This window comes from Parasteatoda tepidariorum, chromosome 1 (genome assembly GCF_982258835.1).
Source record: "Parasteatoda tepidariorum strain Cologne lab strain chromosome 1, Ptep-v5.0, whole genome shotgun sequence".
Classification (NCBI taxonomy): domain Eukaryota; kingdom Metazoa; phylum Arthropoda; class Arachnida; order Araneae; family Theridiidae; genus Parasteatoda; species Parasteatoda tepidariorum.
The window spans coordinates 90,107,850-90,179,743 of NC_141755.1; the positions used below are offsets into that span (position 1 = coordinate 90,107,850).

General features: G+C 28.5%; 1 protein-coding gene across 1 annotated transcript; it reads right to left on the reverse strand.

The window, feature by feature from the left end:
* Positions 1 to 377: 377 nt before the first annotated feature.
* On the reverse strand, positions 378 to 38,582 carry LOC110282662 (uncharacterized). The gene is made up of 6 exons (XM_043044154.3): positions 37,354 to 38,582; positions 15,665 to 15,826; positions 12,925 to 13,035; positions 12,506 to 12,620; positions 6,966 to 7,056; positions 378 to 885 (listed from the first exon to the last, which is right to left on the reverse strand). Exons 1-6 carry the CDS (start codon positions 38,572 to 38,574, stop codon positions 810 to 812), a joined length of 1,776 nt encoding a protein of 591 aa, XP_042900088.3. The 5' UTR covers positions 38,575 to 38,582; the 3' UTR covers positions 378 to 809.
* Positions 38,583 to 71,894: the final 33,312 nt, after the last annotated feature.

Consider the following 71,894-nt stretch of genomic DNA (forward strand, 5'->3'; position numbering starts at 1 on the left):
ATTTAATTTAATTTCTACGCAGAAGCTAAATTTTTGCAGAATAGATTAGCTTGATTTTTATAAATTCTGTTTCTGGTTAATAAATATGTCAAAATGGATAACAATAAAAAATATTGAAGAATATTCTAGCAGTTAATTTTAATATAATATTGTATTTCTGAATTAGTTATTAAAAAACATTACAAAGTCTACATAAAATTATTAGAAAATAAATAAATAATATAAAAAATAAAGCTTTCAATTTAATTTCATTTAGACGCAATAGCTCAATTTTTGCGGAATAGATTAGCTTGATTTTTATAAATTCTGTTTCTGTTTAATAAATAAATATGTCTAAATGGATAACAATAAAAAATATTGAAGAATATTCTAGCAGTTAATTTCAATATAAAATTGCATTCTTGAATTAGTTATAAAAAACATTACAAAGTCTACATAAAATTATTAGAAAATAAATAAGTAATATAAAAATAAAGCTATCAATTTAATTTCATTTAGGCACAATAGCTCCATTTTTGCGGAATAGGTTAGCCTGATTTGTAGAAATTCTGTTTCTGGTTTATAAATAAATATGTCAAAATGGATGACAATACAATAAAAAATATTTGAGAATATTCTAATAATTAATTTTAATTTTATACCGAATTATTGAATTAGATTAAAAAAAAAGCAGCTTATGAAAGGAAATTTAATAAATAACACAAAGATAATAGTTTTCAGTTGAGAAGTGTGCCATACATCCATCTACATCTTCTTCCAAGAAGCATTTTCCCATGACTGATCGATATTTTCCTTCCATCTTCAATATCTTATAATACATCATTTAATAATGAATTGATCGGTGAATATCTACCAGTCATTTCTTCCTGTACGAGCATTTCTTCCCTAAAATATAAATAACATTGTAAAGATGCGTAGAAAAAGTCATAAACATTTGAATATTTACTATCATCTAATCATTAATTCCGTTTCTGTTTCCGAAATCAATGCACTATGCACAAAATTAAAAATAACCATAACACATTAAATAACTTTCGATAATGGTTTTTACATTAAGATGCAGTTTCCATGGCGCGACATCCCAATCAATGATACCGTAATTAGTAAGCACAAGTGATAATTTACGACTTCTACTTTGTGGGCAATTCTCGCAAGTATTTTCCAACAAATCGTAAAAACTTTCCTTATCAGGATTTTCCTTGTCCTCAGTGGGTACATAAGCACCAATACATATATTATAGTGTCTCCTCTGTTGCCAAAGTTCTTTCATTAACAAGCTTGAATTCGAATGATATTGTTCTTTATCCTTTTGTTCACAATAAATCCTGAATCAAACTAATGTTGTTTATGTTGACAGCTAAAATAAACATGGTGATTCTATGTACGTTATTGTCCCCATAGTTTATCCAAAAGACCAGTTTGGAAGCTATGATTGTTATATTCAAGTCAGGTGATAGCTCAGGAAGTTATAGTCCTCATCGTTTAATCAGGAGAATATACTTGAAGCTGTAGTCTTTTTTTTTTAAATTTAAATAGAAAAGAAAAATTCTTAAAGCTATGGTCATCATTCTAAATTCAGGACACCTGTCTGGAAACTATAAGCCTATTGTTAAGTTAGATTGGTATGAAAGCATAATCTTATAACGGAAATCAGGAAACTGGTCTGGAAATAATAAGCCGATTGTTAAGTTAGATTGGTTCAGAAACATAATCTTATAACGGAAATCAGGAGACCGGTCAGGAAATAATATTTCTCCGAATTAAATTATGTGACTGGTCAAGAAATTATATCCAGCATAGATAGGTGATCAGTTCGGAAACTATGATCCCGTTATTGCAGCCAGGAAACCGATCCAGAAGGATTGATCTGCATAATTTAATTCAGGAAACTTATCCGGAAACTATGACCCGTTAGTTAAATTAAGAGGCAGGACTGAGAACTATGTTCCCTGCCCTGCAATGACGTTTTGACGTTCGTAATTGTCTGTAATGAGAATTGTTCTGTCTCTTTAGAGACCGGGCGAATATCTTGGCATTTAACTGCTATTTTGCTTATTTAGCAACATTTCTAAATATAGTTTAAAACAAATGTGAATAAAAAAAAACTTTTCTCAAAACTAGTTTGCTCTAATATAATTCTTCGAAAAGAATTAATTAAATTTTAGTTATTTTTAAGTATTTTATTTAGTAAAAATAAACAAATTTCAACTTGAAGATATAAATTTTAATAGTTTTCTTAAACTATATAATTTTAATGATGAAGTCGAGCATTTATTTGAAATAATTTAAATAACTTCCGATAAATAGAAGGTTAAAAAGGAAATGGGTGATCCAATTTTTATTCTCGTGTTTAGATTTAGAGCAGTGATTCTCAACCTTTTTTTCGGCTGCTGCACACTTATAACGATTTCGAAATTTGACGGCACACAATGAAAAAAATAATTTCAGAAGTTGTTTACTTACCTATAATACACTGTGTTAAATAGTTTGTGATAATAATTTGGAGTATGAAATAAAATAATATGTATTACAAAAGCACGTTTATTAAGAGATTGATTTTTTTCTTTCGACTAATTTTTATATTAGTTAGTAACAGTTATTTATCTTTTTTCTAGTCATTAATTGTTAGTTTGTTTTCTATTGTTATTAACAGTTTTTTTTTATGCATTGTTATTTTTTTGTGATTTATACTGAATTATACTATACTTTTTGTGATTTATACTGAATTATACTGATTTATACTATATTTATGAACCAATTCTTTTGCTAATTATTAATTATTAGCTTATTTTTTTGTTAGTTATCCTTTTTAAATTTGTTTTTATAGCTATTAATTGCATAGCTTACTTTAATGATTAGTTTTTATTATAACTTGAAGATATAAATTTTAATAGTTTTCTTAAACTATATAATTTTAATGATGAAGTCGAGCATTTATTTGAAATAATTTAAATAACTTCCGATAAATAGAAGGTTAAAAAGGAAATGGGTGATCCAATTTTTATTCTCGTGTTTAGATTTAGAGCAGTGATTCTCAACCTTTTTTTTTTTGGCTGCTGCACACTTATAACGATTTCGAAATTTGACGGCACACAATGAAAAAAATAATTTCAGAAGTTGTTTACTTACCTATAATACACTGTGTTAAATAGTTTGTGATAATAATTTGGAGTATGAAATAAAATAATATGTATTACAAAAGCACGTTTATTAAGAGATTGATTTTTTTTCTTTCGACTAATTTTTATATTAGTTAGTAACAGTTATTTATCTTTTTTCTAGTTATTAATTGTTAGTTTGTTTTCTATTGTTATTAACAGTTTTTTTTTGCATTGTTATTTTTTTGTGATTTATACTGAATTATACTGATTTATACTATATTTATGAACCAATTCTTTTGCTAATTATTAATTGTTAGCTTATTTTTTTGTTAGTTATCCTTTTTAAATTTTTTTTATAGCTATTAATTGCATAGCTTACTTTAATGATTAGTTTTTATTATAACTTGAAGATATAAATTTTAATAGTTTTCTTAAACTATATAATTTTAATGATGAAGTCGAGCATTTATTTGAAATAATTTAAATAACTTCCGATAAATAGAAGGTTAAAAAGGAAATGGGTGATCCAATTTTTATTCTCGTGTTTAGATTTAGAGCAGTGATTCTCAACCTTTTTTTTTTTGGCTGCTGCACACTTATAACGATTTCGAAATTTGACGGCACACAATGAAAAAAATAATTTCAGAAGTTGTTTACTTACCTATAATACACTGTGTTAAATAGTTTGTGATAATAATTTGGAGTATGAAATAAAATAATATGTATTACAAAAGCACGTTTATTAAGAGATTGATTTTTTTCTTTCGACTAATTTTTATATTAGTTAGTAACAGTTATTTATCTTTTTTCTAGTCATTAATTGTTAGTTTGTTTTCTATTGTTATTAACAGTTTTTTTTTATGCATTGTTATTTTTTTGTGATTTATACTGAATTATACTATACTTTTTGTGATTTATACTGAATTATACTGATTTATACTATATTTATGAACCAATTCTTTTGCTAATTATTAATTATTAGCTTATTTTTTTGTTAGTTATCCTTTTTAAATTTGTTTTTATAGCTATTAATTGCATAGCTTACTTTAATGATTAGTTTTTATTATAACTTGAAGATATAAATTTTAATAGTTTTCTTAAACTATATAATTTTAATGATGAAGTCGAGCATTTATTTGAAATAATTTAAATAACTTCCGATAAATAGAAGGTTAAAAAGGAAATGGGTGATCCAATTTTTATTCTCGTGTTTAGATTTAGAGCAGTGATTCTCAACCTTTTTTTTTGGCTGCTGCACACTTATAACGATTTCGAAATTTGACGGCACACAATGAAAAAAATAAGTTCAGAAATTGTTTACTTACCTATAATACACTGTGTTAAATAGTTTGTGATAATAATTTGGAGTATGAAATAAAATAATATGTATTACAAAGGCACGTTTATTAAGAGATTGATTTTTTTCTTTCGACTAATTTTTATATTAGTTAGTAACAGTTATTTATCTTTTTTCTAGTCATTAATTGTTAGTTTGTTTTCTATTGTTATTAACTTTTTTTTGCATTGTTATTTTTTTGTGATTTATACTGAATTATACTATACTTTTTTGTGATTTATACTGAATTATACTGATTTATACTATATTTATGAACCAATTCTTTTGCTAATTATTAATTGTTAGCTTATTTTTTTGTTAGTTATCCTTTTTAAATTTGTTTTTATAACTATTAATTGCATAGCTTACTTTAATGATTAGTTTTTATTTCCGTTTGAAAGTTAATATTTAGCTTGCTTTCCTTTGTTAATTAATAACTTTAATAGTCATTATATTTCCTACTTATTTCAACATTTTTTAAAATTGTGTGTCAAAGACAATTTAAGCACTTCCATCTTATTTTAAGATTGTCAGAGACAAGACAATCGCCGACAAAGATGTTCACGCGGTTAAAGAGTGGAAAAATTATAAAAAGTATATATATACACTTTTCTTTAATTTAAAGTTTACTCGTAATAAAAAAAGCGTTATAATTTTTACTGCATCATTTCTAATATTTGGCGGCACATTTTAAGAATTTGGCGGCACACAAAAGTGCCGCGGCACAGTGGTTGAGTATCACTGATCCAGAGATAAGAGAAATACGCTAACTTTAGACAGATCTCTTGATTAAACTATTAATGTCATATTTTTCATATTACGGCTACATGGATCAGAAGCTTAAATAATTCATAAAATAAGGTATTTTTACCATCAAAAGTACGTTTTAGTATGCCTATGTAAGAAACTTTCAGGATGAAAGTAAAATCCTGATCATTAGGTCAAAAATTATTCAAGTTATAATGATTTTCATCATTTATTTATTCATTTTTCGGTACTTTTCTCTTTAAGTCTCTGTGTAAAACTTGTAAAAAGCTAATAATAAAATAATTCACGTAACGCAAAAGTCTAATTTATTTCGCAGGTAAATTGTTAATCTTTCAAAGCATAAATAAACAAAAAAAAATGTATAGCACACCAACCTTTATATATAATTTTGTAATGTAACTGCATAACATTTTGTTGCTTTTAAAAAGTGAGATACATATGCGATTTTATTGACGTATCCGGGACAATCTTGATAAATTTTGGGCAAAAAAAACCCCGCAAAATATTGGTTTTATTAGGAAAAAAATATCATCATAGTTTTTTCTTTTCTTTTTTCTTTTTTTTTTGCAGATTTTTGGAACGTTTTGCTTTTGAACAAGAGAGATATTTTACATAATTTTTAAAATGTTCGTTAATTCAAGTCTTGCAATAACGAACATTTAATTACAAATTAATTGTAAGATTTTTTTTGGCATCTGCACTACAACATTCAGATACTATATTTCTTTTAAGCATAAATTAAATTCCATTAAAATTTTTAGATAGAACTTCCTAAATAAGTAATAAATAAAGCCTTAAATGAAGCTTCAAAAATTGTAACTGCTATTTCGAAATCGTTTAATTTGAAACATCAAATAAATATTTAATATAAAATACTAGTAGCATTTCAAACGGCAACATTTAAAATATATAAATTTTTATCATTTCCAAACTCAATAAATTTATTTCTACTATTTGAATTTAATGCAGTTTTAAACATTTCCGTAAACGTGAAATTCTGTAGTTTCTATAACCAATATTATACAATGAAACGAATAAGATTTAAATATATTTTTAACTATCAAATATATTTATTATTATTTAACAATTAAACAGAACAAAGCTAACATTCCTTATTAATAGAATTACATAAAACTGTGAATAACATTGATGTCATTTTTCAGAGAAAAAAGAAATAATAGCAAATAGTTTAAAGTTATACACTGCATTTGTATAAACATTTGTTTGCAATCTATAATATTAAAAACTGATTATTTTGAAATACATACTCGTATTTAATATTTCAAGTTTATATGTTTTAATTACGAATGAGATGAAATAAAACAAATTTTACTTCATTTGTTTATAAAATTTTATATATATTGGGCGAAAGCGCGTTATATTTCTAAAATTCGTTTTCGTCAAATGCCAGAACCAACCACTTCAAATATAAATATTTTAATTATTAATATAATAAAGGATAAAATTTACTAAATCATTCATAATATTTTGAAAGATCATGCATAATGCGTTGTATATAATATGTAAAAGCGTATTATAATAATTAGCAAAATTTAGCAAGTCTACAATTACGTAAATTCCAATAAATATTCTCCATAATATATTAACATGCAAGATATATATAAATTCTAACTAAGCATTTATTTGAATCTCTTTCTTACGTTTAATAACGACATATAATATTCTTATTTCCCAGCCAATATAGGGTATCTGATCTTGTATTTTAAATATTAAATGAGGAAATAAAAATGGAACTATACCATTCTTTTTCATCTACAACAGTTTGTGTAGCCCATGAGAATATACATATTTCTTCATTATCCGAGACAACGCTTCTTGAATATTCTTCATCTAAATAAAAATAAACTATGCATTAGAAATATGCAAACTAAAAATTTTATTTGTTGTCATGCATAACTAAAACTAAGTCATATTTACTAAAATTGCCCTCGTTTTAACATCATGAATATATAGAAATTTATATATCATTTTTAAGCGACTGGGGCGGAAAAATAGCTATTTTTAAATGATTGGATCATTATTAAACAACTGAGGTGTATAAGCATTTTTAAATAATTGTGTGATTAGATTCTCAAAAGGTGAAAACAGTAACTTAGACAGCAGCCAATTCTGAATTCTATTGATATTTATGTAAATATGCTCTAAATATTCATCACTTATACTTTTCGATGTAAATAAAATCAACGCAATATAAACTTTTTTTCATTCAACTTTGAAGCATTAAATTATTTTAAACAATGAATTTATGGATTAGGAAAATCCATCTACAATTATCCGACAATTTCATGTAACATAAGCAACACATATTATATTTCATACATGAAAAAATGACATTTTGTTGCAAAAATATTTAGTGAAGAAATAAATAAAAAATATTTAACAAGTATTTAATAATATTTAATATTTATTAATAATATTTAATAATACTTGAAAATATATTTTAAGGATGTATAAATAAGTCAAAAGTACATACTTAAATCTGATGGTTTTTGTAGTACATTTTTTTGGGCATGCATCAAAACATTCAACAGCTTTTTTTAAAAAAAATCTTTAAAGAGTAACATAATTTATCGATGTCATGCTGTGATTGGTTAAGGATATTATCAAGCAATCATTCTGATTAAACTTTACACACCATACTTTTATTTGTACGCATCTAAACACTATAAAAATTGTTGTTGGTATTTTTATTTTGGTATTATTGGTATTCGCTCAGTTACTTCATAACTATACAAAGTCCCGCAGTGGACTGATCGTTAAGACACGGTTCCCAGCAGATCACCGAAGTCAAGCATCACTGGCTGTGGTCAGTGTGCGGGTGGGTGACCACTTGTCCCATGACTTCAAATACTTTTAATTACTTAAATAAAACTCCAAATAATATATTTATGCATTTAAGTTAATTTACTATGTATTTTATAGTAAATGTGGTTACAAAGAAGTTTGTATTTTAAATGTAACATCTGTGTCTATCGTTTAACATAATGTCTAACGTAATGTCTGTGTAATATCGGTTAAATGCGTCAGATGCAACTAAATTGCTACGTTCAAACCTTCTGTGCCTCTTATTTAACTGTAATAAAATTATTAAATCGACTGTTCAATAAAAATAGTTTTAAGTTATCTAGTTATATGTAATCTGCATAGCTAACATTTTGAAACTTACTTTTGAGAAAAAAATCAAACAGTTAAATGCTATTTCAGTATTTATATCCTCTCTGTTCTTCCACTATGTTACCATGTTCATAGCAGATAATTGGAAATGTAGATAGTAGTTCAGGTTTATCGATTTTCGTTTCGTAATTGTAATGCTGCTAATTTTTTTATTAAATTTAAACTATAGAAATAAGAAATAAATGTATTTTTTTTCCTGATTCTCGCTTTCTTTCATTTTTGTTTTTCGTTTAAGTTTAATATTAGATAATAATATGGGGAGGATTGCTTTCAACTTTAATTTATTGACTTTTAGCTCAGTATGTCATTACGTTTTACGTTAAAGGGAATATAGGTAGGAAAAAATTTGCACAAGCAACAATCTTTCTCCACTTATTTTCTTCCCCTCTGTTACTTTTTTCCACTCCATTCTCTACCATTTGTTAAACTTTATTTCACTGCATAATTTAACTGAAAATAATTTCAGTGATTTGCAGTGTAAATTGGACTAGCTATGAGTCATTTTTTTTTAATATTAACTTTAAGTATAAAATAGTTTATTTAATAAAAGCTTGCAATTTTTTCATAAATAGTAACAGCGGAGAATTAATTTTATCTTTACACATAATAAATAAAATTATAATATAGAAAAATAATTGATACTGCATGTTGGTAAAAATGATGTAGGTGCTAAAACTTTACTACTTCAGGTAAATTGTTTTGTTTTGTTTCTTTAAATATTTTTTTTTGACATTGTTAAAAGAGGGGAACAAAATGCAGATTTAAAGTAATGATTTACATTTCTTTTATAAATTTACGTCTCTAATCCAAAATCTCACTGCTGTATTAAGTTATTAAGTGCAAGAAACATTCGAATTGCAGATGAAATTTCAATCGAATATTTAATTTTTATAAATCGAATTGAATCAAATATTTAATTTTTTAGGAAGAAAAGTTTTTCGAACTTTCAACAATCCACATTTAGATAGAATTAGATATATATTAGATAGAGAATAAAGTGGCACTAAAATTCTACTATGAAGTAAATTTGAAACTAATTGTTATCAGAGTTTAAAATTTAGATCAGTGTTATACTCCTGCGCAACTACGCAGTTAAAAATCTGCGCAATTTAAGTGATACAAATTAATAATAAGGAACAAAACTTGTTGAAGCTGTGACTAATCACTATTGAGATCATTAAAATCAATGGAGGGAAAAAATTATCTACGACCAGTTTATTTAAGAATGATATTTAAAGGCGATACCTGGCGATGAATGAATATCAAAAAAATTGGTTTCTGATTAGTTTAATCTTTACTTAACTCATTCGGATTTAATGTAGAAATGATTGGTCAGAGTATTTTTAAGCATTCAAATAAATTTGCGACCACTAATTTGTTTAGTCTATTGTCCATCATATTTAAAGGCGTTTTGAAAAATATATATTTAGGGCTGCCTTAATAGAACACTCTGTATTTCTCACTTCTCAACTATCCCCTAAAATCTAACTACTTTCTAAATTTTAACACAGACACCCTTCATCGATCGCTTTTGATCAATTTATTACAATTTGATTTAAATAATGTGTAAAAAAAAGTAAATACTAAGATTACATTCAACAACTTATAAGAATTTAAATTTATGCTAGTTTGAAGAGAAAAAAAAACATGGAAACTAAGTCAGAGTTTGCTTAAAAATTGTTATTTAGGAACATATTATTATTTTTACTACCGTTATTATGGCGAGCATTTATTACGAAAATGATTCTTGATATTCACGATTTGTTAGATAATCAGAATAAGGTGGCCGAGCCGTTAGCGTGCCTGATTGCGAAGCCAATGACTGCTGGTTCGGAAGCAATGGATGTTTCTCCGTGTGTTGTCCTCTGTTGTGTGCGATGTGCGGATGTGGCCCACCCTATGAACGGGTATCTGTGGCAGTCATATATGGCAGTACTTTTACTTTCGTTACTTGTAGCGCCGGTACAAGTAAAAAGTACGTACTTTTACTTGTACTTCGTTACTTTTTAAATTTAGTACTTTTACTTGTACTTTCGTTACTTTTTCAGGGAAAAAGTACAAGTATTTGTAACGGAAATATCGAATGAAATCGTTACTTTTTTCTAAAATTCGGTAAGCTTTCTAAAAAAAAAAAAAGTAAAAAAATTACATTAAAAAAAAATGCTTATGTTTTTTTTAATTTATAAAATTAATGTGCAATAGATATGCATTCACAGCTAATTTCCTGTTTAAATATCCTCTGTTCCAACTTATACTGCACATTCAATTATTTTTTACTACCTCAAAGATCACAAAGTTATCTGAAACCCCGTGTTTGCTTTGTTTATGACTGTGCTTTTTAAAACGCGTTTCTAAAGAGTAAAACAATTTCAAATCAATGGTAATTTAAATAAATAAAAATAAGAAACTAAAAATTAAAATCAATAGATAAAATTTCTTTTTCGTACAAATCCATAAAAAGTTTGAAAAAATTATATTTGATTTTAAAATTATATTATACGATTATATTATAAAATTATATAATAATATTCTTCCGAATTTAAAAATAAATGAATATGCATAACTTTCAAAATTAAAAATAATTAAATAAATAACAACAATTTTGCAAAAACATTAAAGAACATAAGAATATTATTCAATAAAATTTTAGGTTACTTTGAATTTTTGATTTCCTAGAAATGTACTTTTAAATCGTTACTTTTTTTGTTTAGTACTTGTACTTTTACTTGTACTTTTTACTCGTTACTTTTTAAAATAAGAACTTTTTACTCGTTACTTTTTTTAAAAATACTTGCACTTTTACTCGTTACTTTTTAAAAGTAACGTTGCCATATATGGTGGCAGTGTGGTGCGAATAATGTTGCTCGCCTCCGTGACTTTGGTCACAAGGTGCTCACCAGACAGCGAGAAATGAGCAAAACTTCCGGCACTTCCCATGGCGTAGAACGATAAGTTCAGTGCAAGTCGTTAAAAGAAAAGATAATTAAAATAGATTTTGATAAATAGCCATAATGTCATTGGTATTAGACTTCGTGGCTCAAGGCATGGAGAGCTCAGCTCCTAATGTGGTGAGCAAGGTTCGTTCCCAGAGATTCCTAGGCAGTAAGAATTCTGCTTCCGGCTCGCATCGTCCACATTGCCGGTGTAAAATATCCACGTAGGGTTGAGAGGTTTTCGTTAATTTTCTGTTTATATAACGCAAATGCTGGTTAGTTCCATCATTAAAGTCCACCACGAAGGTTAGTTTGTCACACTGCTTAATAATGAGATCCCTTGTCTTCTTGGTTGATTTAAAAATTACAAGGCTATGAAGTTGAATATTGATAGTCATAAATCCAAAAAGGGGTTGGTTGTTCAACACTGGTAATAAAATAAAATAAAATGTATTTGCTATTGTAGAAGTGCTAATTCTGCTAACTGTTATTTATTGCTCTTATTTCGTTCTTAATTCGTCATATTTCTAATCAGTTTAGATAATTAATAAATAAGCATAGCATATTATGCATGGCCCTAGCAATATATTGTTCCGAATTCTGATCAAAAAATATTCTGGGAAGCAAATAAACAAATTAACAAATAAACAAAAGGAAAAAATAAAAGCAAATTTCATATTATTGAAAAATGTAGTTTGTTTTAAAAAATGAATCTGGGAGTTTAGAAAAAAATATTCTAGGTAGACAAAATTTTTCTAGTTTAAATATGTATGCCTTATGTTTTACATATAAAAAAAATTACGTATTCTTCTTGAATGTGTACCTATTTCATGTTTTCGAAGCAAATATCAGAGATACACAAGTGGTTTCGATTCAACTAAATTCAAGACAAACTTTATGTAATTATTTGAATAAGTTAAAACCAATTCTTTGCGAACTTTTTATAATGGTTAAATAAATTAATTCGACTTTTTTGCTAGCCTTGTTTTATGAGAAGAAGATATTGCTCTCCTGTCCATTTGAACCCTTAGGTCCTTTCACTTAAGTGCATTACAAATGGTCAAAAAAATTTATACACGTGATCATAGTGATAAGCGAGTAATCGTAGTGGATCTGGATTGGATGAAGAATTGTGTAAAAACTCACAGAATATTAAAGCATTTGTTTGTTACCTGTGTAGGAACTCGCAGACAAACGTTTGGAATCGTAACTGGAGCTGTCAAAATAACTCATCGATTCTTGCTGGCAATTCGATTCAAAATGAACCGTTTGTTTTGAAAGACGTGCCTTAAAAAGAAAAATTAATAATTGATACAAAATTTTATAACATATTCAAAAACTTTTGATCAAAAAATCTAACAAAATTTATAATAAATATATTTAATTTTACTTCTCATAAAATGTCAGCTGATATGTGCAGTAAACAAAATTTTATTAAATTAAATAATAATCTTATATGACTAGAAAAAATAAGCTTTTCTCTGAAAATTAAAGAAATAATTAATAGAGCTTCATTTTAGCAATTTTTGCGAGTCAAGAACTATTTGTAAATTCATATATGTTTTGGTAAAAAACAATTAAAAATTCTTACCCTTTTGTTCATCTGCTCCATCTTTATTATGTGGTTTTTAACATGTTTTCTTAAAGAACTTGGATCCGTATACCTTTTTGAGCATCCTGGCTCTTGACAATAATAGGGTTTCTGAAAAAATATAAAAATTGGTGTAAGTACATGAATATTTATTTTTTAAGAAATAGCCGAATATCGTATTCATGCATATTTTATAAACTGTGAGTAGAAAACATCATTAAAGCACGCAGAAAGGCCTTATATCTCTCGTATACTAATTGAAAAATCCGGTTCCTTACAAATCTCATTGGTATTTTGAGGCCAGGCTCGTTAGAAGAATCTTAAGCATTTACTTATCTGCCTTAAATATTTTAGGCTTATTACTATCAGTCTATGTGTGTTTTAGGTTATTTGGGAAGTAGGCAAAAAATTAATCAGACTGAATTTACTCAGAATTATTGCAATAAACTTTTAATAAGGTCATTTGCAATAAGCCTATACTTCTTTCGGCTTATTGCAAAGTGCCTGAAGTAAATTAGGTTAACTCAAGCATAAATTATATGTGTTTTTAATTATCCTAAAAGTATGTGTGCTCGTAATAATTTGAGTCCAACCCTAAAAAGTGCCAGACAAATTAGAAAACTCACGAGACATTGTAAGATAACTGTCCGATTGAAAATAGCCGGCTTATTCAATTAGCCTATTTTAACCAAAAGTTATTTGGATACTTATCCAAGTGGAAATTGAAAGATCAGAGCGTATTTTTACAATATCTGTAATATTTCAATGATTTCCACTAGTCGTTTTTCGTTGTTTAAAATCTTTGCCGACCACAGTCAATTGAACGAATCGCAGCATAAATTAGCCTGAAAATGTGTATTTTAATACATCCCACAACTGATGAACAGAGTAATAAATTTAAATTTATATGCAGCTCATTAAAACATATTTATACCATTATATTATTATAAAATAAACTGTAATTGGAGCGATAAGAAAGAAAGTACGGATAACAGCCGATACTATTAAGTGAAAGTATTGATACTAACCTAAACTATCGAACACAAGTATTGATGTCAAATATCGATCAAATATTGATTTTTAAGCAATTCATTTTACCTATAATAGATAGGAACGTATGGAATCTTTATATGTAAGAAACTTTTTTCACCATTCAGTAACCGTTATTCGAATTTTGTAACTGTTCGCTCAATCCATTTAATGTTAAAATTCGATATCCTCTGCATCGTTATGATTTATATGATTCAATATTGATCAATATCGATCAAATATTGATTTTTAAGCAATTAATTTTACTTATAATGTATAGGAATTTATGGAATCTTTATGTGTAAGAGACTTTTTTCACCATTCAGTAACCGTTATTCGAATTTTGTAACTGTTCGCTCAATCCATTTAATGTTAAAGTTCGATATCCTCTGCATCGTTATGATTTATATGATTCAATATTGATCAATATCAATCAAATATCGATATCTCATTCAGTATCGATCAAATATTGATTTTTAAGCAATTCATTTTACTTATAATGTATAGAAACTTATGGAATCTTTATGTGTAAGAAACTTTTTTCACCATTCAGTAACCGTTATTCAAATTTTGTAACTGTTCGCTCAATCCATTTAATGTTAAAGTTCGATATCCTCTGCATCGTTCTGATTTATATGATTCAATATTGATCAATATCGATCAAATATCGATATCTCATTCAGTATCGATCAAATATTGATTTTTAAGCAATTCATTTTACTTATAATGTATAGGAACTTATGGAATCTTTATATGTAAGAAACTTTTTTCACCATTCAGTAACCGTTATTCGAATTTTGTAACTGTTCGCTTAATAATTTAATATTAAAATTCGATATCGTCTGCATCATTCTCATTTATATCAGTTTCAAATTCGTAATTACTTCTCTTATCCATTAATGTATAAATTCAATATGTACTGCACCATTCTCGTTTCGAACTTTTGATTACTTATGCCATGCATTAATGTAGCAAATAAATATGCTCTGTAAGGTCTGAGATCATTGAAATATGTAAGTTGAATTATGCAAATGTACTTCGAATGTTCGAGGCTGTTTTTCGAATACTCTGTCATAATATGAAATTATGCTTTTTTGCGATTAATGCGCTATAACTGCTGCTTTTTATGACTCCCGTGAGTTTGCAACTGTTATTCATGACTGTTAGATCAAGTTTAGCCTATCAAGAGCCAGTGACGCTTATTTTGAAAATGGCGCAAAACGTCAATATGGAGAAAAGCCACAGTTTTGTGAAAATGAAAAGCGTTTGTGGTCTAAATTTTTAATATTGAAAAACTTCCTCCGATGCTGCATTACTTGGGCTCATAAAAATTTGCAAAAACTAAGAATTAGGTAGTGATTTTGACAATTCTCTACAACTGGGTGAAGAAATGGCGATTTTTAAAAAAATGGCCAAATTGGCGATTTTTAAAAAGGTTTAATAACTTTTAACAGATAATTCTTCACGGTAAGATCATGTATATAGTTTAAAATCATCGCATTGTTTCAAGTGTAAGGCTCTTAAACAATAGTTTTTTTTTTTAATTTTCTTTCCAGACAGAGCTTCGAATAACAGCGTTAAAAAAAAATCTACTTTTTTTTTAAAAAATTTCACTTTGTCTAGTGTTCTACTTTCAAAACATTTTACGGAAAGTAAATAACAATTCTAAGACTACACTTCTTTTCCTAAAAGATGAAAGACCAATTCTTACAGAATCTTGGTGCGTTCTTTGATGCTTGGCACGATCCGAAGAATTACTAAAAGCCTTCGGGCAACCCACATACTGGCATTGGTATGGTCTTTCGCCTGTGTGGGACCTAAAGTGAATCTTCAAGTTCTCCAATCTAGAAAATGCTTTATCACAGCCAATGAACTAAACGGAAAAAAAAATAATCAAAACTAAAGTAGGAGTTAAATGCAATTATTGATTAAATTAAATTAAATTTTCTTATAATAGGATTTTTTCTTACATTTTAAAAAGTCAAGTTCATGCTAGATACAAAGTAAGCATGAATAAATGAGTGGAATTTAAATCTTTATGTTTTTTAAAGTACTGCAAAGATTGCAATAAATAATACTCAAATTTAAGGAAAAAATACCATGTATGTTTTCAGCTGAAAATATTCTATGCTTGGGTCTTTACAGGACAAACATTTAGCAAACATTTAAGTTAAAACAGCAACTAACATTTAAGTTCAGACAAACATTTAAGTTCACTTCACACATTTTGTAGTTTCACACTAGTGTTTCTTGAAGCTGCACAATGTAGCACAAAGACTTTGTTTAAGTTCATACATTCACTGTAAAAAATTCTGTTATATTACGGAAAAGCAAAGCTGGTAATTTCTGACAGCAAAGTTGCCAGAGATTACCTTCTTGCTACGGAAAAAGCATGTTTGCAAGAATTTCCTGTAAAAAAACAATACAGAAAGTGTTTGTACACACCACATATTTTTCCTAATTCAGGGTACGGTAAAAAAAAATTATGAAGGTTTGCTAAGGTGAACTAGGTATTTAAGGAAGGTGAACTAGTTATTTAAAATTTTGATTGGTTTTTAATATTCCATTTTTCGTGTTATTTTTCTTTCGCGCTTTTTGAGCTTGTTAAAACAATCACGTTGAAAAGAATCGTAGTAACTTATTTTTTTATATTTTCGATTTTTTATAATTTTAATGTTTTATATTTTTTATATTTTTTATATTCAAGTGTATAAGTCAAGTGTATATTCAAGTGTCTGCTTTGATACCAAAGTTTCTCATATTCGAAACTGATTTTTTTTTCTTTTTTACAAAACAGATACAATCATTCTGTATCAATAATTACAAATTTTATTTCCTAAGAGAACAAATATCTCTATTGACACATTACGATGTAGTTTAGCAGTAAATTTCTGTAATTTTAGAGAATGGAAATTTTCTGTTTCAAAGTTACATAATTATTACGTTTTTAACAAAACATTTTTGCAGCGTTGTTTTTAGCGTGAGGGTCTTGAAAACAGTATTTGTGCGTCTTAAAGTGTATGTGATTATGGGTAAATCACTTGCTATTTGGATATTGACTTATTTAATGACTTGGATATTGTTTAAGAGCATAACTTGGATATTTTTAAGGGATTAGATGTTTGTCTTGCAAAAGAGGGTGATACATCGAGAATTTTTAAATAAATAAAACTTGGTGTATTTTATTTTAAATTATTGTTTCCCTTATTTTAATATGTGTATTAGTTTCAAAGATATAAATATTTAAATTGCATTCATTTTCTTCTTTGAGCTGATTCCGATTCGTATGATAATTTTTACCATTACAAATATAAATAGTTTATTTTTGTATATTTATCCATATTTTACAGAAATAATACATTTATATTTGTAACCATTTTCTTCCCTTAACCATTTAATATTTGTACTATTTCAAATACACTATCTGAAAGAAAGTGACGGGACAGCTGTAAAGTTTGGTGGAGGAGGATTGATGGTATGGGGCTGGCCCACTGGTGAAGGTAGATGGTATGATGAATGCCGATGGATACTGTGATATTCTCGACAATCATGTCCTTCCTACCTTGTGAGCAACGTACGGTATGGATGATTGCTTGTATCAAGACGACAACGCAAGATCCCATGTTGCAAGGAGGACTCTTGATTGGTATGTGAACAACAACGTTAAACGCATGGAGTGGCCGGCGCAGAGCCCTGATCTTAACCCAATTGAACATCTCTGGGACGAATTGGACTGTCGGTTGAGGGCCTGCACCCCACTCCCCAAAAGCAAGCATGAACTATGGATATTAATTTTAATAAATATGAGTTTATGTCGTTATGGTGTCGTGTCCCGTCACTTTCTTCCAAATAGTGTATAAATAGTTTATTTTTGTACGTTTATCAATATTCCACACAAATAAAACTATTATATTTGTAACCATTTTCTTTCATAACCATTTCATCTTTGTACTATTACAAGTATAAATAGTCTATTTTTGTAAATTTATCTTATACTTAAATGTTTTATTACACTTAAATGTTTTATTTAGCAAAAGTAAAACATTTATGTTTGTAGCCATTTTCTTTTATAACCATTTCATATTTGTACTATTACAAATATAAATAGTTTATTTTTGTAAATTTATCTTATACTTAAATGCTTTATTACACTTAAATGTTTTATTTAGCAAAAATAAAACATTTATGTTTGTAGCCATTTTCTTTTATAACCATTTCATATTTGTACTATTACAAATATAAATAATTTACTTTTGTAAATTTATCTTATACTTAAATGTTTTATTACACTTAAATGTTTTATTCAGCAAAAATAAAGCATTTATATTTGTAACCATTTTTTTTCGTAACCATTTCATATTTGTACTATTACGAATATAAATAGTTATTGTCTATTTATCTTATGCTTAAATGTTTTATTACACTTAAATGTTTCATTTAGCAAAAATAAAACATTTATATTTGTAACCATTTTCTGAAACTTTTAAGTTTTTATTAAATTTCAAAGAAATTATTTCACAATCATGAAAATTTGCAACTAAAGTCATAATCACAATGCAAGGAAAAAATTATTTAAAAATATTTCCTCTTTAATTTACAAATGGATTTTATATTTTCTACGAAATTAAATTCATAAATTTGCTTTTCACAGTTTATGTGACTAGAAAATTGCTTTTCAAATTTTACTGTGATAATTCTTGTTGAACTATTTCCCTATATAACATATAAACATTAAAAGATAATAGTTTTCAACTGTATCTTGTGACTATCGAGCATTTTCATTGGTCAAAAAAAATTACATTATTCATTATGAATCTTATTTCGCAAAGAAGAGTCTTATTTCCCAAAGAAATCTTTGGCAGTCATCTCGGATAACTGCTCATACTTATACATAATTATTTGCATATATACATACCTTATTTGACGTATTTATCAGTAATATTTATTTATCATCCCTTTTAATTAATATTGCTTTTTTATTATTGTCTTTATTATTGTTTTTAATTATTGCATTTTCGATGTTGATTATGATTAAAAATTAAAACCTTGAAACAAAAAGTGCTATTGTGTTTAAATGTAACCGCATATTACTTATTTTTTAACATTTTACCATTAATACACTCAGTTCCCGTTTTACGATTATAAAATAATAAGTAAAATTTACTTTAATAATAAATTTCGTTTAAAATTATTTTCGATCAAAGTCTGCCTTTAATATAATGAATCCGAAATGATTATTTAAAACTTTTAAAATATTTTTGAACGATGATTAAATAATTTCTTTGATGAAAAACATTTAACAGATTTTTGCAGAAGCTGAAAATTGAAAAAAAAAATGACTACCAAATGCAGCAATCGGGAAGAATCAATTTCATACTACTCGACTCCAGAAGCAAATAATAACTCTGTCGCTGCAGATAAATGTAAACGCAATTAAGAGTTTTGGCATCTTTTTATTGAGTAATTTTTAATTTTGATGCAGCTATCTGCTTATCATTATGAAATAAAACAAAATTGTGAAGCAATCGTAGGGAGAGTGCCGGATTAAGCGTAGTATTTACCCCGAAAAAATTTCAATTTTCTCTAAAAAAATAATGGCAATCTAGTGCCATATTTAAAGTTATCATCTTAGTCGCCGATTTGATCTCCCTTTTGACTAGGATCTAGTCACTAGATGCTGGTGGGGAGCTGGAGGGCGTAAATTCAATCCTCAACGGCTGTTTTGTCGGTAGTCAGCCGTATGCACACCGAGACATGCAACTGAAAAGACGAGTCCCGGATTAAGCGCACGCGGGGCCCTAGGTCATTCAAATTTTTGGGGCCCTTAGATAAATTTTTTTTTCTCGTATATTTTTTATTTATTCAAATATAAAAGAATTTATATATCTTTTAATTTAAGAAAACATATTTAAAATAAAAATAAATAATAATAAATTAAATTTTACTTTATTTTGTTAAATTAGAACTAAAAAATAATCATAACATTTTATAATCATAGCATTTTATAATCATAACATTTTATAATCATAACATGTATATTTGAAATTAGTTTTCTTTAAAAAATCATTGTTTCTCTTAATTTTTTTTAATTTATTTTCAAAAAATCCATTTTAAGAGGGCCCCTAATCATTGGGGGCCCCAGGCCATGGCCTAGCCTGGCCTAATGGGTAATCCGGCACTTCGTAGGGATTGGTGAGTGAAGCAAGCAGAGGATGGCGTAAGTACGCCTAAAGCAGTAAAATAGTTGGAGTAGCTAGATATTAAAAAATTCCTAAACTATTAACGCAAGCAACATAAAAGGAGCTTTACAAAAGCATAAAATATCTTTGATGTTTACCATAATTTACAATTACAAAGCAAAAGTGAACCAAAGTAGTATATTAGAAAACAGTTTTGACCCATGGTTTGGTTGACTTTTGAATTAAACTTGTTTAAACGTTTTAAAAAAAATTGAGTTTGGTATTGTGTCACAAATTTAAAAAAAAATATTTGTGCGAATTCAAAAAGAAAAATTACTTTAAACCGAACATGAATTAAAAATATATAATTCGAAAAATCTTGTCCAAAATCTACCTACATATGAGTTACATTTGTAACAAATCAATGTTAAGTCTTATCTAATTTTAAGTATCCTTCAAAAAAATTTTTTTTTATTAATCATTTCGAGTAATGATTTCATGCTGTAATTTTTATTTTAATTATACACGTCAAATGGTATGAAGTTTCACTAATTTATTAAGTTTTTATAAATGTTTGTGTTGGAACGAGATTTTTCTTAATCTCTAAAGTAGAAGGATATTTCTTAATATATTATTTGCTAATAAAAATAAAAGTCGAAATTTATGCAAAAACTTTACTTTTCTAAGATTAAATTCTCGTCTTATTTGCGAAAATAAACATCATGAAACCGGTTTTATTTGTCTAAACCCGAAGACATTTTCAATCTTTAATATAGCTGAGAAAGAAACTTCCTCACCACGAAATTCCAAAAAAATGTAAACAGGAAAACGGTGGTTAGAAGAGTTTTTATTAGTTAACCATTCCCTTAACTATAATCTAAACAGAGGCTTTTAAGGGACGTTAAACCGCAGCGTTTTTTTACCCTCGCTTTTGAATGGTGTTCAGTCACTTGAAACTGAACACAATTTATTAATTAAGTGTTGCTATTTTCTTTGGAAAGAAAAATTCAGCTACAAAAAAGGACCAACTGCGTTTCTTAATTTAATCCTTCTAATTTTCTCTTTATTTACACCACCACCAAAATTAATTACTCTGTTTATAAGAAAAGATTCCAAACCTGCATATAAAAAGAAAAAAATTAATTTAGTTTTGAAAGCGGTTGATTACCCATACATTAAAAAAAAATTCCCAAGACTTCGAAAAATAGTTCGTTTTGTTGATTTCTTTCAGTTCGAAGTCAACTTTAAATAACCTTTCAGCATCAAATGAAATCACTCTTCCTGAAAGAGAAGCTTTTAGAAAGAGAAATTCTTTTGAAGTTCAATAAGTTTGTTAAATTAAAGTTTGTAAAACTGTTCTTTTGGAGAAATAAAGTTTTTTTTTCCCTTTTTTTGTTTTAGTTGTAACTGTAAATCAATTCAGAGTACAACTAGTTTTGCTTCGAATCAGTCTTAGAAGTATATGGGTGTCCTGACTTAAATTAGATATTCAAATATTTATAACACAGAAACAACTCAGGTTAAAATAAAAAGTGTTTGCAACAATCCCATGTAACAGGACATATTTTTCCTCTCTGAATTCCTAGTTTTAGTTCGGAAATGTTATATTTTTCCGCTCTGAATTCCTAGTTTTAGTTCTAAAATTTTTTCCAACATGGCAAATTCATTTTACTTTTTTCTACGTCGCGTTTTGTTGTATACAAATTTCATTCTGCGAATACGACATGACTAATGGCAAATATTTAAAAAATAACAAAATTAGATTTTGAAAAATATTCCTTGAAAAATTATCGAAATAATTTGTCTTTTCTTTTTATCTTATTTTTTAGTTATTTTTTTTTTTTTAATTTTTGTTCTTTGATTCGCAGGTTTACTACTTTTAGCAATATCAATCAAAAATAATTTGAACTAAAAATGGCAGCATATGTATAAGAAATATGCCCTGTCACATAGTTCTGCTGCAAGAATTTTTTAAATCTAAACCATGTTCTTACAATATTTTTTTAAAAAACCTTTAGTTCACTTTAACACAACCCTGTATGATTTAAATATATCAATATACATTTCCTTTTCGTATTTTATCTTTTCAAAAGTAGTGTAATAAATATTATTTTTCAATAAGATAATGACAATCAATGTTTATTATGATTAATGTTATTTTTCATCTTCAATATTCTCCGATCTTATTACTTTCACGTGTTTATTTCATGCCAAAAATTATCAAATTATTTTTATTTACTCTTCATTGTAACCAATATACAATAATTAATATCAATTCTCATTTTTAAATTATTTTCAATCCATCATTTCTTTCAGACGTTTTATTACATTTAAAAAATAGTCTAATAACTTTCATTTAGCTTTTTTAATAAATATATTACAATTAATATTATTAACTACTTGTAAAAAATGTTTAGATGATAATAATCACTTTTTATTATAATTAATATAATTTACTTGATATTATTTTTTAATTTCAATATTTCTTATTTCATTTCGTTTAAATGTTATTAAGTGTCAAAAATATTTAATTAATTGTGTATTTTCATTATCTTGTTTCTTTCATACTGAAAATTGTCAAAGAATTTTCCTTATTTCTTAATTGTGATCAATATGCTGTCGTACAATATTTTCTGACAAACTATATACTGATGTACTGTATACTGATAGTTATTTTTCATTTTTTAAGTATGCACGGTTTCTACTTTGTTTTAAATGTTTCTGCGTAAAGTTAGTCAAATATATGCAAGTATTTTTTTTTAAATTGAATTTATTGTAATACATGAATATTTTTTCACTTTCAAAGTACTCCAATGTAAGTTCTTTGCTCTTCAAATCTCTAATTACTGAAGAAAAAAAACTAAATAAATCGTAACAAAAGCTTCATTTTGTATAAAGAAATTTTATGAAATAGATACTCTCCTGCTTTAGTAAGCTTTCTTTATAATTTGATACTCATTATAATCAGAAAAAGGATTACAAAAGTTAAGGGAAATCATGGATGGGGCTTGGAAATCCTTGTCCTTTCGCGTGCATGGCGTTAGACAGGGTGGTTAAGTCATTGCATTAGATGTAATGAAAAAATGGCCACATGTTGTATGAAATATCTAACCTGATAGTGCTAACATCCGGTGCACAAGAGCAACGAACTAAGCATGTGCAACTGTTATATGATCATCAATATCAAGACAAAAAGAGACAGCAGCCTTGACAGAGGCATTGTTAATGGAGGCATTGAATAAAAAAAATATACTGAAGATAACGATCCACGGCATGATGAAACATGTTTAGGCATGCCCTTCATTAATAACTTTGATATAAAAACATTGTCTTATGTTGCTAAAAATGACAATTGCTTTTTTTTTGCCCATCTAAAGTGAAAAAATTCAGTGGAACTCGCAGAATTTCTAAAGTTCAACGTACTTGTTCTATAATTTTCCCAAAATTAGAATCTGCTGTTAAAAATTTTCCAAATTAAATTAAAAATCAAACTACATGCATTTAAGAAGGCCATGGATAGCGATCCATGACTCGATGAAACATGTTAAGGGTATCCCACCATTGATATTTCCGATATAAGAACATCTTATGTCGCTTGTTAAAAATTGCAATTGATTTTGATTATACCAAGGTCCATTCAGTTGGTACGCGCATAGCAGCTCTTAAAATTTCTAGGGTTTAACGTACCAGTTCTTGATATTTCCCTCAGTTAAAATCAGTAGCTAAAAACTTTCAACAAAAAGAAAACTTTTGTAACTACACGCATTCAAATTGGACACTTTTTAAAATTAAAAGCACCTTTATTTTGCCATGAGAAATCGGCGAATCATTAAAACGAGGCATTCTTTACAATCATATATGAATAGTTTAATTGACAGCAAATTCCTCGTATACGATTACTGACACTGATTACTGATCGATTCATAACCTGCTCCTGACTTATCCAGGCCAGAGATGTGAAACATTCCCACTGACAGGCAGATTACAGGTGAAAAACTCCTAAACATCGGGCTAACCAAGAGGGTTTTTCTGGGTTTCCTCTTCATCAAACGCAAATACCTGTTAGTTCCATCAAAAAATTCTTCACGTAGTACACGTCAGTTTACCGTCAAAGATTGATCCAGGAGTTTCCTTGACTTCTGGGTAAGGTTCAAAAGTGCATAACTATCAAGTTGAGTATTTATAGTCATGATTCCGAAATGTATCAGTTGTTCAACGTCGATGGTAAAATAAAATGAAACAACACATAAACTTAATAAGATTTTATAAGTTGCGTGCTGAAAGGAAGTGAAGAGGACAATGGCCCCGAGCATGTTGTTAAACGGCATAAAAACAACAACAATGATTAAGGATACAGAAATTCTGTTCATTACTAGGATTATTTTTATAATGAAATAAAAAAATTTAATAGGTGAATTTTTGATATGATTTTGATATTATATATACATATATATATATATATATATATATATATATATATATATATATATATATATATATATATATATATATATATATATATATATATATATATATATATATATATATATATATATATATATATATATATATATATATATAATTGAAACGATCAATTATTTCGCACTTTGGCCGGCCATTTCGCGAAGTGGCCACGATGTTCAGGCCAAAACGCGATGAGCTCATTCAAGAATGCTCAGGCCAATGTATACCGGGCAGTGGCACTTAACTAGATCTAGTATATATTTCAAACATTTATCAAAGGTCTAGTCATACTAGAGGTCTAGTTAAGTGCCACTGCCCGGTATACATTGGCCCGGTATATACTACACTGATGTTTTTCTAAGGTTCAGTGCCACTGCCCGGTATGCTTTGCCCGGTATTTATCTTCTAATGTATCGTCAGTAAGTATTAAAATATCGAATAAATGTAATCTATTATCAGTAAGTATTAAAATATCGAATAATTGTAATCTATCGTCGGTAAGTAATAAAATATCGAATAAATGTAATCTATCGTCAGTAAGTATTAAAATATCGAATAGATGTAATTATATTATCGAATAAATGTAATTATTTCCGGCCAATTCCCGAAATCAAGAGAAGATGGGACATTGGCCAGCCAATTTATAGCGTACTTGGCCAATTCCCGAAGTGGCCGAATTCGGGCTTTTGCCGTAATATATATATATATATATATATATATATATATATATATATATATATATATATATATATATATATATATATATATATATATATAATATTTTTTTATCTTATTTTTAAGTAAAATTAAGAATATTGTGTTGGAAATAATAAATTGTTATCGATAAAAAATTTCAGCATACATTTACATAGAAATGAATATCACATGTGAATTTCCATTTTTATGAATAAAAATAGCTTCATTTTTTTTCCGTTTAAAATTCAATTTTGCCCCCCACTGTGACTACATAATTATGCTCATTTTTTCAGAAGTATATAATTGAAGAATTTACCCGGGTCATCAGTGGCATGCAGATGACCAGGGCACATTCCTCAATTATATGCCCCTGAAAAGACGAGGATAAAATTTAATCTCTAAAAGATGGCAAGAGAAAAAACCTTATTAAATTTAAAGGAGAAAATATTTGAATGATACATATATTCACAAAAATTTATATTAATATTTTAAATTTACTTTTATATAAACGTAATAGTATGTTTTGTAAAAAAGCTTTACTTTCCAAAATAAAAATATTCGTAAATGTAAAAGAAAAAAAGTTATTCATCATACATTTGCGTGATTATCCAATTTTATTCAAGTTATCACGCTTAAGCGTAGTATTTACCCCGAAAAATTTTAATTTTCTCTAAAAAAAATAATACCAATCTAGTGTCATATTTAAAGTTATCATCTTAGTCGCCGATTTTGATCTCCCTTTGACTAGGATCTAGTCACTAGATGCTGGTGAGGAGCTGGAGGGCGTAAATTCAATCCTAGCCAACGGCTGTTTTGTCGGTAGTCAGCCGTATGCACGCCGGGAGATACAACGAAAAATGAAAAACAACGGAAAATGAAAAACAACGGAAAAAACGAGTCCCGTATCTCTTGTAGATGCACGTCACTGCCGTGTGGATGCACTTTTCTGAACGCTACTGGTTTTCCTTTCATTACACCTAAGGTGACCAGACGTTCTCAACAGGGCCGGATTACCCATAGGCCAGACTAGGCCATGGTCTGGGGCCCCTAAGTATTAGGGACCCCCTTAAAATAGATTTTTTTAAAATAAATTTTAAAAAATTAAGAAAACAACGATTTTTCAAATTTTTTCAAAATGTTATGATTATTTTTCAGTTTCAATCTAATATATATAATTCTCTTACGTGGCTCCCAAATTTTAGCTGTTTTTCTTTTCCGCCGATGGCAACGTTTGCTTTGTTTTGTTTACGTTACTATTTCTCTTACACGGCGAATCGACCAATAATTGCCGCTAAAAATTTTACATGCCAAATCTAGCAGAGGTGGCTCAACATATAGCACTTTTAAAAACGGAAACTAAAATAACCAGAGAGCCTCAGTTGTGGCAATCACATACTATTAAGCTAGGCAGAAGTGAGTAGTCTTTGTCGATAGATCTCTATTTTAGTAATTTGTCGAAAGCGCTTTTTTGACGAATTTATATATTACGAATTTATTTCACGATTTTTGATTTATATCACGAATTATACTATTGCACATTTCTAATAGGTTTAACGAATTACATGTCATTTATTTGAATTCAAATTTGTTTTAATGACTTAGTTTTTACTAAAAAGATGTAATTTTTTTTAAAAAAAAAGTTTTAATATGGATTTGAATGATTAATTTGAATTCTTAGAATCTTGTGCATTCGCAATGTACCTAAGTTAGTAGCGAGCGAAGTGAGCTTGGTTTGCGAAGCAAACCATTTAAGATAGCGTAGCAATTTTCGGGGATTGGCGAGCGTTAGCGAGCAGGGGGCGGAGCCCACTAGTTTAATAAAATAAAGTAAAATTTAATTTATTATTATTTATTTTTATTTTAAATATGCGTTCTTAAGATATATAAATACTTTTATATTTGAATAAATAAAAAATAAACGAGAAAAAAATTTTATCTAAGGGCCCCAAAAATTTAAATGGGCTAGGGCCCCGCGTACGCTTAGTACGGCCCTGGTTCTCAAATCTTGAAAACAGTCCTCGAATTTAATTAATTTTTGAGGATACTTTTTGAGACCAGAAAATGATACCAAATTTTAACATGTGTTCCCGAATTTCTTCGAAAACGCAAAATCTTTTTTTCATATGCAGCGAAATATCAAAACAAAAAAATATTAGGAATGCTCATTTTTTTTAAAAAGATTGTTTTGTCTCACAGGGAAACGGAAAGCAAAATAGCACCATGCTATCACTAGGACTAACACATGAAAACCCAATACTTGTCTTAAAATAATTTCAGCAAAAAAAATAAACAAATTTTAATTTAACAAAATATTATTTAACACTTTAAAACTTATATTTATTTTTAACTGCTTAGCAATGAAATCAAGTTTAATGAAGATTGTTCTGCACGTAATATCAGTTATCAATTTTTTAAAAAAATATATTTGTTGTACATAAAATTATTATTTTCTATAAATACATGGTGTCTGCAAATCGTAAAATTTTTCAAGGACGCTCCCCTAATCTATCCTTAAAATCATGGTTTAAAAATTTAGTCACCTCAATTATTAATACTTGTAAATTTTCGAATAACGCCAGTACATAAATAAAGGTGATAACTGTACGACCCCTGTGCCCGGTAAATGAAGAACAACGGAAAAGAGGAGTCTCATATTACAATTCCCGCCTCCTTTCCTCTCCTCTTAACAAGTTATCTTGTCTGGAGTTGGAAAACAAGAAATTGAAGTCTAGATGGGTAAAAAAAAGTTTTTTTTTTTTTTCATCTTCAAAGAGTTTTTTTTTTTTATCTTTTTTAAACGAAGTGAAGCATTAAATTTTCTGTCACAACTGTAAATGTCGTTGATGTGGAGATATGAAATGCCTTCTTTGCTACTGAAGATAGTTTTCCTTTCTTTTTTTCTTCATTTTTTTTTCTATCTTTATTTTCTGGGGCATAATAGACTTCTTCTACTGTATATTTTAAATTGGAAAAGAAATAGGTATCAATTGAGATGAAAAATGATTTTTTGAAGAAGAAATATTCTTGTGTCAAGACTATCATTTTTTTTTACACTTAGAAATATTTTATAAATAAATATTGTACAAAATATGTTTTCATTATGCTGCTTCTGTTAATGTAAGTTTTTGATTTAATCATATTAAAATTTAAGGCATCTAAATTATATAGAACTGATATACCAATATATCATTTGACATTTTTTGGAATGACGTAAAAAATATATGTTAAATTTACGGAAAAAGTTACCAGATGATGCGCCAGTATAAATTCGTTAATTTTAAGAAAAATACTATTATTTAAAAACAGACCTCTTTTTTACGCTAATAAGTTCTGTAATTTTGATAAACTCCGCTATTTTAACAAACAGACTCTGTTATTCTACAGAATATTCCATAAAATAATTATGTCTTCATTGTGATCGGGGCGAGTCAAATGCAGCACTCATTCGGTCTGGTCAACGCTGGGATTCGGACCTGGGACATATCACAGGGAGGCAAGCTGAATTACTGCAGTTCTAGTGTCTCAGTATAAGGACAAATCTTAAACTGTTTTTATCTTAAAAGTCTTACATATTTTATTTTACATCCGTCGTTGAACAGCTGACCCAATTTTAAGTCTTACATATTTTATTTTATAACAGTCGTTAAACAGCTGACACAAATTTTATTTTATAACCGTTGTTGAAGAGCTGCCCAATTTTAAATCTTACATATTTTATTTTATAACCGTCGTTGAACAGCGTTATTTTTGTATGCATGTAATCTATTCATTTCATTTTTGTTTGAAACTATAGTGGCTGTGGCACACCTATATAAAAATGTTTCGTCTATGTTCTAAATGTTAAGTCTAAAAAGATATGATAATCGGGTAAAGTATCAATTTGACTAAGTCAAACCGTAAACCGTAGAATAATAAAACTCAACAACCGTAAAATAATTGCTGAAAACTAAGAGCAAGAATAGAAAATAATCAAAAAATGATTTAAAAAATAGTAGAGTTATCGTACGGTTAGCGAAATGGCGTGACAAAAACTAGAATTTAAACTGACGGTTTTTATCAGCTTATGATTAGTATTAAAAAAATAGAGAAACACCGTTTTGTCAACAAAAAAAAAAACAGTTTTAAGCCGTCAAATATATAGAAAAAATTTAAAAAATGAACTGGAATTTCTTATAGTGTAGGTAATGTGGAAGAAGTCTAATCGCGTTTAATTTTTTGGCGTATATTTTTTGCCATTTTGTAAAATCCTCACGTCATTTTTAGTGAATCGAATTTCAAACTTTGTGGATAACATATAGATTGAAAAATGATTAAGCATTTTGACTTTTATTTAAAAACTAATCTTTGAAGAAAATCAGTATGAAGTGGGGCAAGACAGATTTCAAAATTTGTACTCTTAACTGAGAAATACAGGATATTCTTAAAATAATGGTCTATTTTCTTTGGTATATTATAGACAGGGCTTGTGTAGTCGGAGTCAATGAAACTTTTGACGGTTTCGGAAAAATTTGCTCGACTCCGGTTAGATATAAATTAGGTCCAGTATCTTAAAAAAGAGAAGAAGAAAAATTTTGATCTTATGAAAATTATTTAGAAAATATTTATAATTATATAAAAATTACTATAATAAATACTATGTCAATTATTTTAATCATTACTTATCACAAACTTAATTAATCACATTTGTATGCTTTTGTGCAAATGTCATCAATTTATGCCATTGAAAAATCGGTTTTATAAATTATATATTAATAAGTTCTCTTTTAAAAATTTCAAAACTAAATTTATTTAGCTAAGATTCTAAATTTAAAAAATAATTATTCGAATAAATTTAGTGTATCATTTGTTATGGTTTCCTAGTTCTTGAATATTCCATACAATTTTTTATCATTAATATGTTAATATACGTGCGAGTTAAATATTGATTTGTAGTTCATCTCTTATATAACTTTTTCACAATTCAATATTTTGTAAAAATATATTTTAATTAATTTATTTCTTCCATCGGTATGCTATAACCCAGAATGTAAACTGAAATAAAATGATTTTTGCTTTAATCATGCATAAATAGAAATAAATAATTTAAAATTAACAAACATTTAATAATAACTTTAATGCAATAAAAAATACTGATTTTTCTAAAAAGATTCACTTCATAAAGCAAAATCCTTATATCTATATAATGTTTAAAAAAATGTCCTTTTTCTCTTCGTTAGGCTAATGTGGGAGTAGTTTTGCTTCCTATGTAATTTAAACGAGGGTTCGGTTCAAACAAAAATTTCTATGAGTGGTTACAACTATATTGAATTACGAAATATTCATACACAAAAAAAGAAAGAGACATGCCGAACCGTTGAGATGATAACCAAAAAAAAAACAGCCTTGGCCTAATCATTTTAAACTATTAAGGTACATGAAACCAAATAAATACATGGATAACTTTGCACTACCAATTTGACATTTGTGAAATCTTAGTACACTGTTATTTAACTTGATACTGATACATTATATACATGATATATTAAAACAAGCTTTTGATATTACTGTACATTAATAATTAGAATACTTTGCTTTAAATTTTTTAATGAGAACTAACAATTACTGTTGTTAGTTCATATAAAAAAGCTTATTGAAATTGGAATTGGAATTGATGAAAACTACCAAATTTTACCACATTTACCAAATTTTATCGCATATTCTGAGATCGTAATTTATTGTTAATTTAAGTTAGGTTCAAGACCAAAGTGTTTGGTAAAAAATTACCGAACTTTTCGGTGTTTCCATAGATCCAAGAACACCGTAAATATTACCATATTCTGGTAATTTTGGCCCTACTTTTTTTTCTTATCAGTGTTGTGAGAAAAATGCCTAGCAAGCAATTATCTTACATTTGACGTATAAAAAAAACGAGCGTTTTTTGTTAATTACAAACCCATTAGGCTCAGAAAAGTGTCACAATGGTTTGTTGACCACAATACTTCATCACACCGTAAATATTACCATATTCTGATAGTTTTGACCCCACTTTTTTTTCTCAGTGTTGTGAGAAAAATGCCCAGTAAGCAATTATCTTACATTTGACGTATAAAAAAAACGAGCGTTTTTTGTTAATTACAAACCCATTAGGTTCAGAAAAGTGTCATAATGGTTTGTTGACCACAATACTTCATCATATTCTGGAAGTGGTTGCAATATACGGTATCTCTTATCAAATCAACATGTGGAAAAAATTAACAAAAAAATGCTCCATATATCAATTTATATCGCACCCTTGTTGAGATGCTGATATTCCGTTAGGGACAACTATTCCCACGAACAGTTTTAACAGGAAGTCTTCCTCACTTGTCGCACCCACTGCTTACTATAACTGTCCATTTTAAGATGCTTAATTTTGCATTAACAGTTTTTTTTCTTCTTCTTCCACCATCTTCCGTTTGAGTCTACGTAACACCAGAAGATAGTGTTTTTAGAGAGAGAGTAGTAATAGCAGAAGGTCAGGAAAGGTTGGTGGTGTTGGGTTATCTTCCTCTGGCGGTCAATGTCATTTTCATGCTTGATGCAAATTGCATTGCTGCCTTTATATCTTTGGCACATTTTTTTGTTTTTCTAATGGCGATGATAAAGAAGCGAATTATAATTCATCGTGGATGACTATTTTTGACGGTGAAGGACGTGAGATTGTTTCATTCATAACTTAAACTTGACGGCGATGGGTTGTGTATTTTGAATGAAGTTTTTTTTCTTCCCCGGGTCAGAGAAAGGTTAGTTGATGGTCAGGGAATTAAAATAAATTATGTTTTAAGCTACCTCGCAACTGAGAAAAAAGTTCTGGTAAAATCACCGTATTACATGGTACACAAGAATACATGGTTAATAAGAAAATATATTTTTTTCTTAATATAGTCGAAATATTCTTCAAAATATATAAAAATGTATAAAAAAAAACATTCATTTGGTAATTTTTCCGTTTATATGGCTACGATTCACCGGAAATTCTGGCCTTTATTTCTGGTAAATGTTTTTAATGCCATGCTCTAAGATACTGTGATAAAATTTCTAAATTTTACTAAATTTCCAATTTTTATCAGATCAATTTTATCAGAACCAAAACACTTCAGTAAAAATTACCGAGGTTTTTGCTTTTCCTGACACTGTGGAAAGTAGTGTCAAGAACGCGGTAAATTTAACCATATTCTGGTAGTTTTTACCATATTTTTTTTCTCAGAGTGGGATTTAATGGAAAGTTTTATTAAGTATGAACCTGAGTCTGTACAAGCACCCAGAAAGTTAGGAATAGGATTTGGAGTCGCACTATTATGGAGATACGTTTTATAAACCATATGTTACTGTTAATTGTACCAAAATCAGTATCAAAGCTCTTCGGTAAAAATTATCGAGCTTTTTGTTGTTCCTATAGAGCCAGAAACTAGGTAAATATTACCATATTCTGGTAGTTTTTACCATAATTTTTTTCTCAGTGTGAGATTTGGTGGCAATTTGAATTGAGTATAAATCTAAATCTCTGTCTAGCTCTCAGATAAGCTCGGAATCAGATTTAGAGTTGAACATTTCAACTACCCACTCCACAGCTCTGATTTCTTCATTTTTTGGAAGTATTGACCGGGCGATTGTTGTTTCCGAGCCCATTTTTTGCTTTTAATTTTCAATCAATTCTTAACGAAAGCGATAGGCCAATAGAACGTGTGAAAACTTTAAGAACAGTTGGAATGATTTAGTACTGAAACTTGAAATTTCGTCAAACTATTATTGTTAGTTATACTGTTATACATAAGAATCTAATACAGTCGGTAAAACATTCATTTAAGATCATTTTTCTCAAAAATTATTTAAAAATTAAAAACAGTATGGTTTATTCTCATGGTATCTTTAAAAGTAGCAATAAATATTCAACAAGCCTTTATGAGAACAGAAGTCAACGTTTTTAATCTCTTAAATGAATACTCGCAGTTTAATTTGAACGATAAATTGCTTCAAACTACGCCAAATAACGTTTGCAGTAAATTTTAACGTCCCGACGGTTCCAAACTGTTCTAACTGCTTTGCTACCGATAAAGTGTAGAAATCGTTTATTCTACAGATTACCCATCTAATGCGCAGATTAACTAGAGTGATCATTTGAAGTGCCAAAAATTTGCTTCATTTCTTAAACTGCCTGCAAACTACCTAGATAATCTGTGCATTATCTATTAGGCACTTATCAAAGTGATCATAAGATCTTTGTATTAACAACCACAGCAGCTTTTCTATACGCTTCACATAGAATAATATCATTTATTTATTTTTCACTACTATTTGAAGACTAAAATTATGACAATAAAAAATCAACAAATGAGGTTGATAGAACCAGACATTAATCGCTTTAAAAGCTACAATACAAAGCTTGTCAAACTGTTTAAAATATTAATACATTTAAGGAAATTAACATGTTTCCCTCTCTGGGGAACCTGTAACCCCTAGAAAGCGTGTCTCCAGGTGGCGGATAGGGGAACGCCTGCATCGGTTTTACACTTGGGTGGTAGAAGAGAAACAAAACACCGTCCGCGAGCCGACCGGTAGAAGTCTAGCCCCTCTGGACTGGACCGGGATAGCCTGGTTGGTAGGGCACTGAGCCCATGCCCAAGGTATCGTGGGTTCGATCCCCTCCGGTCGAAGGCTCCCCGTGTAGCAAATGGTGACTGATGCACATTAAATCTGTCAAGTCTCAAAGTCCTCCATGTTCCCATAACAAATCATACCTCTGGGGGTACTAATCCAGGAGTTACGTTGTCTTCTGGATTGGTTCAAAATTACAAGGCTACGGAGTTAAACATTAGAAGTCGTAAACCTAAAAATTGGATCGGCTGTTCAACGACGATTATAAAAAAAAAAGCCTCGGGGCAGAGCCGTGATAGCTCAGGGGGTAGAGCGTTCACCTTACAATGAGGTGAATCGGGTTCGAATCCCAACCATGGCTGGTCGTTACGAATTTCACATTAGGCGCGCCGACCACAGTGATATCTTCAGCGGAAGACGGATAATGGGTTAGAGTTCCCATTGCCGTCAGGCTAACCGTGTCAGGTTTTTGTGGTTTTCTTCTCCACGTAATGCAAATGCGGGTTATCTCCATCAGAAAGTCCTCCTCGAAGTTAAATTTCTCCTAATACTCGATCCACGAGTTCCCTTGTCTTCTGGATTGGGTTAAAAATTACAAGGCTACGAAGTTGAACATTAGTAGTCATAAACTCAAATAATTGAGTTGACTGTTCAACGACGATTAAAAAATAAAATAAAAACCCCTAAGGGACAATGGCAACCATCTTCTATGGATAGTGCAATATTTTATGCTAACTGTAATGTCATAGCATTCGGGGTAGCCGAGAAGCCAAGACGAGCCATTTCAAGAACATAAAGATTCCTTCAGACAAAAAAATTTTTTGAACTAGCCTCAGCCACCAGAAAACACCCTATTACAGTCTTCAGGTTCAAAACTCACTCTCTAAACTTTTGGAAATACTTAACACTTCCATAGACACGTCAACAACATGATGCCATTTATTTATTTTTGAATATATAAACTAAAGAATCAAGTCAATATGATTAAACAATCATTAAGTTCATAGAAATCGAGTGAAAAAAAAAACTTTTAAAGTGCACTGCTTTTAAAAAAGTGCTTTCTTTTAATTTAAATATCTGTGCATTAATTTGAGTATCCTCAAAATTTTTACACGCATTTTATGCAATCATGCAAGAACCTACATAGTTTAATTAGCACTATAAATTCCTTCAAATTGATACTGAATCAAGATTGCATTGAATTTGAATATTATTTGGATTCAAAATGCCTCAAGATTCTGTAGATATTATGCCTCGAGGTTAATTATATTAATAAAGAAAGATTTTTTAGGGCATGAGAAAACAGTAGTAGTAGGTTTAAGAAAACAAATATTATATATTTATCTCTGACTTATTACTGACTCTTATTACTGAATTTAAGTAACCTTATGGTTTTTCCACGAGTGTTCCACCATAATTTATCGTTAATTTATTGTACTAAAATTTACCATAATTTATATTCTAATTTATTGTATTAAAATTTAAATTAAGTTTTCCATAATTTATATCAAAACTATTTATATTATAACTATTTATATCTAATTATATTAAGGCATTTTATGGTAAATCTATTTATATTAAATATATTTTAACAAGCCATAAAATGCCTTGTTTTTTAGCAAACATTGAAATGCATTAGCAAACATTAAAATGCATTACTTTTTAGAGAGCTTTCCTTTAATTTAAATATATTCGTATTGATTTAAGTATCCTCAAAATTTTTACACTCATTTTATGGAATCGTGCAAGAACCCACAGTTTAATAAGCACGAGAAATTGCTTCAAATTGGCACCAAATTATGATTGCAACAAATTTGAATGTTAATAGGGTTCAAAATTCCTCAAAATTTCTAATTCTTACGAGGTTATGTCACGAGGTTTATTATATTAATGGAAATAAGGTTTTTTGAGGAAATGAGAAAACAATAGTCGTTAATTGAACAAACATTATATATTTATCTCTGAATCATTAAACTGAATTTAAGTAAACTTATAGTTTTCAACTATATATAATTGTTAAATGTATTAAAATTTATATAGTCTCCTATAATTTATATTAAACTTATTAAATCTATTAGTAAATCTATTTACATTAAAACATTTTATCTTAAATCTTTTTTTTACTAAATATATTTTTGACAAACATTAAAATGCATTGTTTTTTCAAACATAGCATTGCTTTTTAGTAAGCATTAAAATACATTACTTTTTTGAAAGTTCTTTCCTTTAATTTAAATATTTTCCATAACGTGTGTGTTCTTAAACTTTTTACACGTACCTATTGCAAACATGCAACGAAATTCTTTTACTGGAAAATACTTAGTATTTTAAGTTTAAAATTCTCCATGCAAGACGCATTAAAATTAAAGTGGAATTTTAAAAAGAAAACTATCTCATAGCACTTATAGACTTATGAATGAATTTCCCATTATTTATTTAGTTTTCGTAGCTTATCTCCGTTTCAGAAAAAAGTTTTTAATGATAAAAGTAGTATGATGTTTTCTAACCTATCCATTTTATAATTCAAAATTTTCATTTTGAAAAAAATAAAAATCTTTTCATTCGAAGTAAATGGACGAATTTATTTTCATCTTGAAATTTGAAAAATGTTATGGATCTATTATAAAGCTTTTGAATAATTGACTTAAATCCCTATGTGCGAATAAGATTTTACTCCCCAAAAAATGCAAAATTTGAACAAATGTGTTGGATTAAGTGAAGTATAAGAAGATGTAAAAGAGTAAAACTGCATATTTACTTTTAAAAAATGATTGAGTTTTAATAGTTTGAGTTTTAATCCCAGAGATTGAGTTTTAATCCCAGACATTTAATATTTTACTATTCTATAAGTATTCATGGATATATGATAAGTATTTAACACTAGTGGGCTTCACGCTAACGCTCCCCATCTCTAAAAGATTATACGGTTTACTTTTCAAAACATGTTCGCTTCGCTCCCTATGAAGTTAAATCCATTTTAAATTTTTTCTAGCGTAAAATCTTTAAAATTTAAATCAATTATAAAAATCTTTATAAATAATTCCTCTATAAAAAAATTATTTTTAGTCAATAATAAGTTAATGAAATAAACAACATTCAATAAAAAAATATACTTTTAAAAAACAACACGTATGACAGCACGCCTCTTACGCATTCTTTTAATGTTACGTTTTTCATAAGTATATCATCAACGCTTTCTTCTGCTCTTCAAGCACGCTTTTTTTATTATACTAATTTTTTATTATACTAATTTCTAAACATTTAATTTCCTTTAATGTTTTTATAACAAACAAAACAAAATAATTTCCATAATCTTTCGTTTAATTTCATATATATATATATATATATATATATCAAATGTTTCTATAAAAAAATATAATACAGTAAAACTTTCTAATTAAAACAAATCATATTTCTGAATATAGATACGTTAAATTTGAAAACTTACCATACATTTATTCGGTTTTTCACCTGAATGCACTCTCATATGGATAAGAAGTTTGTATCGGGCATTAAATGGTTTCAGTTTTCGTGGACAACCGATCCAAAGACAGCTAAAATCTTCTCTCTTGCACTGGTCAACGTGAAACTTCTCAATATGTCTCACCAAGGAGCTTTGACTTGGAAACTTCGCATTGCAATCCATCCAATAACACGTAAAAGAAACTTGCGCATGAGTTTGGGCTTTAGAAGGATTGGATTTAAAGTATTTTTCTTTACTCGAAGATTCGACGCATTTTAGAATGGTCCTGTTCTTTCCAAAATTTGCATTTCGATAAAAGTCTGTTGATGTCACGTGATTTTGATTTAAATTAAAAGAAAAATGTTCCGAAGCATTTAAGTTTGATGATTTAGTTTCCCAGTTATTGGCTTGCTGACGATTTTGGTAATAGCCGTTGTTTCCAAGCTTAGCTGCTCCAATCATGTCAGCCAGTCTCTTCCTGACATTTATATTTGTTGCAACGGACGGATCGGATGAAGAACTAACAATTCCATTTTGAATGACGTTTTTGCTGCTGGAGTTTATGTTATCGGTTCCATTTCTGCAACAGCTCGTGTTATCAAACTCTTTCTTTGCATCCAGCCCACCGAACTTCATCCTCTCAACAAACTGGTTCTGCTTGTCTGTTGCAAAGTTTGAAATTTGAAATTTATTAAAATTAAAATCTTCAGTTCGAACTGCGTTCGAAAAGTCTTGTGATAGATGTGACCAAATAGCAGGTTTATTATAACTCTCTGGTGGTGAATACGGATACGAAGATGTTCTGGCACATGTAGGCCACGAGGAATGTTCTCCATCGAAACTAACACTCGATTCGGCAGGTGAGCAGGACTCAATCAGTGAATCCAGAAATTCTTCTTCATCATCACTTTCTCCATCTAGTATAAGTGGAGATGATTCATCTGTTGAAAAATCTATGTCTGCAGAGGGTGAGAGTAAAGTTGCGAAAGGAATTTCGGCTAGATCACTGGGAAGTGATTCATCGTTTGCAATGGAATCGTTTTCGTTCAGGTGGAAAGGAAACTCAGATAACTTGTCCACTTCCGTCAAATTGTACCACTCTGATAAATTGTAGTCAGAATCGAATAAATTTGAAAATATTTCAGTTTGGTTACTATCAGAGAATGACAATGCTACTTCGTTTGAATAGGGTGGTTCCAAATGCATGTTTTTTTTCCTCCTAAGTATTAAAAAGATAAATTCACAATAATATATTTAAATCCACACCAAACTATGTATTCTATGCGTTAATTGAAAAATAATAGCCACGTAAAAAATTAAGAATTTAAAAGTTATTAATTTTAAAAAAATTAATCCTAAATAAATGCTTAATTTTTTTAAAGGGGCGTAGTTTGTTTTTCTTATAAAAAATTTACAAAACCTTTTTCTTAATTTCAATCTTGATTTTAAGCAGTTAAAATAAATTTGAAAGATGCAATATATTTACATACCATCGTCTGACATTATTATCATAATCATGTTAGTTTAAAAACTACAAAATTGGAGATTGAATGAAATGCAATTTTGAAAAAAATAAATTTCTTAATATTTTTCAAACTATATGTACATGTATAGTTTGAAAAAACAAATAGTTTTTCAAATTATATGCACATATTTTTCAAACATTTTTAGATTGCTGTTTTAATCCTATTTTGTTTGATTATTTTTAATTATATTTATTTGTAGAGGTGTTTCTTTTTTCTAATTATTTTAATATTTGGCAAAAATCAAATTCTAAAAGTAGCATATAATTGTTTTTATTTCCATGAATTAAAGTTTTAATTATATTCAATTTTCACTAAATATCAAAAATAAGGGTCAAAATTTCGCATCGAAAAGGAAAAAGAAAAATCTTTAAATTTGGTTCAGGAATCGTAAACTTGGTTTAAAAGATACAACATAAATATACAAACTTGCAACAGAATTGCGCATAGTAATGTGAACGTTTAATAATGATTTATATTTAATAATAGTAGCTTGTTTTTGTTAATTGAAAAAAAATATATATTAAATCAGTTCAATGCATTAAAAATAGTTTAAGTTCTGTCTGTAAAAATTTACAATTTTAATAATAATAAGTAAAAATTTAAATTGCATTTTGTTAAAAATTTAATACGATTGGTTTATAGATAATAACTAATTAAATCAAAACTATTTAACAAGATTAAAAGTTATTTTAACAGTAATAATCGATAATTTTAAACTTACTTTATATTTTCGTCTTGAACTTTCAGATCATTTAAACCTACCTCGCTTCAACTCTTATGATTATTTACGTTTATGATTTCGAAATTAGCTTTTGCTTACGTTGTGAAGAAAAAAAATTCATAAGAAAATATTCATTGTAGGCGTGATTACTATAAAAAGTAAACAAACAAAAAGAATCGCGAGAAACCAGTCAAAAACCGAAAACTTGGAAACCGAAAGAACTCCCAGACGCTCCATTGGTTGACTTGCATTGAAGTACTTTTCTCTGATTGGTTGAATTACGAAACCCGGGAAAAGTGCACTCTTCTAATGAGGTGATTGTAACCCTTTCAGTACAATTGGAGTAAGGTGAAATGATACGCATTCATTCACTAAAAACTTCAATTTTTTATTCTGCTTTCATTCATTAAGAGCAGCTGGCTTAGGCGACAAATCTGAGTTGATATCCCGAGTAATTATTTCTTTTTTCATTCTAATATATCACATTACATTTTTTTATTCAGTCTAGATAGTTTTTTCTTTTTTTTCTTGAGTTGACCTTAACGGTCTTTAAAAACCGTTCTCTTAGATTTCTGGGTATACATTTTTAAGGCAAACTGATCTCATCCTTGACCAAGAAGTTACATAAATGAACAGCCTTAACCTTGACCAAATACTAAAAGTAATGTTTCTGTATTGACAGTTTTCTAAGAATGGCTTTTACGAACGAAAAAAGAAAATCAGTTCTTATTTTTTTAATTAATCCGTTTTAAAAGTGTCTGTCTAATTTAAACGTAATAAGATTCATTTTTCGTGCTGAGCAATATAGTATGTTTAATATACCAGCAAAAAATATCGATATATCCAGATATATCGCGATATTTTTGCAATTTAACAAATTTACACGAGTCAATACTTTCATTATCTTAATGAAATTTATCACCATTCTTAGTAGTTTTCTGAGAATGGCTTTTACGAACGAAAAAAAAAATTAGTTTTTATTTTTTAATTAATTTGTTTTAAAAGTGCTTATCTAATTTAAACGTAATAAAATTCATTTTTCGTGCTACGCAATATAATAAGTTTAATATACCAGCAAAAAATATCGACAGATCCAGATATATCGCGATATTGTTCCACTTTCACAAACTTACACTTGTCACTATTTTCATTATCTAAATTAAATTTATCAACATTCATTATAAGATAGAATTCTATAATTATCGTTATCTTTAGAAATTACAATACTATCGTATTCAATACCCATAATTGTCTATAATAATCGCTAAATGTATTGTTAATACATTAATACCATGATCATTTTCAATAATCTGCACAACATTAAAGTATTTGATATTTTCCGTTGTCGATAATAGTTGTCGGTAGTTACAGTACATTAGCTATTTCACGTAAGACTTAGATTGTATAATAGAATACATTTTAAAATATCGTTATCGCGATTCCTATGAAACATCGTTTCTTCACGCGGAATCGTTATATTGCTCAGCTGAATTCATTTGTTTTATTCATTTTTCTGAGAATTGTAAGCCATCAAGATTGGTTTTATCCCGCAAAACGCTATTAAAATAAGATTTATACCAAATCGACGTTTAACTTTATCAGTCTGCGATTCGCATGAAACATCGTTTCTTCTCGCGGAATTGTTATATTGCTCAGCTGAATTCATTTGTTTTATTCATTTTTCGGAGATTGTATATCAAGATTGATTTTATCCCGCAAAATGCTATTAAAATAATATTTATACCAAATCGACGTCTAATTTTATCAGTCTGCGATTCACATGAAACATCGTTTCTTCACTCGGCATCGTTATATTGCTCAGCTGAATTCATTTGTTTTATTCATTTTTCTGAGATTGTAAGCCATCAAGATTGATTTTATCCCTCAAAATGCTATTAAAATAAATTTTATACCAAATCGACGTTTAACTTTATCAGTCTGCAATTCACATGAAACATCGTTTCTTCTCGCGGAATTGTTATATTGCTCAGCTGAATTCATTTGTTTTATTCATTTTTCTGAGAATTGTAAGCCATCAAGATTGGTTTTATCCCGCAAAACGCTATTAAAATAAGATTTATACCAAATCGACGTTTAACTTTATCAGTCTGCGATTCACATGAAACATCGTTTCTTCTCGCGGAATTGTTATATTGCTCAGCTGAATTCATTTGTTTTATTCATTTTTCGGAGATTGTAAGCCAACAAGATTGGTTTTATCCCGCAAAACGCTATTAAAATAAGATTTATACCAAATCGACGTTTAACTTTATCAGTCTGCGATTCACATGAAACATCGTTTCTTCTCGCGGAATTGTTATATTGCTCAGCTGAATTCATTTGTTTTATTCATTTTTCGGAGATTGTAAGCCATCAAGATTGATTTTATCCCGCAAAATGCTATTAAAATAATATTTATACCAAATCGACGTCTAATTTTATCAGTCTGCGATTCACATGAAACATCGTTTCTTCACTCGGAATTGTTATATTGCTCAGCTGAATTCATTTGTTTTATTCATTTTTCTGAGAATTGTAAGCCATCAAGATTGGTTTTATCCCGCAAAATGCTATTAAAATAATATTTATACCAAATCGACGTTTAACTTTATCAGTCTGCGATTCACGTGAAACATCGTTTCTTCTCGCGGAATTGTTATATTGCTCAGCTGAATTCATTTGTTTTATTCATTTTTCGGAGATTGTAAGCCAACAAGATTGGTTTTATCCCGCAAAACGCTATTAAAATAAGATTTATACCAAATCGACGTTTAACTTTATCAGTCTGCGATTCACATGAAACATCGTTTCTTCTCGCGGAATTGTTATATTGCTCAGCTGAATTCATTTGTTTTATTCATTTTTCGGAGATTGTAAGCCATCAAGATTGATTTTATCCCGCAAAATGCTATTAAAATAATATTTATACCAAATCGACGTCTAATTTTATCAGTCTGCGATTCACATGAAACATCGTTTCTTCACTCGGAATTGTTATATTGCTCAGCTGAATTCATTTGTTTTATTCATTTTTCTGAGAATTGTAAGTCATCAAGATTGGTTTTATCCCGCAAAATGCTATTAAAATAATATTTATACCAAATCGACGTTTAACTTTATCAGTCTGCGATTCACGTGAAACATCGTTTCTTCTCGCGGAATTGTTATATTGCTCAGCTGAATTCATTTGTTTTATTCATTTTTCGGAGATTGTAAGTCAACAAGATTGGTTTTATCCCGCAAAACGCTATTAAAATAAGATTTATACCAAATCGACGTTTAATTTTATCAGTCTGAAATCTAAATTCTTATAGATTTGTTTCATTACTTAATTAATTAAAGTGTCTAAAGCGATATAAGAATAAAAAATATAGATAATCTAATCAAAAAGCTGACACAAATTTTATTGGTTCCAGTTGAAAACTTCGTTACAGAGAAAATTTCGTTGTATGGAGGTTAGACATTTTTGAAATTATTTAAGTAAGTGCTACAAAGTATTCTAGAAAGAGTGATAAGTTTAAAAATATATATTAGAAATAAAAATAATACATTATTAAAATTGTAAATTTTTTTCTAAATAAAAGATTCAAAACTGAAGATATTTCATCAATTAAGAAATTAATGCGCATTTACGTTTATTTTACTGAAAAATCACATGATTTTAAAAAGAGTGATTTGAATAGGAGTGCAAATTGGTCACACAAAGTCACTGAACTCTATTGCAATTTTCTTCGAAAACTACGAAATTCGAAGAAATAAACATTTCAAAGAATTTCAAAAATAGCAAAAATAAAGAAGATAAAAGACTGAAAAATTCTTAAAAGTCGAGAATCGAAAAGTTAATAGCCTGAAAAATTCTCTTAAGGGATACAATCACACAGTAATTTTGGGAATAGTTAAAATATAGTTCTTATGGTATTTGATTTAAATAAAAATATGTCTGAATGTCAAAGATACATTTCAAATGTTGCTAATTTAATCTTCTAGTCAAATGTAAACCTAATTAAATAATATAAATAATAACCTTGGTTAAAACTCTTACTAATAAATAATCTGTAGAAGTTGAAATAGTTATACTAGTTCAGTAGTATATTAAAACTTTAATTAACCAAAAGAACTTTTAAAGGTGCTTCGTAATCACCTCCTTTAATATAAAAAGCATTCTCACAACAGACAGTTGTGGGGCAGGGGGTTCATAGAGTTTAAGTCTCTACAATTTCGAGACGAACGGCAAGATTGTGGCAATGTGGTCAGCTCTGTGCACAAGCCGCATTTATTCCAAAGATCTGAAGCTGAATGAGCTTCAATCCGAAACCGGGGTTCGAGCCCCAGATCTTCACAATGATAGTTCAGTGCCTTAACCACTGAGCCATCGCGAGTCTATATTAATAATTATATAGTAATATTAAATTTTCGATTTCTCAGGGACTATTCGACCGATTTTGCTCAGATTTTGTATTTTGCCATGAAAAACTACATTCTTTAAAATTACGTAAAAAATTTTATACTTTACAATTAAAAGTTCATTCGACTATTATTGAAATAATAAAAATAATAAATATTGTCTAAAATTTAGTTTTTGCAAGGAATGATCTTTGTTTAAACGAAATTACATATCTGCTTACAAAAATTCATCAATTCGCCTAAAAAGTTCTCGTAATATAGCGAAATACGCTAAAGGTAAAATTACATTAAGTGGTCCATACTTTGGATCGCTCTCCTGATCAAACTATTGGGATCATATTTCAAGTTAGAGGCCACCCCCTATATCGCACTGTACATACATTGGATATGCATGTATAGTACATAGTTACATGCATAAATTGTACGGGTGAAAATACGCATGTTATTGGATATGCATGTATAGTACATAGTTGCATGTATAAATTGTACGGGTGAAAATACGCATGTTTTTAGATATGCATGTATAGTACATAGCTACATGCATAAATTGTACGGGTGAAAATGCGCATGTTATTTAAGTGTGTATTGGTTATACATATATTATATGTGAACAATGGACATGCATAAATTGTACCTGAGTACAAATATATTTTAACACATATATGTATAGATATCATAGATCGTATCTATTCAGTACAACTATGCATTGCATGTTCTTATATTTGTTTTAGAAACATGTATATTGTATATACTTACAAGTATTACGTAAATCCATAAAATGGGTTCTGCATCGTTTCGTCACAGCGACAATTCATCTCGGACAAAAACACACAATTAATCGCAAAAATAATTCGTCGCAAGACATTCTCGCGACAAATGTGTTGTACTGGATACAAATATTTCGCTTAAAAAAATGCAAATTGAAAAATATTTTACAATCAATGCCTTTTCACAAAATTATTATGCTGGGTGGTAAGGAGTAGTTACAAAGGACTTTTTACATAAAAGAAGAATTGAAAGTTATGGAGATTTTAACGTCTTGCGCAAGCATTGCTCATACCCGTCCACCCCTTTGAATAAGTAACAATAAACAAATCACAAACCTCTTCCCCCCGTAGATGCTTTCGTAATATTAGAATAGCCCCAAATTAAATAATTAGTAAACTTTTGTTGACAAAGTAAGATTTTTATCGTCTTAAATGTAGTTGTATTTCATCGAAGCCGCAAAAAATTGAGCTTTCGGTAAATTGTGCTCACTATGCAGTAAACTTCCGATCATTTTTTTATCGTATTTTAAAAACATGTTCTTTATTTAATTATTTTATTGTTATTTTTTATTTATTTTTGTGTATGTTTATTTGTTTGAGACAAAAAAAATTTTGATTGGCAATAAAATGGTTCGAAATTTTATTTACTTGAATTTAGGAAATATTTTCAGCTTTTTTGAAAAACTTGTGTTGGCGTCAGGTGAGGTGCTACAGTTAAAATTTGCGATCCCAAGCTGGTCGAAAAGTGGTTTAAACAGGCTCTGAATATAAAATCCTTTAGGTAATATCAATAAGTGATCAATTTTGATTCTGTAGTAATCAATAAATCATAAAAATTTGTATTTTATTCAAGCACAAAGCTTTACGTTAGATTTGAGCTCTCTACTTAATGAAAAATGGTTAGAGTTTCGATGAACAATAAATTCTATTTGACGATCAATTCTTATGTAGCGGTTGGAAACGATTGGAACTTGCATTGTCATGAAACATAGAGTTCTGTAAGAAATTTGATTGCTCTAACTAGTCGAAAAATGGTCAAAACTTATATTGGATGATTTCACTTAAACCAACCAATACGGAAGTGAGTTACTAAAAACTTATGACAAAAAATTGTGTGCTGGAGGCTTTGAAAAATGATATTTATATGACTTTAGATTGAAATACATGCTTAAAATAGTTAATATATTGTAGAAAATGCCTATGTCAATGCAAAGTCGTAAACTATGTACAATAATAAATTATAACTAATATGTAATATTAAACAATTTTCTCCTTAATTAAAGCATTAACAAATGTCATTTAATTTTTAGAGAAATAAAAATTATCAATAAATTTTTAATTTCCCTTTTACATATGCTATGTCAAGCAAATTTCGAAACTACATTAGTATCATGTATACGTTACATGTTTTTAATGTTGAAACGAAACAATGTCATAAAAGTATTAGCAATTGTTTTTTTTTAATAATTATTTTCAAAAAACTGTTTACTGTATTTATGTTATTTGAAGCAAAATAAAAATACTCATCATCAATTGTATTCAAATAAATACTTTAAATTAATTCTAAATTTTAAAAAAATATATAATTATTTACAACATTTCATGACTGGTCTGTTATTTAAAATCCATACTCCTATAATGAAAGTAAAATAAATTTATTTAGCATCTTTTTCACTTATAAAGTACCTAATATTTACTCAGTGTCTTTAAAGGCGCAATGAAAATAAAATTAATAAAAAAACAACAATTAAATGACATTGTAATTATTTTTATTTCAATGAGTATGATTAAAATTCTATTAAAGCATAGTAACTTTATTTTAAACATCATAAAATGTTTAAATAAAAAATTTCAAATGTAGATTTTTAAGCTCCCTAATTCTCTTGTTAGAGGAAATTAGTAAGAAAATAATAATAATAATTCTTTTTTAGAAAAACATTTAAAAACCTACATATAGCTTAATAAGTTAATTCCTCTTCCTATTTCATTCAGTTAATTATGTTCTTTATTATCCATGCTTATATTTTTGTAAACGTAATAAATAAAAGAAGGTTATATTTCCTTTAAGACATGGAATTTCTTATGTAGCGGAATTCTTATGCATGGAATTCTTATGTATATTTAAGACATGGAATTTCTGGATACTAACAATAGAATTTTTTATTCTACAGAAACGATTACATATGCATGTATGCCTTTAAATATTTCATTACAGTACAGAAACCTTTGTCTGTTTAAACATTTCATCATAGTCCTGAAATCTTTAACTGAATCCTTAAATATTTCATTATAGTCCTGATACCTTTGTCTGTCTCCTTAAATATTTCATTATAGTCCTGAAACCTTTGTCTGTCTCCTTAAATATTTCATTATAGTCCTGAAACCTTTGTCTGTCTCCTTAAATATTTCATTATAGTCCTGAAACCTTTGTCTATATCCTTAGATATTTCATTATAGTCCTGAAACATTTGTCTGTATCCTTAGATATTTCATTATAGTCCTGAAACATTTGTCTGTATCCTTAAATATTTCATTATAGTCCTGAAACCTTGATCTGTCTCCTTAAATATTTCATTATAGTCCTGAAACCTTTGTCTGTATCCTTAAATATTTCATTATAGTCCTGAAACCTTGATCTGTCTCCTTAAATTTTTCATTATATTACTGAAACAGTTGTTTTAATTGCATGAAAAACTTGATGTATCGAGAACAGCATATTACGATAAGTCATCAGCTATTACGACCGATTTCCAAGTTACCATTCAAGTGCTAATATCACGGTACAAAGATTTATTCTTTATAATGAGTAAAAAACTGTCCTTTCATGGCTGCGAAGATTTTTATATATTTATTTGTTATTTTATTTATTTGTTATTTTATTCATTTATTTTTTAAACTTATTTATTTTCTATATTTATTTATTTGTTATATTTATTTATTTTGTGAAAAATGCCTTTTTTTGCGTTTTAAATAAGACAACATTATACAAAAAAGAACAAAATGGAAGATGCTTTTACTTATATCTACTCTCAATATAAAAAAGTTAAAACCGAACATTATTTCTACTTTTAATATTCATCATTTTATTTTATTGTATAACCATCGCTGAACAGTCGACATAATTTTTGGTTTTACGACTACTAATGTTCAACTCTGTAGTCTTGTAATTTCAAACCCACTCCAGAAGACGAGAGAACTCCTGGATCAAGTATTGGGGGAAATTTGCCTTCGCGGAGGACTTTTAGATGGAACTAACCTGCATTTGCGTTACATGAAGAGGAAAACCACGAAAACCTCCCACGATACCCTGAGGGCAAGGGGACTCTGAATGATCCTTCTACCACTGAGGACATTTTATGTCAGCACTGTGGTCAGTGCAAGCAGGATGCGGAATTCGTATCGACCAGCCATCGCTGAGATTCGAACCGGATTAATCTCATAGGAAAGTGAGCGTTCTATCCCCTGAGCCATCACGGCTCAATATTTATCATTAACAATTGTGAACAAACATGTATGGGCAACCACTAGCTAAGTTATCTTTCTCATTCGAATAAAACTGCTTTTTTTGAAGAATCCTGCAGCACACACCAAAAGGTGTGCCCTTTGTTGGCTTCTTATCTACTATAGTCTCTTTTTTCCTGCTTTAACAACTTACTTGAAATCAACATTCAGTGTTATCAATTACGACAAAAGCTGTTGCACAATAATACGCTCAAGTCTTTTTTATTGCCACTTTGAAATTACATATGCGTATACGCTTGTAACGGAAATCTCGCTATAATGCCAACTCCATCTGCTATTCTGAATTGTAGTTACAATGCACTTTAACTGTATTTCGTTAACTATTATATTGCTTTTGTAACTAAATTCATTATAAAATTCATTATTATAAAGTTATTTTTATTAACAAAAATAGATTTCGTTTTTTAAGTTGCATATAGCTATTTTGAAATAAAACAAAACAAGATAAGTTAATCGCGGAAAAAAATATAACAAATATGTTCCATACTAAGCAAGAAAAAGTTATTAATAATCATACAGATGGAAAAAATGTCTAGTAACTCTTTTTGTCTAACTCTTTTCAGTTTATTACCTCTAGTTTACTTTAATTTAATTCAGTTAATGTATTTTTTTTTCTATGAAATTTATCTAATTTTTCAAGAAATATTAGTTTAATATCATTTCTATGACTAATCTATTGTTTAAACTTTGCTGTAGAAATAAAATTTACTTAAAAATGACTCCTTTTTTTAGGAAATGTATAGAAAGAAATTAACTTCGTTTGTGCGAAAAAATAAATAAGTGAAACTGAAACGACTTTTAAAAAATCGTTAGATTTAATCATTTAATTCTTTGTCTCATTAACTTTGGACGCTTTCAAATATTAAACATTAGCTATTTTTCAACTAGCAACGAAAAAAACATAAAATGCAGTTAGGAAATCCCTTAAAGATATCTGATTAAATAGGAAATCTCTTTGTTAAAAAAAAAGAAACAAATATCAGTCGCTGCAGATATTTCGGAAATATTAGATATTTAACTCAAATGAAATTTAATGAATAGAAGTTAGTTAGTTCGACAGTTATTATAACATTAATCAGTAATTACTATTTAAATTAGTTGGATATTAATTATTACAACTTTTGATTATTCTTTTATTTTACTCAGAAATAATTTTAAACTTAGTCTAACAGCTAAGTTTCTTTTTAATTCGTTAGCACAGACTAAAGAATTATTTCCAATTTTAATGTTGTGTTTAAAGAAAAAAGCGTTAAAACAGTTAAATCTTTAAAACATTATTCATGTAAACATTACGTATGTAAAACCTTTTTTTATTATACGCTATATATCTTTTTTCTTGCATATTAGAGGCTTATCATTTTTTCTTATATGTTATTAACTTCAACTTTGATATAGAATAACTCAAAACTATTTTATATCAGAATATTCCTAAAATATATTTCTAAAACGCAGCTAATGAATTTTTGAAAATATGAGCATAATTTCATATTTTTTAAACACATAGTTTTGCGTTATGAAAGTAAGAAGAGCTCACGGTAAATATTTATAAAAACAGTAGTGACAGCCATATTTTTTTTAAAACAGATTTTTAGAAGGTTGATAGAAAGTGTACTTTTGGAATATTTTTATAATTTCAAACTTTTAGCTGCAAACCAGTTTTAAAACTATTGCAACCATACAAAGTTTTTGTAAAATTTATAACCTAGAAGCTGTGAAAATGTACCAATGTGCCCTTTTAGACATAATTAAATCCCGCTTTTCAAAAAATGCCAAATTATCCAAACATTGTGCTGTACTGTTTATTTTTTAGTGTATGCATTCATTGTTTGGGCATAAATAAAATGGAACTATTTCCCATAATAAAGCAATGGAATTTGATAAATACTTTATGTCCAAAGCAAAAAAATTGCCTCTGCGACTAAAATTAAACGAGCCTCATTTTTTAGTTGTTTGTTTTTCTCTTTCGATATAGAACAGATTTGATACTAACTGACCATCAACAAATGAGCGAGGTTAAAGACTTGCTCATTTTGCGGAGTATAGGAGTAAGGTGAAAACCAATCAGCAAGCAGAAACATGTATTTAGTTCAACAAGGATCCCTAACCATAGCACTACCACTAACTAAAAGTAAACAAACTAATACATTACAATCCGTTAGTTCGTCACCTTCCTCAACAAGTTTAGTCAGCAGCTCATCTCGTGAGTGCCAAACAATACACAAGATTTTGATTTGTTCTTTTTAGTTCAGAGTTAGAAGACAAGGGAACTCCGAGTTAAAAATTAGGTTTGCTTTTGATTGGAATCTACACTTTTCTTTGTTACTAAGAGTAGAAATCACTTACGGAGGATTAAATAAATAAATAACTACGACATTTAAAAGAAATGCATTAAAAATCATAGTTTGTCTTTTAATTAATTAAAAACTATAAATTCAATCGAAGTAGCCTTACTGTAACGGAAACTACTTCGCTATAACCGTCAAATAAATCCGCAGACGGAACTAATGATGCAGGGAGAACTGGAATTTTACTAATATGAAGCACCCAATATATATGAAGCGACCCACCGAAGAGCCATTACATTATGACCACCCTCCATCTATAACAATGGGCTCGCCCAGGTTTTCATGGTTTCTCGCCCAGGAACAATGTTTTCATGGGGCACATTAGGACCCATAATCCTCATAGAACAATCCCTGAAGTCTGTAAGCTACTTGAACATAGTTGCAGACCAGGTTCACCCATTCATGGCAGCAGTTTTTCCTGCGGGGGATGGTGTTTACCAACAGGTTAATGCACCACGTCATAAGAGTCGAATCGTCATGGATCGGTTCGAGGAACATTCCAGTGACTTTCAAGTCATGTCTTGGCCCCCAAATTAATCTGACCTTAATCCAATAGAGCATTTGTGGTCCTATTTGGAAAACCAAATTCGTGCTGCCACGCTACCCCCTCGCAATGTGAGGGAATTGCAGGTCCAGTTGGTTAGGGCTTGGTACCAGATACCTCTGACTACCTATCAGCACCTTGTGGAATCAGTGCCACGGCGGTTGCTAGCAGATTTAAGGGCTAAAGGTGGTCCTACATGCTATTAGCAGGGTGCTCATAATGTAATGGCTCTTCGGTGTAAATTGATACACTTAAATAATTGAAGCAATTAATGTAAATTGCTGCACCTAATATAAATTGAAGTACCTAAAATGCCGATACTTTTTCCAAAAAGATTTGGCCTTGTAAGACATTTTTAAAGCAATATCGTTTTATTTTCAATTCTCATAGCAAGCATAAGTGTTTTGCATTATATATGTATACGGCATAACGAAAAAGTTAATAACAAAATGTATGCCAACGTTTATAAAAATCAGGGAAATACAATAAAATCAGTCTGAAAAAGTCAGGGATTTATTTCTCAGTGATAATCAAATGAATTGTTCTATTTTTATGGAATATAATATCCTGTACTTGGTAATTGAAGAAGTTATCAATTGAGCCATTATTTTTAAAAATGGAATCAGTCCAGTTGTTTCGGGTATCAACATATTTAGGGTATAGTGTTTAAATTAAATTAAAAATATTGGCAAAATTTAATCAATTTGTGAGATGTTCTTAAGACAAAAATAATATTAAATTTTAAACTGCAGAAATAAGTATTAAAATCCCAAAATAATCAAGTTAATATCTTTACAAATTGGCTGTACTTTTCCCTTCTTAGAGGTATTGACGTTTTGCACAGCGGCAACATCGTAATCTAGTTTAGATCTTTTATTTTTGTTTTCTTTTTTGATTATTTTCTCTGATAATAATTATATTATTTGAATAATAAGCAAATTTCGATTGAATGCTATAGAAAGTACACAGGAACCACGAAACAGAGGGGAGGGTGAATTTAATTACACAATATTCGTGTAATTAAATTTACTATTAAAAAAACAAATAGTTTTGCGTGTTTGAATTATAAAACCAAAAGTTTATTTCATGCGAGCTTTAACAATTTCTTGATGAAAACTGTTACCAAATTATCCTGATATATCCCCCTGTGAAGGAAATATACGTCTCTATTACTGACCGTTGGGAAAACTCTTGGTTTTAAATGTAACACCGAACAGTATATATATATATATATATATATATATATATATATATATATATATATATATATATATATATATATATATATATATATATATATATATATATATATATATATATATATATATATATATATATATATATATATATATATATATATATGTTACGGCGAATGACCGAAATAGGCGGTTGTTGACTTCCACCGGTGAACGTCGACAAACACCAAATACGTCGGTGAAAGATGGAATATTTCATTACATTCTTGTACATTCGGACCCTCACCGGAGTATGTCAACAATCACATAGTCGCTTTGGTGAATGTCCGAAATATTTGCTATATCCAATTTTATATTAATTTATTCGTTGATATTATTAGATTTATTTGATATATTTATATTTATTCTGTATTTTAATACTTACTAACGATAGATTAGAAGAAACATCAGTGTTTGGAGTATCGAGCAAATATATACCGGGCAATGGCACTTGACCTTAAAAAAGGATCAGTGTAGGGTATACCGGGCAGTGGCACTTAACCTTAAAAAAACATCAGTGTAGGGTATACCGAGCCACTTAAGGTTAAGTGCCACTGCCCGGTATACATTTGCCCGGTATACCCAACACTGATGTTTTTTTAAGGTTAAGTGCCTCTGCCCGATTTACATTTGCCCAGTATACCCTACACTGATGTATTTAAGGTGAATTGCCACTGCCCGGTATGACCTACAGTGATGTTTTTTTAAGGTCAAGTGCCATTGCCCGGTATATATTTGCCCGCTACTTGGTGTATACCGGGCAGTCGCACTTAACCTTAAGAAAACATCAGTGTAGGTTATACCGAGCAAATGTATACCGGGCAAATGTAAATGTATGGCCCGACACTCCAAACACTGATGTTTCTTTTGATCTATCGTCAGTGAGTATTAAAATATCGAATAAATGTAATTATATCCACGATATATATATATATATATATATATATATATATATATATATATATATATATATATATATATATATATATATATATATATATATATATAAAAATTTTTTAAGCATTTTAATTTTTACACCACGTCGGTAAGTTTGTTTTCTTTCTTTTATCTCAAAACTATTTTCAATTGCATTTTTATTTTTTAGCAATATAGACGCAATATAGAGAATACATTTTATTTTAGAATAATTCTTTATTTTGAAATATTACATTTACCATCGTAAAGGAATGCGTCCCGAAGAGAACCTTTACGTTTATATATATATATATATATCGTCCTACCTCTCTCTTTCATATGTTTTTATATATATATAAAAGAGAGAGGTAGGACGAAAGCCTGCCACTCTTCAAACACTTCGATACTTCAGCGGTAACACAAATCACTCGGTAGGACTTGCGAAAGAATGCTTAACAATAAACGGTAAATGACTTAGAAATATGAATTGGTACGAAAGTTGGCTAACTCGTTTAATGCATGCTCGATTGGGTCTTTATGCTTGGACAGTGTTGCTTAACGAGTGATTATTTCCAAGGCATGCAGTAAATTGAGAAAGGTAATTAAAAGTTGTTTTATCTTAGATTATTAGAAACGTATTTATTCCACTTTCAAGTAAGTGCTTTTGCGATAGCATTTTTATCTAAAATCGTTTTGAACACTTCAATGTCCCAAATCGTGCCCCATTGAATTATTGATAAATATAAAACGATTTATATGTCTTACTAAATTTCTAGTAAATAATTTTTTTCCAAAAGTGGGCTTATTCCTCTTTTAAAAATAACGGCTAATACAAATTTGTATGAAATTGATATATTTTAAGGTACATATCATTACAATTATTAATTAATAACTTAAATATTCCAGTAGTTATAGAAAAAAGGTGTTTACACAGTATTTATTTTTCCTAGAAAACTTTGCTATGTCATTATAAACATTATCTGAAAACTCCCCTATTTTCCTCCGTAAATTTCACCTTTTCTTTTTATAGGGTAAATAGGAGTTATTCGGAGGGGGGGAGAGAATTGTATATTTTTATACAGACAGTTACGGTGTTGTTTCTGGTGTATATTTTTTATGGTGAATCGAACAAAATTATTCCCAAGACGATCGGACTAATAGTCTAGAACAGTGGTTGCCAACTGGCCGCCCGAGGGCCACATCCGGCTCGCGGACTAAAATACATTAGTTGTCCTTTTTTGCGGACAATTTTCGTAAAAAATCTTTATGGGTTTAAAATACATTTCTATCGTTAAAAAACCCTAATTTCTTCGTTTCTGTGAAATTTAACATACCAATGGTGCAAAAAAAAAAACTATTTGTCAGGTAAAAATCTACTTCTGATTTTAATTTGTAGTTTAATACTTTTGATTTGTATAACTTGATTAAAGTTTGACAGTAATATTTAATGTTCCTTCAAACATAAAAAAGTCCTACATAAAATTTTGAATAAGTTGCGGCCTGCCATTTGACTGGTGCTTTTAATCGCGGCCTCCAGCCTCATGTAAGTTGGAAACCCCTGGTCTAGAAGTTATTAGTGTTTTCAGTGAAAAATAATTTACAGTGAGCAAAAAAAAACGGACCATCCTAAATAACTTTTGTTCTAATGATTAGATATTCACATCTTAGGACTCAATCTTAATGGCTCGAGGGGAGGGCCTCAAATATGCTAATTAATAAGTGTAGACGGCATTTTAAATTACAAAATTGGGCACAAAAACGTACTTTCTCTGAATAAACATACCTTTCTTTCCTACGGATTCGGATTTCTGACCCCCAAGGTATGGGGGAGGTAGCCACAATCTGGGAAATATGATCTCCATAGTTCGATCAGGAGAGCGCTCCGAAGTTAGAACCCCTTAATGTTAATTTTATATTTTGCGTATTTCGGTATGTCTCGAGAACTTTTTAAGCGAATTGAAAAAATTTTGCACACAGTTATAAAATTCGTTTATCCAAAAGTAAATCTATTCGAAAAATAATATTTAGTAAATATTTATTAATTTCTATTATTTTATTTAATAATGGTAGAAAAATGCTGAATTGTAAAGCATACAATTTTTAGCATAATTTTAAAGAATGTACTTTTGCATGACAAAATACAAAATTTGAGCAAATTCGGTAGTTCTTTAGAAATTAAGTTTCAAAAAAATTAAACATTTAAAATTCGAGCCGATTAAAAAGGTATGTTCATTCAGAGAAATTAATTTTTGCGTCTAATTTCGTAATTTAAAATATCGTCTGCACTTATTAATCATCATATTTAAGGTCACCCCCTCAAACCATTAAGATTGAGTCATAGAGCTTGAAAATCCGATCATTAGATTAAAAGTTAGTCAGGGTGGTCCGTTTATTCTTCTTTTTTTTCTGCGCGCTGTACAATTATGTACTTGTGTTTTTTCTCTCTGAATCGAATAATACTATACACGAGTTAATAGAAAGAACAGTTCAGGAGCCACAAGAGCTTTTATGTATAATAAGTATTTTCTTTGATATGCATTTATATATACACTTTACAGTACAGTCTACGGAGTAACTGAACATCTGAGGTATTCTTTCTAGTGTAAGTTTTCACGCTAAAATGTGGGAAAGATTAAATTAATAGTTAAAAAGTTAAAACCACTTTAGGTACAAAAAGTACGATGTAGTACTTGCACTTATTTACACATCATACATTGCTCTACTGACAAGTGAGGTAGTGTTTCTTAATCATTTTTATTGACTGACATCAAATAAAAGGGCTAATATTTCAAAAGTTGTTTTTAAGATAATATTTTTGAATAGTATTTATTTTGAAGAAAGCCTTATACCTTCAAAACTATTTATCCTATCAACTCAAATTTTATAACTTTATATTCAATTAAAAGTTTTATACTTAATATTCAATTAAGTATTAAACTTAAGATCGGAAAATGTGCATCACATGTTCAGATTACCTTTAGATAACAAAGTAAGAGGTGTACAGAAGTCAGGTCAAAAACAGTACTTTAAGCATGAAAACGTTCGTAACTTTTGAACTATCCGCTCTATTGTCTCGTATATATTTTTATTATCTAGATTCAGCGTAAAACTATACATAGAATACAATCGCTCTCCACTTTATATAGATATATCAACTGAGTAAATATCTACAAGCTCAAATTTGTACTTTTTTATACATAAAACCCTTATAACTTCTAAACACTTCATATATATATATATATATATATATATATATATATATATATATATATATATATATATATATATATATATATATATATATATATATATATATATATATATATATATATATATATATATATATATATATATATATATATATATATATATATATATATATATTCATATATATATATATATATATATATATATATATATATATATATATATATATATATATATATATATATATATATATATATATATAACTTCATATATATATATATATATATATATATATATATATATATATATATATATCAGAAACGATGCTTCTCTCTCCTGTTCAGGAGATATTTAATTGTCCTTCTCAAATCCACCGATTTTCCTCAAAAAAGAGGGAAGCCTATAAAGGAGAGTAGAGGAGCTTTCAAGGATAATTTATGAGGACATAACAAAGCTTTCTATGAAGAAAAAAAATCTTGAGTATTAATCTTTTTGAAGATAAAGTCTAATTCTACTTGACTAAAAACATATAGCTTCGGTATTACATTTCTCAATTTAACTATTAGGAAAGTTACAATCATAAAAGAATAAAAAATGGGAAGAAATATTAAAACATTTATGTATTTCATAAAAGGGTTCTGGTACAAATCATTTTTGACTTTTATTAAAAGTTTTCCTTGCCACACAAATTTAATTTTAATCCAGCTTACGATTTAATCAAAATTTCTTTTCTATTTTCCATCGAAAAAAAAATATATTTTCTGTTTATGCCAGTTATCTATGTACTTAAGTAACCAACTTGTTTTTCGTTTTATAATTTATTTTTCCTTCAAATAAATTTCTGAGAACTCATTTTCTATATTTAGTAAATTAAAATTTTTCATACCCTTATTAGGAACATCTCCCCTGCCCACTTCGCTCGTCAATTCCCTGCCCATTTCAGCTAATTACTTACAAACTTGTTTTTTAAACTTGTTCAAACTTGTTTTAGTCACTATGAAAATTACTAAAATATTTTTCGCCGAAGAGATTCTTAAAGCAATCGGCAATGCGAAAAGTTAATGTCTAACATTGCTTTACATCTTAAAATAGTTATTTTTTATTCATTATTTAAGTTGTACGTGATAACTGAGTGCAGTTTTACATAAGGTTGGTAGGTACTTCGTTTATGTAGCACTAGGGCTGCACAATGGGCTATAGGCGTCGGTCTAGGAAACTTCCCTGATTATGATCTGAAGAGAAGCCGTCACAATTTTGATCCTCTGCAGAGGAGCTTGCTCTTCCGCTTTGGTAGCTCACGACCTTCTCGCGAATTCGAGCGCTTTAAGGTTGAACAGTTTAACGAGGATTGATTCCGCGCAATCTTGATTCTTACGCAAGTTGATCGAAATGGTCACCCACCCGCTTACTGACAGCAGCCAGTGATTCTCGAATTCGGTGTTCTACTGGGAACCCTGTCTTTACTGTGGGACTTACGTAAAGTTGATTATAAATGTAAATATTGGTTGTTTACTATCTCAATAATTGTAAAAAAGTAAATTAATGTTTTTCAATCAATAAATATATTTATCATTAAATATGCAGTTTAAGGTAATAGATTTCGTAGAATTTTATTAACTTGCCACCTTTGGCGTCCAGCTTACTCGTCTTTCAAAATAATTTTGTAGACATATAAACTTTTATGGTTACCAAACCGAATACATATCAGGTTTGTTTAAAATATTCTAATTCTTATGTTTATTAATTATATTATTATTAGTATTCTAATACAACCCCTCCTCCAACTCCAACACCTTAATTAGTTTTAAACAATATGTTAATTAAATTTTTTCACCGTCCAGCTGTTGTCCGCAGCTTTGCTCCCACAGGAGTACTTTGATTTCAATTTTAAAAATTTTCAAGATATGTCCGTAATATTACCGAAATTCCTTAGGTATTGAATTTTAGTAATAATTAAAAATTTGTCCAGCAGCCTTTAAATCAAACAAATCACCATAAGTATAAGTTCGGGACACTTCAGCTTAGTAAGCAGCAGAAATATTAAAATTATTTTCCACTCTGTCGTCAGATAAAATAGAAAACTCATTTTAATGCAACATTGAGTGCTGTACTACATTCGATCTATAAACTTGAGTATCTTTTAGTATATATCTAACGACAGTCATTTCCATAAACATACAGAATTATTTTAAATAAATAATTAACGCAACTATTCAACACTATTTAAATTATTACTTAAAACAACGTAACAAAATGAATCTAAAATAAATACTTAACGAATAGATAATTTTGTAACACTACTTAAATTATTGCTGAAGATAACCTTACAAAATTAATAATGATAGTGTTAACCTTATATACCCAAATTTGCAGGCCACACAAAAGAAATATATATATTTATTAAGAAACACGATTTTTAGCTTAACCTTTTATAAACCTTATAATTTTTAAACCCTCAAATTTCAAATAGTAACAAAAATTAAAATACGTAATTAAAATTAAGACTCTACTAAGAAATAAAGATAAATACATGGTTACAGATAAATAGTTTAAGTTTTAACTTTAATTAATTTTATGCTGATTACAACCAAAGCAATCTGGATATTTCTTTTTGTTTAATACCGAACAAATCGTGTGGATTTTTCTTTCAAATGCGAGTGCACCAATAAATAAACTCTTTGCTTATTTACAGCCTTTATTTATTTACGTTTTGTAGAAATATTCATTCAAAAATAAATCAATAAGGGAAAGATCGAATTAAATTACAAAATTTGAATTACATTTAAAAGACATCAAGAATATTTTAAGTTTGACAGATCAAGAAATATGGCCTATGAAGAAGACTTTTTCTTAATATTATTTGCTGATTTATTGATTCACAACACAGAATTCCGATGTCAAAAATTATTCATGGCTCTTTTTTGACTCGGTGTTTTGACAACTGTAATTTGAAGTTCCCAACTCATTGATAGATGGTCGGAATGAAAATTATGTTTATCATTTATTTTCACGAGAAGAAAAGATTATAGCGCCCTACATTAAATTCAAACGCATTGACTGAGGTTTTTATTTGTTCGTCTATCTAGAAATAGTAGGAAATATTTACCAAAATATTTTAATAGTTTAGAATAAATATATTTAAACTAATTGGTTTAATTTTTTTTTAAATTACTGCTAACACATCATAAAAATTAACACACTAGTTAAAAACTAACACATCATAATTCAATAATTCTACTGTGTTAGTTTTCAACAAAAGCATTCTATATAAGACGCTTTCAATCTTGTGAGGAGAGAATACAGTATAATTCGGATAATATCAATTATTTATAATCAATTTATGTGTTAAGCAAAGTACAAAGTTTGCTAAAGGATTTCGATAATAGTTTATGTACATGTTACTAGCAAATACTATATGATTTGGATAATGTCAGTTAAAATGGGGAACAATTTTTTTTTGTGAGATATTTCTTGACAGATTTAAAATGTTTTCGTGTCACTGATTTCATGTCTGCAATTTGTTTCTATAAACTACAGATTTTTTTAAAAAAAATTACTTTTTCAGTCTATATTTTGTCTAAATGTACAAGTTTAGAAAAGTTATACACTGAAGAGCCATTACATTATGACCACCCTCCATCTATAACAATGGGCTCGCCCAGGAACAATGTTTTCATGGGGCACATTAGGACCCATAATCATCATAGAATAATCCCTGACGTCTGTAAGCTACTTGAACATAGTTGCAGACCACCCATTCATGGCAACATATAACAGAATGTCGACTAAAAGGGTCAAAATCGACTAAAAATGTCGTTTAAAAAAATATGTAGCTTTTGGAGCAAAAACTAATTCCAGATTTGAAATCCTCCCATTCGAATTAATCAAGATCAAGTATTTGAATGAATGTAACAAAAAATTTGTTCCTCAGTGTTATTTACAGTTTATTACCGGCTAAGTACGAAACTTCAAAATTTTTCATAGTACCTAGGCATTGTAAACAAGTCGAAATTTTACTGGTAACATATACATAAACTACACAAAATTGCCTCTTAACACTTAATGATAATAATTGCCTAGCATTGTGGCGAATGCCTAGACAATGTATATTAAGGTCGGGAGTTTCTACCGGAAGAAAAAAAAATATTTGGATATAATCTGAATAAATTTGAATCGAATCAAATGACGTGGAATAGAACAAAATAAGATCCAACTGCATATCATTGAATGTAATGGAACATCATTCAATCGAGTAGAATATAGCCTAATTAAATCTAATGGAATATGTTATAATCGGTTCGATTATATCGAATTATCAACGACCAACATAATTGCATCAAATGGACTTGCAGCAAATAATATATGATCCAATTGAATATCAACCATAATTAAATCGATTATATTCAGTTCTATTATGATCGATTTGCCGATTATATTATAATCGTCTGCCATTTTGGTATCCACATTTACCTTCTAAATTCAAAATATGTTAAAATCGTAGCGTATATATTTAATTTAAAATAACGTTTTCTGAATGTGTTTCTATTCATGTAAGTCGTAGAAAAAATTATGCATAAAATATAAATAAATCTGAATAATTAATGAGGTTACAAGCAGTTTTCTTCTACTTATAATCATTTTGTTTAGTGTCAGGAGAAGATTACAGATGTTCGAAAATCGGAAATTATTTTAAAAAATGAAGAAAAAAAAATTTTTTTTAAACTTTATAAATTTTAAAAAAAAATTATTTTTTTGCCAGCAAAAGTGTATTAATTTTTTTTTCTTATTTAAATATGTTACTTTTTTTCAGCATAAAACTTCTTGCATTTGCACATTCACTCTAAGCACGTTTAACCCTTTCGCTCCGACTGTCACAAATACGCGCCAGCATAAAACCGTATCAATCAGGGTAAAAAGATAAAACTGGTAATCAAAGTATTTCTTTAGCAGTTTATTTGTGGGCGGAGTTATAATTGTTTGATTTATTTAACTCACCATTACTTTGTTCAAAATAAAACTATTTAGTTATACTTTGAATTAACATTGATTATATATATGATTAAACTAACAATATTTAAAGTTAAATCAAGTAAGTCTGTCAAATTAGCAACGACTACATTTAAGTTACCGTTTTTTATTTAATTACAACTTGATTCTGATTTTGTACGAATGCTTTTCTGAATCACCCGTCTCCAAGGGGTTAAGAAAGCATGTATCATAAAAATTTAATCTTTACAGCTAAAATAAGATTAGTTTTAAAAAAAAGGATAAACTAAAACTGCATTTAAATTAATCTGTGGAGTATTTTTCTTGGCCTTTGGAATCTGTATCTAATTAATTTAAAAATTGTCATTTTTAATAGACACACTTTTAATCGGAGACTTGGAAGTCCATTTAATGGCGTGGCCTTAAAGTAGGCCTTAATTAGTTTTGCCTATTTAACTTAATAATTAAAATCTGATTAATCCGGATCAAGATGTTAATTTTATTAAAAACTCTAAATCAGAAATTATCCAGATTCTAATTAATTCAGATTTGAAATGCGAATTTTTTTTAAAAAAAAACTTTGAATTAGATAATTTTTGTTAAAAAAAATTTTTTGCTATGGAAATTGCTTGTTAAAAAATAGATCCAAAAAAAGAAGTTAAATATGCTTCGGGATAAACTTTATTATAACATTTTCAACATTTCTTGGAAGATAGAATAATGCCCTTCACTACCTGTTGCTACTATCTAAACCAGTGATTCTCAACCACTGTGCCGCGGCACTTGTGTGTGCCGCCAAATTCCTTAAATGTGCCATCAAATATTGGAAATTATACAATAAAAATTATAATGCTTTTTTTATTACGAGTAAAGTTTAAACTAAAAAAAAGTATATATATATATATATATATGCATATATATATATATATATATATATATATATATATATATATATATATATATATATATATATATATATATATATATATATATATATATATATATATATATATATATATATATATATATAAATTGTCGGTGATTGTCTTGTCTCAGACAATCTTAAAATAAGTTAGAATAAGAAGGAAGTTTTTAAATTGTCTTTGACAATTTTAAAAAATGTTGAAATTATAGGTAGGAAATTTAATGACCATTAAAATTATTAATTAACAAAGAAAAGCAGGCTAAATATTAACTTTCAAATGGAAATAAAAACTAATCATTAAAGTAAGCTATGCAATAAAGAGTTATCAAAACAAGTTAACTAAGAATAACTAACGAAAAAAAAGCTAGCAATTAAAAATTAGCAAAAATACTAGTTTACAGGAAATCACAAAAAAATAAGAATTAATGTAAAACAACGAACAGATAATAACTACAGAAAACAAGCTAAAAATTAATAACTAGCAAAAAAATAAATAACTATTACTAACTAACAAAAAATTAGTCGGAAGAAATAATTAATCCCTTAATAAACGTGCTTTTGTAGTACATATTATTTTATTTCACATTCAAAATTATTATCACAAACTATTTAACACGGTGTATCATAGGTAAGTAAACAACTTTTAAACTAATTTTTTTTTTTGTGCCGTCAAATTTCAAAATCGTTAAAAGTGTGCCGCCCCAAAAAAAAGGTTGAGAATCACTAATCTAAACAATAATAGAAAGATACTTAATAAAATAGTGTTTTCTTTAATGGAAATAAATATTTGTAACATTAGTTACAAAACAAACTGCATAAATTTAAAATAGAATAAATTTAATTTTTCCTTAAACTCTTAAGGGAATTCAAGAGAAAATTATTGTAAGATTTTGTTTGAAATTTTTCATAATTTTAATGCATTAAATATTTATAAAATTAAACATAGAATAACAAAATAATATCATATTTTCAAAAACTGAAATTTCTTATATGATGAAATATAATTTGATATAATTAACATTCTTAATATGTTCTAGAAATTTCTAAATTATCGATAGTAATTTTCCTTTTTTGACATTTATGTTAATAACATTTTTAATTAGTTTCTGAGAGAGAGAAAAAACACTAAATGTAACTTAATGTATTAAATTAATAAAAAAAATTTACATTTTTAATTAAATTCATGTTAATCTATTAAAAAGAAATGTAAACTGAAATAAACCATACGCAACAAGAAACGAAATAGGCTGAGGATTTTTTTAATTTAAATGTATTCATTTTAAATTTATCACTCACAAGGCAGGAGGAAAATGAAAAACATAAACAGAAGAACGAAAAATTAATGTTCATGCAATAAGTTAATTAACTTTTTCTTATTGCATGAACAACCGGTATACGATTATAGATTATATTATCAATTGATGACCAATTATTCTCTCAAATGTAATTCATTCAAGGGTATAATCGGGGAAATTTTTTTCGAGTCGATTCGATTGAAAACAATTCAAATATAATTTAATTGAATATTGCGAAAATAATTGTCAAATTGATTCAAATTTTATCAAATTAGATGCAGACTATTCTCCTTTATTTTTTCCACTCATAACTCACCTCTTAAACAGAGTGAACGGTAAAAACATGTATTACAGTTCATGTATCGAATTAGAATAATGTATTATTCTAATTCGATGCAAATTTTATTGGAACGATTTTAGCAATTTTTCCTCAATCAAAGGTTAGCGTGCATCCCTCTACCGATGGGCATGTAGACACAATATAATTTAATTGAATATTGCGAAAATAATTGTCAAATTGATTCAAATTAGATGCAGACGATTCTCTTTTATTTTTCCACTCATAAATCACCTCTTAAACAGAGTGAACGCTAATAACATAGATAAATGTATTATTTAATTCGAAGCAAATTTTATTGGAACGATTTTAGCAATTTTTCTCTATCAAAGATTATTGTGCATCCCTCCACCGATGGGCATGTAAACACACACATGCATTTTTTTTTCCCAATCGATTCGATTGAAAACAATTCAAATATAATTTAATTGAATATTGCGAAAATAATTGTCAAATTGATTCAAATTAGATGCAGACGATTCTCTTTTATTTTTTCCACTCATAAATCACCTCTTAAACAGAGTGAACGGTAATAACATATATTAATGTATTATTTAATTCGATGCAAATTTTATTGGAACGATTTTAGCAATTTTCCTCGATCAAAGGTTAGCGTGCATCCTCCACCGATGGGCATGTCGACACACATATGCATGCATTTTTTTTTTCTTCCCCTTTCCTATTTCAACGAAGTTCATTATCACAGCTTCGTTAACAAGGCAAATTAATAATACTGCTAAAATAAAAATAAGCATAAAAAATTAACAGAAAAAAAAAGTCAGCGGTTCTTAGCACCATATTTCTAAAATCGTTTTTAGGAAGAAAGGTTTTTAATTTCACAATGATTTCTTTAACTCTATCAACTCATCTAAAATTACATTTATACTAACCGACCTCTTAAGTTGCCTAATAATAAATTATATGCAAAAAAATTCACTACTTTCTTATTAACAATTTCATTATACATCCGGTGGAAAGGAACCCTTTATCAAGAGGGGGGACGTGGGGGGAATATTTCAGAATTTAGAAACACATGTGCGAACGGAGGTCTAGGCCTCCTCGAAGATACGCGTGCGCGCGCATGCCGCGACGGCTGTCTATAGTGTCACGCGTGGTTCGAGCCCCTCTCAGTCCCCAGGAGGTACTTTTTCTATCTGATTTAGCATTATCATTTTCCACCTTGCCTTCTTTTAAATATGTTCCCCTCTTTTATTTAATTTTAGAGCATTAAGAATGTTTTGATGCAGTTTATTCACCTCGTGATTTATGAAATCAGTTTCATATTACACAATTGAAGAGCTATATGGATGAAGACCCTAAGAAGGGACGGATTAAAGAAGGGGGACTATAAGGGCTGCAGACCTGGGTCCTAAGAACTTAAAAGAATAAAAAACTGGTATTTGTACGTTTAAAAAAAAAAATTTTAAGTCAAAAATTTTTTTGAAGATTAGTGCATTTTCGTTTAAAATACAACATTTAAGAATTTTTTTTAACTTTTTAGGTAAAATTTTTTTATGAATTTTGAATTATTTGTTTCATTCTGAAAGCTGTTTGTTTATAAACTTTTCTCTTCATAAATTAGTGCGAATTTTACATTGGAACTTGAAATTTTAACAAGTTTCAGAGAAAAAAGTAAACAAGTCCTGTAAAAACAATTTTTCAAAACATAAGAATTTGCTCTTACCCACTTTAAAAATGCCAAACAACCAAAAAAAAAAGATTTTGTTATGATGATTCCGATATTTTTGAAAATTGTTACTAAAAATTAATAAATTCTAATTTACGTTTTATTTTATTTATAAAAATAGATACTAATAATTCATAAATACAAGTTACAATTTATGAATTATTTTTGACAAACCAGCTAATATAAAACATGTTTCCGAAAAATTTTAAGGTTATTATTTTTCATTTTAAAATTAATTTTGGTGGTCTTTAGTGGCTTTTTTGTTTTACATTGTTCAAGAATTTTAAGATCAATATCCTTGCTTATTATTTAGTTTAATCAGGGATGAGAGCAGTCACAAAGTAGAAAAGAGTAAATCCAAGAATGAATATATATATATGGGCAGAGCTCTAGAACCTATAACTTTTGATAATAAAAAAAATAATAGGCACACTATTTTTACACCTCCAGAATTGTTTGAAAATGCATAAAATATCAGAAAATAATCATGAACATCGAAAATTTTGACGCCCTTATAAGTATAAACAAAAAATTAAAATTTTTGAATTTTCCATATTTACCCTTTATTTTTCCATCAAAAATTATTAGTATCATAAATAAATTGAAAAATTTCAATTTTAAGTTTAATTGTTATAAAATGTATAAAAAGGCTTACTTTAATTATTTTCAGTCAAAAAATATCTTCAATTAGTAAAACATAGGGAAAAAACTAATTTCTGATGTGTTAAATTCAATTAATTAATCCTGAGGTTACGGTCTGGACAACCTAGGGAATAGATCGAAAACTTAACTCAGATGCAACGCAATACGATGCACACAACACAGAAAATAAATTAGGCAATGACAAACGTGTGATCAAAATTTTGATTGATTTTAACATTTACTTTTTAGATCTGCGTCTGGTTACGGTCTTGACATCGTTACCGTTACCTCACCGAATGACAGTTTGTGATAAATTCGATTAATTTATAATTACTGCAAATAAAAATATTTCTCTATAATAATGATACAAGTTTGTTCTACTTTAAATAAGCTTTTGGAATATCACTAACATAAAACTCGCAGAATTGGATTGTACATCTTTTTTTTCAATTTTCGCTGGTTACTGTTTGACGTGCCAAAATTTGGCGACAAACTTTAAGTGTTTGCAAACGTCAATATTCACTAAAAATATCATTCAAGAAAATATGATAGTACAGCTGAGCTACTAAATTATAATTTTAGTGATTTTCAGTTTTTTTTTAACAGAATACATATTGAAAAAAAAAAAAGTAAGCACTCCAAGCGACACTCATGAAAAGTTGTCAAATGTAGGATTGAAGTAAGAATTAGCATCCAAATAGAGTCTCGGTGCTGCCATCTGGTGTGGCAGAAACTAGACGTCCAAATTAACCTGACCAACGGTATCTCACCCATTGTGGTGGTCCTGAAAGAGTGGATACCACCTCTGGAGAACGCACTAGGTCTGCTCATCGGCAAGACCGATAATGCAGCTCATTGGAAATAAAATAAAAAGTAAGAAATGAAAGCCAAAAGTAAGTTACACGCGATCAAAACTGTACGTATCTTAAAGTTAGTAATGCATAGTTATTCCTGTAATTTTATTAGAATTAATTTTCGCTTATTATGTTATATATTGATAAGAAAAATTTAAAGACATATAGGTTAATGATTCCTAAGATTCGCCCATATATATATATACTATACACACAAAAATTTGACAAAAGAGTGCGATTTTTAAGCTTGCAAACCATGTGATTATAAATCCAGATGATTAATTTTAAAATTGTATGAATATATGAATATGAATCACATGCATGATTTTAAATTGAGAGAATATGAATCCCGATATGAGGTTTTTAAATCACGTAAATATGAAACTCTATATCGAATTTAAAAATTGCGAAAATACAAATCATGATGCGTAATTTTTAGATCACATAAATACACGATGTGCAATTTTTAAATCGTGCGAATACGAATCCCAATGTCTAATTTTTAAGGCGCGTATAAATACGAAAATCGATGTTGAATGGGCTTGCGCTCTCTACCCCTATTTCTACTCTAAGATTACAACCGCAAAAACGAATCACGACATTGGATTTTAAGCTCACGTGAATACGAAACGCTACGTAGGGTTTTAAAACCGCGTATATACAAATCGCGATCTTGGATTTTTAAATCTCGTAAATAAGAATCGCAATGTACGATATTTAAATCGCCTGAATAAGAATCGTAACATTCAACTTTTAAATCAGGTAAATACGAAAATTGATGCTTGATAATAAAATTGCGATTTTAAAAATGTATAAATAGAAAACGCGATATTGGATTTTTAAATCTCGTAAATAAGAATAATAATGTACGATATTTAAATAGCATAAGTAAGATGGCAATGCGCAATTTTTAAATCAGGTAAATACGAAAATCGAGGATTGATATTAAAATCGCGTGAAAAAGAATCGAGATATTTGCAAAGTCTGGACTTGGGAAGGCTTGCTTGTATTGTTTTTGCTTAGACATAATAAATAAAAATTTACAAGATTAATTGAATGAACAAATAAATATTTTCACCGCAAATCCAACTCTATTTTTTTTCACGCTAGAAAACAGGAAACAGCGACGTCTGAATTGCGAAAATACGAGCTATCCGGTGGACGAATAAAAATACGAAAAATCTTATTTTCTGTGCGTAAAAGCGGAGAAAATAATTAAAATGCAGAAGGGTTAGCAGCTAGGACGTAGGTCGAATTTTCTGTTTATCTTTGAAAATCGTAAATAAATATAATTATTTTATTTCAACGATTGACTTTCAAAAAAAAAAAAAAAAAAAAGCGGGATACTTATAAAAAAACGAAACTTTTAGTGAATCGGAGTTTTTGATAATAAGGGTTAAATTTGAGAGGTAAAAGTGAAAAAAAAAACAGAAAAATCTCATCCCTGTATGAAGATCAACCAGTTTTATTCCAAGGAAATGATTTTTAGAAAAATTTCAGAGGGAGAAATGAAGACTTCAATATTTTCGCTCCGCGGAAAATGAAATTCCTCATAAAATATTTTAACTTGTTCTAAAAAAAATTTGCGGAAATTAGCGGGGAAATTGTTTGGTAAAATTTTGCACCTCATCTGCCCCCTTTCTAGTTCTCTAGTTTTACTGATTGTCATCTAATTTACTTAAGTTAAGAGAGTTCGGTATTTTTCATCCATTTAATTGTAACTAACTCTGAAACAAGTAAGCTTTCCTTTTACTGTTAATGTTGTGCTCGGCTATTAAAGCAGAGGGGGTGCGATTGTTCTTGTTTTCCAGTGGCGCCATCTAATGCCAAGAATTAAGACTTCTGAAACACCCATACGTCACACCCGTTTTATAGGGCGGGCCCCACACTTATCCATTCATCCACAGATCGTAATTTTTACTAGAACCAGAGAGCAATCAATCTCAACGTCGTTGAACAGACGACCTAGTGTTTGGGTTTACGACTACTAATGTTCACTTCCGTAACCTTGTAATTCTGAACTAACCCAGAAGACAAGGAAACTCATGGATCAATACTCCCAGATGCATCGATTTGTTATGAGAACATGGAGGACTTTGTGACTCGACAGATTTAACGTGCACCAATCACCATTTACTACACGGCGAGTCTTTGGTCGACGGGGAACGAACCCACGACCTCATGGACATGGGCCCAGTGCCCTACCAAGCAGGCTATTCCAGCCCATCGCAACGATATAATAAGTTTAGTATATTCTGTGTTTGTTCTCAAGGTTTTTTAGACTAACAAATAATTTCTACAAATTAAAAACCAGTAAAAATATCGCTGATGTTTTGAAGGAAAAAAAAAGATAATTGTAATATTTATAGATTTTCTTCCTTCTTGCTTTTTCTTTTTAAAATTCTGTTAACTTTAAAAAAACCTTACAAATTTTATGGTTAAATTCAAATAATTTTTAAATATATACATATATTTACAAAGATAGAATGTACGTTTTAAGTCATTCTATAAAATTTTTAAAACCTTTGAAGAAATTTTTTTTTAACCTTTTATTTTTCCAAATGTAACTTTTATTTCAAATTTAAAATAACGTGATTGCCACTTCATCAATTGTGTACTGGTAAATTTAAAAACATGGGCCGCATGAATAATTGTTGTTAGTTAATAAAACAAGACCTTTCCTTGAGAAGTCTCTACCTCCCCCCAAACCAGCCCCCGTGATTGCTTCTCATTCAACATAGCAAAAATTATCGACTTTTAGGAAAAACAATAATATATATAATTGTTATAATCTTGTGCAAGAATATTTAGTTAGAGTTAATCGTTAAAATTTAATATTACCTGGATTTGAAAAATAATTAATTGTACTTGAAAAATGATTTCATGTCTCAATTAAAAGAAATTATAAGTAATTTTACTCATTATCCAGAATTATATGATTATAATAGTTCCAATAGAAAAGGGTTTTAATCTCACTCGAATTAAGATTTTTATTTACTAAAAATTTCAATTTAAATGTTAAAGCTTATATCTGGCAACATCTAATCTCTCTTTTTTTTTGTTGTTAATTTTATTATCAAATCAAACATGAGTTTATAAAATAAAGACCTCCAGAGAGAGAAATATATTTTCCCACAACAATGGTTACATAGTTATTATTTAAAACAAAAGTAAGAGAAAAATTCATGATAAATACACGTAAATAAAATTACAAGAACCTTGAATTGGTAAAACGAACTTTAAAAAAAAAAAGACAAACAAATTGGAGGAAAAAGAACTCATAAAACAGAATTAAAAATGCCCCCTTCAAGAGTGCCAAATTTCAACTCCGTAGTTGCAATTCCAAAAGCTGACCAATGTGGTATGTTTTTATTAATCAAAAGTTTAACAGTTTTTTAACTAATGATTGAATATAAATTTTTTTATTACATCAAACTCCATGAGCATTTTTCTACAGACCTCCATAATTTTAAATTTCTAAGTCTTTTAGTTTTTGCACAGAAAAATAAAATGCAGGGGTAATTGTGGGTCCAACTAAAAAATCCTGAATATTTCTTGAGTAAAATCATTTAAAAAATTAATATCTTTATAAATTTAAATCATTGAAAGTTTCAAAACATGATATTCTAAATTAATTATATGCAGCATAATTTAAATGAATAATTATGTGTAAGTTTACTTTTATCTCTAATCACATTTATTATTCAACCAGAAAAAATATTTACAAATGAAAGAGATGCCAAGTATAAATTCTAGTTCTAATATTTTTTAAATAAAATATTAAAGAATTTTTATATGTACATGTGATAGATGATTTCTTGAAACTTCTGGACTTTGGATTTCCGGAAACTTTCGGATCGTAGTTAGCGAAAAATCCGGAAATCAGGATTTTTTCAGGAGCACAATCATCCCTGAAAATGTAACCCAGAACAATGACTTAAAAACATCGAGATTATGTCCATTTTCCTGTAATGTTACAAATTACAATTTTTGAAAAGGTCAACATGAAACTTTTTAGAGCATATGAACTTTATTCCAAATCTATAAATAAGTCTCCCATTAAATGTTTATTGAAATCCGAAACACAACTTTAAAACTTCTTGTTGAAAAAAAAATATAAAAATGCATGGATTTTTTTACATTTTTATTTTAAAAGTACAATTTTGAAAAATCTGCAACGGACATTTTCGAAACATTAGAAATTTATACTTTCCATTTTTGATGTAAGAAAACACATTATAGTTAAAAATTCCTTAATTATTTATTTTTAACATTTTAGTTATTTATTTATTTACTTACATTTGCATTCAATAATTTGTCTGCAACATTTTGTTATTATGCAGCAATTTAAAATTCTAAATTTTTCCCATTTTTATGTTTTTTAAAAAAGTTTGATTAATCACAATCTACAAATTTTTCTCAGTCGCCTTTTAATAGATAAAACATAAAAATAAACACTATAAATATATATTATATGAAAATAAACACTAAAAAATATATATGTCCTAGGTTAATTGAATAATGTTATTTCTTACAAACATTTATTTGTAAATGTGTAAAATTTCTGTGATATTCCAAAAACTCTTTCTAGGCTTATTGTAGTGATCCCACTTA

Excerpts from the sequence above, each read along its gene's own strand:
- LOC110282662 (XM_043044154.3), bottom strand. The coding sequence starts at position 38,574 with ATGCATTTGGAACCACCCTATTCAAACGAAGTAGCATTGTCATTCTCT. Across the intron at positions 15,827-37,353 it reads AAAAACCGAATAAATGTATG|TTCATTGGCTGTGATAAAGC; the intron begins GTAAGTTTTCAA and ends TTTTCCGTTTAG. Across the intron at positions 7,057-12,505 it reads GTCTGCGAGTTCCTACACAG|ATGAAGAATATTCAAGAAGC; the intron begins GTAACAAACAAA and ends ATTTTTATTTAG.